The sequence below is a fragment of the Telmatherina bonti genome (genome assembly GCF_933228915.1).
Source record: "Telmatherina bonti genome assembly, chromosome: 10".
Lineage (NCBI taxonomy): Eukaryota > Metazoa > Chordata > Actinopteri > Atheriniformes > Telmatherinidae > Telmatherina > Telmatherina bonti.
The window spans coordinates 23883146-23937860 of NC_136628.1; the positions used below are offsets into that span (position 1 = coordinate 23883146).

The 54715-nt window shown below is 37.1% G+C and overlaps 1 protein-coding gene across 1 annotated transcript; it reads left to right on the forward strand.

Annotated features, from left to right (window-relative positions):
• Positions 1–6292: 6292 nt before the first annotated feature.
• On the forward strand, positions 6293–45201 carry dlg4a (discs, large homolog 4a; the record flags this gene model as incomplete). The annotated part of the gene is made up of 22 exons (XM_079247415.1): positions 6293–6394; positions 16877–17038; positions 24589–24645; positions 34254–34307; positions 34858–34908; positions 35047–35171; positions 36671–36840; positions 36997–37133; positions 37783–37927; positions 38415–38550; positions 38711–38867; positions 39010–39112; positions 39792–39906; positions 41052–41228; positions 41434–41476; positions 41566–41596; positions 41965–42012; positions 42121–42222; positions 42400–42572; positions 42869–42978; positions 43099–43190; positions 45095–45201. The coding sequence occupies 22 exons, from the start codon at positions 6293–6295 to the stop codon at positions 45199–45201; spliced, it is 2397 nt and encodes a 798-aa protein (XP_079103541.1).
• Between the last annotated feature and the right edge of the window lie 9514 nt (positions 45202–54715).

Consider the following 54715-nt stretch of genomic DNA (forward strand, 5'->3'; position numbering starts at 1 on the left):
TCTCTCTATCCAAATACATGCATGTTAGGTTAATTGGTTACTCTAAATTGTCCCTAGGAATGAGTGTGAGTGTGAATGGTTGTTTGTCTTGCTTTATTGGCCCTGTGATAAACTGGCAACCTGTCCAGGGCGTACCTGCCTCTTGCCTGATGTCTGGTAGACTCCAGCTTTGCACAACCCTGAATTGAACTATACCATTAAAAAAAATAGAAGAATGTATGTATGTGGATATATATATACACTGCTCAAAAAAATAAAGGGAACACTTAAACAACACAATGTAACTCCAAGTTACAGGAGGAGCACTGCCAGAGCCCTGCAAAATGAACTCCAGCAATCTACAAATGTGCATGTGTTTACTCAAACAGTCTGAAACAGACTCCATGATGGTGGTATGAGGGCCCGACATCCACAGGTGGGGGTTGTGCTTACAGCCCAACACCGTGCAGGATGTTTGGCATTCGCCAGAGAACACCATGATTGGCACATTCAGAACTGGTGTCCTGTGCTCTTCACAGATGAAAGCAGGTTCACACTGTGGGTTGTAGACTCCGTCTCATGCTACATATAAAGGTAAATATATATACACTCCTTAATAAAATAAAGAGAACACTTAAGTGACACGTTGTAGATCTGAATGAATGATATATATATATATATATATATATATATATATATATATATATATATATATATATATATATATATATATATATATATATATACACATATATATATATACATCTCTCTCGCTCTCTTTCTCTCCATCTCTCTCTCTTTTTCCCCATCTCTCTTGTCACGCTTCAAATATCCGAGTTGTCAAAATATTTGTTTGTTTGCTACATTTCCCCAATCCCATGCGCCCACCCTGTCATGTTGCAGAATCCCACCAGAGGAGCCTGCCCCCCCAGTTAGAGAACTACTACCTTATGCTAACGCTCAAACTCAACCCCTTACAAGACAATCCTCCATGCCACATGGCCAGGGGAATACAGGTCTGGGTGGAGGATCATTATATCAATAGCCTATCAAGGCCATCCCAATCTCCAGACCTGAACCCTGTTAAAAAAAAAACAAAAAAAAAAACAGTGGGATAAAGAACGTATTACTTCATCCTGCTCCTTCATTCTTTTTAGACTTGACAACAGCTATTATTTTTCAACTATTCTGTTGGTTTATGTATGTTAATTTTGTTTGAAAAGAATAACTGTAACAAACAATTAAACTAATAAATCAATAAATAACAAATACCAAAAAGAGGTGCATTCTTGGGGTAATAGATATTTGCCTTTGAAGTGTGTTGACTTTGTTACATTGACACCATACTCCATGCATTATGCAATGCTCCCAGTCATCTCTGCTGGTGATCACTCCATTTGAGCATGTAAAATTTACACAGCTGGCTGATTTTGAAAGAGACAGACTAGGAATGTCTAATGTAAAACGTTGCAGTTTTTCTGTATTTCATCTGCTTCTGATCTGAGGTAATCATTTACCAAAAGATTTCCATGTTCCATAAAAGTTTTTTTTTTTTATTTGTATAAAACGAATTAGTCTTTGACCAATTTTAAGGAGAAAAGGAAATTTCTTTGACAATCTAAATTGACTAATAATACTATTGTTTAAAGGCACTTATGATGATTATTTTTGTAAAATTGTTGCTGGCAATGGCTTCTGTAATGATAGCCCTTTTCCAGTATTGTTGGACACTGGTTACACAGTCAAAAAGAAATGATATAATCCAGATTCTGTGAAGGTATGAGTACCATAATTCTCACCTTTAGTGTTTTCCAAGTCTCTTAGAGGTGAGGAAGTCTCAAGAGCCTCAGGAGATTCCCAGGTGCAGCTACACTATTTCTGTCAGCTCTGTGTTGAAGTTAAAAGTATAAGGTTTGCTGTGGATTTCTTTTCCCTTACAGCTTTGGTAAACTATTAAGATTTTTTGCACTTTTTTGGTAGTATTTAATAAAACAAATGCCTTTGAACTAAATCACACTGAATGTATTCATGTGCAGCTTTTATACAGTAAGCACTAATATATGGCAATCAAATATAATATGCAAAAGAAAGGCTTAGATTTTCTTTACAAACAGAGCCATAATTTGATTTATTTCCCACTTGGGGGAGGAATTGTTTTCATAAAATGTGCTTTGCAATCAGATGAAAGAAAGGTTTTGTTTATTTTAACCTTGCAAATGAACCATTACTGTGGTTCCAGTGCTTCTGTGGGTTGTTAGCACAAAACACTATATCACACATTGTGTTACAGCCGCACTAATTATGCTCCATCATAACATGAACATACATGCAACTGGTCAGTGCAGTCTCCTACAGGGAATCCCTACTGTAGTTATCTGAGGTCTGTTTTCTGTTTTTCACCTTGCTATTAATATAACTGAGTTTGAAAACAAAACTCAATTTTACAACTCCTGTTTTTGGAAGTCTGTGCTGTGAGTTTGCATGCCTGACTGAAGCTATTTTGTGTGACACTTTATATATGAGAGTGCAAAGTGGGACTGACTAGTGAAATCACCTTTGGCATACTTTTAATGGGGTTGCATGGTGTGGTGGTTAGCACGCAGCCTCATAGCAAGTAGATTATCAGTATAAATCTTTGCTGGGACCTTGCTGTGTATGTGCAAAACATTCATTTCAGCTTAAATAATGTTTCTACATTGAATGAAGGGTTGACTGTAAGAATGTATGACTTTCCCATTTGTCTTGGTGACAGTGTTGAGATTATCTTTTCACTCATGTAGAGAATACCACGTGCTTTTTGCACAATGACGTTTGTATTGCATAAAATTAAGAATAGATGCTATAAATGTTTGTAATATTGCATTTACTTCAACTGTGAGGGTTTGTTTTGTTGTAGCAAAAATACAAACAAAAAAAAAAAAATCATCACCTCATCTAAAATAGTTAATATGAAGTGAATTCAAAGACATGTTGTACATATAGAGAAATATCATGCATCAATGCCAAAGACATTTATATTTTAGTTTTTACATTCTGTTTCTTACATTAATTATAAAAAGGAATAATGATAATCATAATTAAATTGTCAAAATGAATGGTGATGGAAATCATAATAGTATTATTTGCATTTAGTTATAAGAACAAGATTGATTGAACTTTTGGAAAAGGAGAAAGACAATGTTACACGACACATCCGGTTTTACCCCCAGGATAGACTTTGTACTGTTTTTGGCAGTTGCAGACCCAGGAAGCGGCTCTTACAGAAACAGAGCGCTTTTGTAGTTTTTGTATTTCTGAGAAAATCTGTCTAATTGACGTCACTTGAGTCACGTGTAATTGTAAAATAAGACACTGCTTTCATGCAGAAACCCATAAATGATAGAAACACACTTGTTCTACATACAGTGACCAAAATCTTCTGGTAAGTGGGCTGTTTGTCAGGTATCTACCACCCCCTGCAGATGTTGTCATGGAAACACTCTTTTGGGGTTTTTCTTTCTCTCTCTCCCTCTCTCTCTCTCTCTCTCTTTCTTTCTCTTTCTCGCCCTCCCTCATACAATGCAGCAATAGGATGTTAATGCCATGCTCAGCACACACAGTTCAGGTTTCCATGTGACTCCCACACTTACATAATGCTGTAGTGGAGGGGAAAGCAACTTCCAGTACTTTATGACTGTATATTTTACTGTATGTGTGGTAATCATAAATAATGCTTGTCCTACCACTGGTGGTTGGCTGCTGGCATATTAATGGTGCTTATAGGAAAACTATGTAAGTGAAAACAGGTATGCAAATCTTACCTGAAGAAACTTTGTGTTGCACGTTGTTGGTCCTGCTACAAACAGACTTGTGTTTCATGTTTGAGTAATGCATTCCATTTTCCTTTTTGTGTTTTTCTTTAATTCAATAAGCAGCATAAAAAATTATTTGTAGAATTCAGCACAACTCAAGTCTGGTCTAGCCTTGTGTTATAATTTGTGTGCACTTATGTGACAACTGCACTGATGTCTTCAGCACTTTGCAGATTTCCCAGCATATCCCCAACACTCTGGGAAGGCGCTCACATAGAAAAAAGACACTATAAGCAGGACACTGATGTATTAGGAATAGTCTCTGTATTCCATTTAACACTGACGTCACTTGGGAGCACTGAGCCCTGCACCGCAGTCGGTCCTGAGATGAATGCACAATATTTAAATATCACCTACCTGGTTCTCGCACTCCACCCTGTGGGCTCACCATGACAACACAATCACAGACAGCATCAAAACAAAACACCAATAAATTTAAAAGAAAAAAAAGAAAAAGGGAAAACAAGAGAGCTTCTAAAGAGTGCTAGTGATTAAAAAAAAAAATAGATCCCACCTGTTTGGGAGTTTCATCTTCCAGCTTCATACAGCTGCTGGAGAAACTGGAGATTCCAGGAGAGCAGTCATTATCCTTTAGTTTGAGCATGTCCAAAAATAGATACATTTTGGCGTGGGAGTTTTGCATCATTGGCTATATTTATGATAAAGATTACTTTCAAAGTGTGGGAATTCTTTTTTGGCATCCTGAAATTAACATTGCCATGTTTTCAAACAAACTATTCAGAATAGTTTTTGTAGCTGCCAGAGTAACAATTACAGAAATATGGGTTAAATCAGATACCAATGGTACCAGAGTGTTCTATAGAGTGTTTTTTTTTTTGTTGTTTTTTTGAAGAAAAGCTTATTGTTCTTTTTGGTGTTTAATTACCCTCTAAAGGTCACTCATCTATTGTAAAACTTCAATACCAAATAAAAAAAAAAAAGAGAATTATTTGCATGACTTAAGACTAAAAAGGCATTTATCTTATTAAAAATGAAAGAAGCTTAGAGACAAAATAAATATTTTCCACATGAAAACAGTTACATCTTTGACTACTACATTTATGTATAAAATGATACCATGGACTGAAAAATTTGATTTTCACAGCATGTACTTATTCAACAGAATTTATATAATTGTTTATGTCTGGACTTATAACAATTATATATATATATATATATATATATATATATATATATATATATATATATATATATATATATATATATATATATATATATATATATATATATATATATATTGTTATAAGGTTGAGAGGATCACAAAAAAAAAAAAATACATATATATATATATATATATATATATATATATATATATATATATATATATATATGTATATTTATATATATTTACTTTTTTTTTTTTTTTTTTTTTTTGTGATCCTCTCAACCTTCTAACAACGAACTGCTAATTGCCGTGCTTTGATAAGCCACCCTACTGACCTGTCTATAAATAGTAACATTTACTGTCAGACACAACCAGTGAGGAGAACAATTACAATAGTAAATCCGGTAAGCAAGTGTGAAGAAACAATACACATAAATATTCGCACAGGAGATGTGATGCAGTAGAGGCCTCAGCAGCTTATGTCACTTCACAGCTTGCCACTTTGTGTGAAGCTGAACCTGCTTCTTTGACATGTGGGTCATACATTTCTGCATAGTTAATGTACACTATTGTGAATGTATTTCGCAAATGTCTACCTTTGAGTTTATTTACGAAATGTTTCTAGATTGAGAAAAAGGAAAGACATAAAAACAGAATCAAACATGAGTTAACAGACTAAAGGCTTTCAGTACATCGGACAGCTCCAAAGGGCATTTCTGCAAGTAGTTCAACAGGGGGCGCAGCTATCACACAGTTCCATGTGGATGTCAGGCACAGGCTGTTTGATACAGTCTATATCCAACCTCCACTTACCTGAATGGGATGCATGTTTGTTTGTTTGTTTGTTTTATCAGGAAGATTGTTTGTGTGCACTCTCAGTGGACAACTGTCAGCGTCTGTATTCAGTCGTCCCCCCCCCCCCCCCTCGTGATTAAAGCTGCGCCCTGCGTGGAAACTTCATGAGCAAACAGGCAGGGTCAGTGTGGTGAGAAAGGAGACGCAGACTAGTGCAAACTGTGACTGATGTTGCTCGTGTTGAACCTCGGGACAGTAAGGCAGTGTTGGGATGACAACCGACGTGTTCTGTCTCAAAAATGAACGATTTGAAGTTGAACAAAAACACCAACACTGGACCTGAGAAACGCTTTCGCTATGGTCATATTACGGTGGGGAAGCCGGCCTATTAACGAGCATCATCCCCTCTTCCTCCCCTCCCACCGCAGCTCTCCTCAGCCACCGCGGCTCGCGCCTGCTTGCATCGTGGTTGTGAGTGAGTGTGGCGGCGGACCGACGAGCTGTGCTCTGTTCTGTCTGCCCGGTGTGAGGCTCTGGACTGATGTCTCTGCCTGTCAGGAATTTAAAGTGTCTCTCGCCGGTCATGTGCCAGTGTAAGGTCATCTGCAGCAACCGGACCCTCTCTCTCATGTTCGGGTGCAAGGTAAGCTGGAGGCGGATGCAGCTGTGGCTGCAATCTTACAGCTATTTGTACAAATATGGAATAATGAATGAGAGGAAGGCCTCTAGAGGAAATCGCCGTTTAGGTTTGTGATCCTATTGGCTTTGTCTGCGATTGATTACTCTTTGACTAATTTGAGCCGCAGTTTTCTTCAGATTAGTAATTAGAAGCCCACAGATAGGCTGTCTCCCTCACCTGCCTCGTGATGACCATATGTTTTGCAGGTACTGTTTTAATCAGAACATATCACGTTTACATATTGTGGTCGGGTGTTCATGTTCATAGATGGCCGATTTCCATATGCACGTATAGCTACAGCACCCTTGTCAGGCATGGCTGTGTTTTGAGATATATACACTTTACTATTAATGTTTGCTGCCTTTAACATTTTTCCCAATCAGATTTTATCTCCAATATCTTCACAATACCGCTAAAAATACCTCAAGTTCATTTCTTGCTCTGCAATCCACCCAAGCAAGCTGCATGGTATAATTTTTGACCTTGGGAAATGCACTTTATTGTAAATGGCTACTTAGGTTAGTAATCAGACAAATCCTACACTGCAACAGATGTTTTATCCCAGTTTGAAATGATGGAAAACTGAACTGTGTAGTTTCAAATGAATCAGAACCAAGCCTGTCAGTCTCTTATCAGCAAAAAAAAACCAACAAAAAAAACCAAAAAAACAGAGGCATTGAGCTGTGTGTTTGCAGTGTGGTTTTGGTTAATTATGATGAGTATGCGTGATCCTGTACGTTCATTCACAGCTTGTGCACATGCCAGATTTGCCTCCCTCCCAACTTCAGGTGATTCCACCATGGCAGCCAGCTCAGAGTTTCCCTCCACATGGTACTCTAGTCTGTTCATGCTCCAAAGCCAAATCTGACCACACTGCAATCTCAAGCCAGGAATCATCCCTTCACGTGCCAGAAGGACATGCATAGGACGTGCCTGCAGAGCTTAAACTAATATGTTTGGAAATTCAGCCACAACATTTAGGTTCCTGTTCTGTTTTATTGCTAAAAGCCTGCTTCACTTTTTTTGATTAGTTATGTAGTCGATTCAAAGCAGCATTTTTTCCTGATATTGAGTTTATTCTGGTTAATGCTGCAACAGTTTTATATGTGAAATTGGAAGGGGTGTTTGCTTTCTATGATACTTACAGAGTAGTCCTGCTGAGCTGAATGTTGGATATTACAAACAGAGATAATCCCATGTATCCCCATGCATCGCTCTTCCATATCCCACTCTATTTCCATCTGAGGCACTTAGTGGAGGAGAATATGAAGACATTTTCCTATGAATTAAAGCTGCTTCTACAGTCATCATAGCCAGCCAGCGAAATCTATCTTCACAGCAAATGTTTTTTTTCTGTTAGAAGAGGCAGGTTTTTAAATTAACATGGATTAACAGCTCAGAGATATTTATTTGTGCCGAAGTTTGCAGTGGTGCTTTTAACAGATCTGTCCTATAAGAGTGGCATTAAGTTAATCTTAAGCACATGTCATATACATACATGTTGGTTTTTGCAGTGTTCATTATGTCATTATCCTAACCTTTACATTGGCATTTGTATCCGTCCATGGTGCTTCTGTTATTTATGTCCGAGGACTCATTATTAGCTTCTGTATTCTAATATCTGCCTGCACACAGGTCGAGTCCTGACAGCTTGTGTTCGGTCACAGTTTCCTGGGAAGTTTTTAAAACTGGAATTTGGGTCCTTGGATAATTACATTCCTCTTCTACTGAATGTCCTTCCACTTCATATTATGGACTCTTTTAGGTTATTCTCTGGAGACTGTGCTTGCTAAAATATGTCACAAGAGCTTAAACATGCCTGATCATTTCCCAAGGAAATCATTCAAGACATATTGTTTGTATAACCTTGTTGTTCGGAAAAAAGCCATGCAAAATACTATTTTGTTTTAAATTCAAAATCTTAGTAACTGTTTGTGAGCATTCATCAGTGCTTTAATATGCTCTTTATGCTTAATGCTCATTGATGGCCTCACAACATTTAATGCAAACAGCTTGCCTTGCTAGAGTTTGTCTTGAGGCTACAATTCAGCACTGCAGTTACACTGAAGGCCGTGTAATGTGTAACAATATCTGAAAGACTGAGCTGAGATTGGAACAAAGTATTCATGTAATTAATGATTTAAAACTTAGGGATCACCATGCCTTCATCTCAATATCAAGATCGATAATCTCTTCATCCTGACAATTGATTCGCTGATGACTTTACTGGAATATAGTCAGGAAAATAACCTTCTGTCAATCCCTTCCAGCCATTTAACAAGATGATTGAGAGTAACGAGTATTAGAGGGTGTTTTCAAAAAGAGGATAGCAGTGTATCATCTCTATTACTATGCTTATGGGAGGGACTGATTTTACATATCCCCTCCAAGCTGTAATCATTTGTGTTGCTTTGGAAACAGTTATTCCAATTAAATTGACCTATTTTATACTCATGTTTGTTACCTTCTGTTGAAAGAGATGTGAGCTCCAGCTTTATTAGTAAAGCAAGAAAAAATTGGTCAGGATGTAGCAATGCTCTTTTCTGGGTGTAACATCACACCATTAAGACTCCTTTGTATCTTGCCTGTATACTTATACATTGCTTCTGCTTGTCTACTATCAAATAATGTATGTGAAAGCAATAGATTTGAAGCATTTATCAGGAAATATTACATTAAAATGGTCACTCTACAGTGGTTAGGTTTATACATCTGTTAAGGTCACTAACAAACTTAAATCATGCTGTTTAAAACAAGTAGCTGTGGGATTATAGAGCAGATCATGTGAGGGTGGGGGGTTGCAAGAGGCAGTTTTGCTTTATTTAAAGAGCTCCTTTGTTCAAGCTTGCCAACATGATCATTTGCAAATGTCAAAGCCACCAGAGTTATATTTCCATATTAGTGCAACATGGCTTGCCTACTACTGGACGCATGTGCATCAAGGCTTCATAAATGGTGGTCCACCATGCAAGTAACCATTATAGGCCTTTGTTACAGCCAGTGGCCAATAGCAGACTGCATTTAACGTTCAATTGTCTTTTCTTGTCAGACACAGAGCAAAATGTAATAAATCAAAAAGCCACCTCAGTAAGCATTTGGCAAGCAGATTTTGCATGATCAGCCTCTAAACTTGAATAAATTCTCAGCTTCAGTCAAGTGCAAACAGAGTCACAGTTACTTACCCTTCAGGTCTTGAATGTTTATAATAAACAAAACATAAGGCAGTATTTCTATTTGTCAGCTAAAGGAACAACAAACGACAGTATCGGTCATAAACATATTAAGTGTTTTTCAGATGTTGTTATCTGATTTATTTGTGATACTTGAAACAAATCTCTGATTCCCTTTTGTTGACAAGAAGGTGGAAAAGCTGAAAAGAAGGTGATTTACCTACAATGCTTACAAACAACGCTTACTACTCTGCATCTAAACAGCTGTGTTTGCAGTCACGGCTGGTGATCCACTGATATGAGGGAATACGGGGAATAACCACTGCTGCATTTTCTACATGTTCATTTTGTTGAAACAACATGAGCATCCTCGCAGTACTTAGTGTAAAATGGCTTCTGCTCGCTTGATTGTGTTTGTGGACAACACAGACGACTGATGAGGATTAACACTACAATCCACCCCCCACTACATATGCAATATACATAAAAATCTATGTACTCAGCATAAAAATGGTGTGCATGCTTCAGTGAACAGAGGGGGAAGGGAACAAATGATTACCACTGGCTTTGGTTGCAGCAACACCTGAACTATTGGCCCTTTCATTTCTTACTTCATCTGTACATTCAGATTTCAGACAAACTTGGTTTAATTTTGTTCGTAATTTTCCAAATGTATTATGAGGCAAAGCATTCTGTGAACGTCAGGCAACAATTAAATAATGGACTCCTGCAATGCAATAAAAAAAATAATCCAATGCAGCCTATTAAAGCCGTCTTCTCATTGTTCAACTGCATGCCAGGAATGACCTGAAAAGCTAGACATATGTAGCCTCGTGAGGTTTCAGTTTCCTGTATATTCTAAAACCACGTTCGCTCCGAGGTCAGCATCTTTTCATGCAACATCTGCATCTGAGCTTCACTTGTGTCCAATCAAACAGGCAATCTGTAATTCTTTAATCTGGATTTACATAATTGTATTATACCCATAATTTGGCAGCTCCTAAAAGTGGTTCTTGTCTCAAAGAAGTTCCAGTAAAATAAAGGTACCCCCCCTCCCTCCCACCTTCCTCTCCCCATAACCATCAGTAGAAGAGCAACAGCCAAGAACTCACAATGGCACCATTTACTGTATCTGTGTCTCTAGTCTGGTTATTAAATTTGAGGATGATGCCTCTGTGTGGGACTCTTATCAGCAATGAATCATCCTACACAAACAAAATTCAGAATGTCATTAAGATAAGATAAACATAAATTAGCAAGACAATATGTAAGCTTGAAATATTAAGACATTAAAAACTGTGTTGAGCATTGAAGCAGGAGCCGTTTGTTTTGCATTCTTTATAACATTTTATGGTCAGTAAAGCCTCTTGGTGCTTGCACCTGTTTTGAGATTGTTATTAGGGAAGTAAGTCTCAGGTCGGCCGGGATACTAATGAGATTTGTAAAAGAAAATGCTGCTGAAAGTATTTTTTCAAAGTTTTCCATCGGATCTTGTTTATACAGTAGTTCTGCTGAGTATAGTGGGCATCTACATCAGCTCCCTATGGGACAATTGAGAGATACAGTCAAGGTACTGCTCAATAGGAAACTGTGTAACAAAGGGAGTCTTTCTATCTTGATGAAAACAACTGCAGTCATTCTCCTTTGTGTCTTCAGTCGTCTTTACCTGCAAAATACTTGGAATTCTTTCTTTTACAGTTTTAAGTGTTTGACTTAAAGCTTTGTTCACTCTTGAATTACAACACAGCAAAGAGATTAATGACTGCTGAACATAAGACTTAAATTTGGGTAAAGAATCTTGAGCATCTAAATGGGGGTGAGGAAGAACCCCCTTTTTGTTATATCTCCTCCTTTTGGATATTACATTCATATCTAGCTGAAGCTTGTAGCTCTGTGCCCCACGGTAAATGCAAAGTCTGTTGTTGTTCTTGAAATGAATGTAGCTACAGGCTACCCGCTTGTCAAAGAGCCGCGCTGTGACACCTTGTAGAATAGCCTGAAGTTGTCGCTGGCAGTAGATGGGGGAATTTTTCCATCTTCTGAATCTTACATATACATGAAATAAACAGTTGAAATAGTGGGTGTTGGCTGGCAACAGCAATTGTGAGATTGCAAATTAGATGAAAGCTGTGTTTGAGGTTTATCACTTGTGAAGACACGTCAGAGTGATAATCAACTGAGAATGCAACACTGATTTTATTCCAATGGACTGTGATGGAAAGAGGATGTGCAGACAGCATACGGAGACAAACATGGGTCATACTACACAGGAAATGCACTGTTTTGCATTGCTATTATTATTCTAACACAATTTCAGTCGGACTTTTTAAAGTTACTGAAAAGCAACGAGTTTAAGTGTGGCAGGTTTATAGGTTACAGTGAGTCGGAGTGAGGCAGCTTGGTAACATCCAGCAGGTGTTGGGCCCTACATATTTTATGTTTAGGGAGGTAAATTAATTTCTGCTGTTCTGCTGATAGAAGTGCTATATTAGGAGTGCCCAAGTTCCGTCTTTAAGATTTACTATCGTGCAACTTTTAGATGCACCTGAATCAAACGAATGCCTCATTACCAGGCCTCTGCAGGACCGAATGGCATGCAGATGAGGGAATTCAGCAATTTGCTTCAGGTGTGTGTGTGGGAGAAGGGAAGCGTCTAAAAGTTGCATGCTAGTAGAGGACGGGACTAAAGCCTCCCTGTGGAAAATCTTAAGCCTCGGACACTATTAAAACAGCTGAGAGAAAGAGGCATTCATTTCAAATACTCCATCTAGCAAAATAATATCCAAACGAATATTTGCTGAATGAACGATGTCATTACAAAGCTATATGGTGTACCACTTTTTTAAGCAACTGTTTTAAACAATAAACATGTATGTCTGTGATTCATCCATTTTACATTTATATGTATTTTGGATTAATTTTTTTAAATAAGATGTTTGGTTCAACATAACAGCTGCCATAAGACAGGAAAAAAAGGAAAATAACAAGTCTTAGCTTATGAGTTAATTTCAAAAACAAGTTTTTATGTCACTGATTAAATTCAAAACATCTGTCTGTCTGGATTTATTTGATGAGCTGTATTGTGAGGCACATAGTAAAATTTAGTGTACAGTTCATACCTAATGCTATGCAGAATGTCTCATAGATTTAGCACTGCATTAAATCCCTCTGGTTCTCCTTCAGGGCTTTACAGAAAGAAATGGATTCATCATAAAAGTGAACAGTGAACTTTCAAAATATTACATTCAGAGGATTTGTCACCTTTAATTTACACCTGATGGGCTGCTTGTGGCTTCTGTAACACCTAACACGTCAACTGCATTTCCAGCATGAGTTTCTCGGAAATTATACACCTAAGCGGCAAGGTTAGCATTTATTGCATTACCGACAGCAGGGTGATTTAAAATCTCAAACACAGTCTTTAAATTACAAACTGTAATAATGATAGATAGAGTATGATATTTGATCCATATTAACTAAACTCATTTCACCAATAAAGGCAGAACGCATTCATTCGTGCAGCGTGTAGCCCTTAATACTGTATGAGACAACCAACAACTGCTCCTGCAAATTGATGAAGCCCTTGCTATAATGACCTGTTCTGCACAGGAGTTCCTTAGAGATGTTAGAAGACTCCTAGCAGGGTGATTTACAGAGGCAGTAAAATATGAGAGACTTGGAAGAATTTGTTGCAAAGATTATTCTGTGTGGAGCTTCTGCTACAGTTCGAAGCAATTACTTGCTGCAATCTATTATATACTGAGATTTACACAGGTAAACTAACCAGTATCATTTATTAAAATAGATTTAGCCGTTTTATATTATGAATAGATTTATGCATTGTCACTAATTTTTCAGTAGGTATGAGTGCATGTTTTTGCTACAACTTGGCAATACAGACATGCTTCTAGTTATAGTTTTTGCTATAAAACACTGAACATCCCTTTTGTCCATGTACTCTTTAATATAGTTTGAGAGTGCAACACTGCTTTTTTGTGTCTTCAAGTGTAAAAATGTTTGCTTGATTTAAATACATAAAATGAAAAGTATTTATTGACAACAGGCTTAAAGTTTTTGATAATTAGTCAGTGTGTGTGTGCGTAATTGTGTGTAAAGTTGCAGAAAAAAAGCGGTTCCTGCATAGCAGTTAGAGCAAAGGTTCGTTTTCTTTGTACTCAGGACTAAAAGCTGTCTACTTCCATTTTAACCAGCTAATCAGAAACTTATGTTAAAAAATGCTTGGTAAAAATGTAGCTGATGCGCTGCATAAAGAATGCCTTTGGTGTACACTCTGTCATGTAGGTGCTGTTTGTAAAATGCTTCTTAAGCTGCCCACTGCTACGTTGTACTTACTGCACATATCCATCAGCTTCTGATAAGTGAACCATGTTTTTTTTAGTTTACTTCACTAAACCCCTCTCCAGAAGGATGCTTTGTTACATGAATTGAATGTTACATCCCCCACCAGTAGGACAGAAGGCAGCATGGCAGCATGAATGTTGGTCATGCAGGAGAAGTGGAGGCAGTGGACACTGAAGAGCTTAAGGCTACTTTGAGCAGTGATTCGTGTAATTCACTAATATTTCCAGGTTCTACGTTGACTTTTTCTGTTATTTCATGTGAATCCCATTTTTTTAGATTAAGATTAGGATAAATTAGGATTAGGATCAGAATGATTTAGTATAAACGTAGTTGATGGTATTTAAGGTGTATGAATATTACCATGGCAAAGCCTGATTCCTTAGTGTTTATAACAGAAAAATCAATTGTTTCCTGTGTATTAACCTTTCATTTAAGAACAGTGCTCCCGACAACTATTTATTTTCTCTCTTTTCCGCTGCTGTTTTCTCTTTCCCTTTATTGATGGCCTCACTTTTTCATTTTTACCCATCCCCCTCACTTTCTCCTCTATCTTCATCTCTATTTCACTCCCTCTCTTTCTTGCTGTCTCAGTGTAATGTGATCCAGGACCGATGCTGCCAGCCCCAACTGTGGCACTGCAATCTCTGCTCTGCTCTGGTTGCTAGGCAGCCTGTCTGAGATGGGGCTCACTTATGCACCTCCCTCTTCCGTCTGTCTCCCAAAAAACCTGAAGAGTGAGAGGGGGAAAGTGTCAGGCTTTGGTCATCAAGGAAATCCATCTATGTTTCTCTATTTTCAGAATGGTCTGCTTTACATCTGCAGTGCAGCAGTTGTGCACTGTGAGGTTGAGGTGGGGGGGTTTAGGGGTACATATTAGTAGAAAACACAAGCTCAAAGCCACGGGACAGTGTGACTGATCTCCACTGTGATACTGCCCACCTTTTTGTGTATTTGTGATGGAAAATGCTGTGTGCAGATTTGGTGTCATCACGCCTAGAATGAAACCTACCATGTGTGGCTAAAACAGTGGGCTGCTGGCAGGCTGCCCAGGTGTGGGATATTGGTAGGGGAGTGAGGTAACTAGGAAGAAGCTGCATGATCTGCTACTTTAAAACCGTCCTGAATCATTGCTCTAGTTGTTCCGTGTGGCTGTGAGGGATGTTAACTTTGCAATTCAAAATGGCAACATTCTGAGGCCTTTGTTTGTATGATGTCTCTATACTTTGCACTTGTAGGCGTCACACATGTTGTGTGATACGCAAGATGTGTGCGTATAGATTGCCCATTTGACTGCACAGACCATTCTGCTATGTATGTTGGAAGCATGCGATTTAAGCTGTTATGTCATTAAAGGATTACATCAATGAGGCGGTTGTACTCTGATGGTGATTTAACATAAGCATTCTCTTCGTCTGGTGCCTTTCAATAAATATACTCACTGCCTTTTTAACATGATGTTTAACCTGCACTACAATTGACATGATTGAATGGAAATGGAAATTGAGAGCTGAATAAATAAATAAATAAATAAATAAAGATTTGGCGAAATTTTACATTTAAAAAATGGCCTGTTATGTAGTGACTTATTGGCATAGTAATTTAAAGTTACTGTGGTTTTCATCTGATTTAAACGAAGGTGAAATGTCAGTGAACAGCTGCTTATTAAAAGATATTTCAATAAAGATTTTCTGTCAAGACTCCAATTATGCTTTTTAAGTCAAACTCTTTAAACAGTTGCTGGAGCCATGTACTGATGCCATAACAGCAAATGCTAAAACTGTCAGCAATTACAAATAAGTTTCATCACAATGTTACTGGAAGTACCTTTTCTTTCTTGTAGGATCTTTTTTACCAGATGCAAATTGATGCATGCCTTCTAACTGGTAGAGTAGTTATCTTCCAAGTGGAAAGTCAATTGACTGAACCCCAGCGTATTCATTTGTTGAAGTGTCTATGAAGTCACTGGAAGACATTTGACTCTGTCTGTAATACATTTTATGGTAAGATGGACATTCTAAATCAAGTTCAGGCTGTTTTGTGCTCTTTGTTTGAGACAGTAAAATACTCCTGCTTAAGACCAACAGAGTCTGATTGCTCCACACCTATGGGACTCAGGAGACACACTCAGCAGTGGTTAGTTAACAGCTAAGACTCAGTTTTTAATCTCGAAAAATAAATCAGTGCATTTTTCTTTTCACTTGCCTGCACTCTCAAAAATAGAGGTACAAGATAAGGACATTTCTGTACCTATAGGTACATTTTAAAGAAATGTTCTCTCAAAAGTACAATACTGGCCTTTAAGAGACCAGAAGCACACCTTCAGAGTACGAAAAAGGGTTCAAAGTGACATAAAGTACAAATTTGTACCATTTCGACCATAAGGGTACCTGCAGCATTGAAAAATGTAATGTTAATGGCTGTAATGTATTACAAACTAAGTGTATGGCTGGTCAGTATTTTGAGTTTTTGAAGATTATTTCTAGATTAAAGATAAGATAATATTGCTAAGTTGCATGGACCAGGCCTATTCCTGTGAAAACATAAAAAAACATAACTTGATAAGGTGAGGTTGAACTTGATAAGGTACAAAAATAGACCAGAACTGAAGGGTACAGAAATGTCTCTCAAAAGAGTACACCCCCAGCGACAAGCATTTGTACCTTTTTAGGTACAAGCTGGTACCTCTATTTTTGAGTGTGTGAGCAGAGAACTGTATGACTTTCCACTTGCCCAAACAAAGGGTGTTGTTGCCCCAGGCAATCTGGCAATTGTTAATGCCAAGCATTGAATTTACAGTGCATGATCTGGATGGAGTTCACTCATAGCTTCTCCTAAGGAAGTGTTCGCATATTACTGTCTCCCAGGAAGAGGCAATAAAACTGATCAAATTTGTTTCGTTCTTTGTGTGTTGCAGAAGTACAGGTACCAGGATGAGGAGACGCCCCCCTTGGAGCATAGTCCAGCACATCTGGCTCCAGGGAAAAGTGCAGAGATGCTTCATATGAGTGACAAGAATCTCGCTGCCATGGAGGCTATTCATGGCTACACACCTCATACACATATCTCTCCTGTAAAGGTAGGACACACATGCACAGAGATGCTTACTTATGTACATTGTTGAGCATTATGCAGCATTATTACAGCAATCTGTTGTCAACATGAGGGAACGATTCTGCTACGGTGCATGAACAAGCCCTCATCCCACAGCAGAGCACAGTACACTTTATTATTCCTCAGCCTCTGAATCACTCTTATATATTTACAGCAGTCCTAAATATTCAATGTGGCATCAGTGGAATGAATTTGGCTTCATATTTAAATTAATTGTGACACGATTGGTGATATCATATGAGCTACTCAGCAGTTGAACATGGCAGATTTTTTTTGCAGATTCAACAAAAGATTAATTAATTCATTATACTTTGCTAATTACACAGAAAGTATAAGTATAACTCAAGTATAGTTAATTGAAAGGTGGGAAGTCAGTCTTTGTATTATTTGTTTCCTAAATGACATAACATGCTGTAAGCCTGTGACATTTCTATTATATTAATCTCCCTTACCTGATACAAAAGCATGATCAATTTTAACTTTGTATTTAGTGCAATATATCATCTGCTTTGAAATCTCTATTCCTACAAATGAGTGCTTTGATGGGAATATAATGTAATTAGGAGAGATGCATACACTCCTTTGCACCTTTGAGTATCAACCCCATATCTGTATGAACATGGACATCAGGAAATCTGATATTATTGCCTAACAATATGAAAGTCAAAGTGTAAGTGAACACTAGACACATTTAGGATTTACTGCGGTAACCTGATCACCTGAACAAAGTGTTGTCAGACACGAGTAATGGCATTATGGATTCCAATCAACAATTTTCACATTACCACTCCTCTCATTATACAACATCTACCTACTTTTGCATGCTACGTTGCAGGTACAAAACCGAATAAGTACTGACTAACGCATATGGCGTGTTGCTGAGACACTACAATGAGTGATGATTTTCCATTACCTAACATGGTTGACACCGGAACAGTACAGTTACATTGTGAAGTTGAAAGAGTAATCCACAGCTACATGACTCATGCAGGTTGCAATCACAAGGAGACACTGAGACAGGCAGCACATGAGCAACCAGTAACAGCTGACATCAGTAGGAACATGAGCAGCTTGCCTGGACTGCATTAACAGTTGCCTTCTGTAGCTACAAATGTAAAGGTGTAAGCTGTGATGGCCACTTAACGATGATCCGTCTCATATGCCCACACATTATTCTACAGCCTCACTGGCTATGAAGACTTCAGAGTTTCTGTATATATTTGCTTTGAGGGTTGGGGTTGTTTGTCCGTCGTCCATATGGTCGTGGAATGAAGCCCCCAGATATGCGCATTAAACTGTTGTTTTTCAATGAGCTATTTAAAATACACAATTACCTCTTCAGTGTGAGTTGTGGTGGCTATAGAGTTTTATCCTTAAGGATGCAAAGAGGGTGCTAGGTTTAAGAACACTGTAAAAATTAAATCTTGAGCAGAGGCATTAAAAAGCAATTACAGGCATCGCACGAGACACCAGAAACAATTCATTATATGGCACAGTGCACACAAATTATTCCAGAGACAGCAACCATCAAGTCACAATGCCTGGAACAAACAAATGGAATTCAGAAGTACATCTGATGCTGTCAGCTGCTTTTTTGTGCTCGCGGGTCATCCGTATGTAAAAAGGAACAACTCAAACAGCGTTCTGAACTTTAGAGAAAAGCTTTAGATAATAAGAAACACAAGGAAAGCAACACTGACCACAGTGTGATTGTTTCAATAAGAATGTCTGCCTCTTGGATTTTTTTTTTTTTTTTTGGACAAGTCAAAATGTGGATGCAGATGCTTGAGAGCCAAAATATGACGCATGTCAGTACATGAGGAACCAAGTTAGTTAGATATTTTACAGGTGCATTACTGTAAGATCCATCATTAACAACTGTAAAAACATGTTTTTCTTTTAGAAAGGGTTAGTATCCCATTATTTATTTATTCATTTATTGGCCTTTATATTTTATTTGATTATCAATTTGGTCCAAGCAGCGTTTGTAATACAGAAAATGCCAGGAATTTCAAATTATTTACAGTATTTGAGTGCATCATATTATCAATAAAAGTAATTGGGCAGGAAATCTCTGTATTCTCTTGATTCAGCCTTTATGCAGTTTATGTTTGCCCTCAAGGTTTTTAGTTTTATTACTTGAATTAACCACTTTCCAGTTTCCATGCATGTGGTATTTACTACTATAACTAAACATTAACACTTCCACCATAAGTTCAACCTGGGTGTGTGCCTAATTATAGACACATTTTATATCATTGTATGTTTCATTTAGGCATGCTTGTAATTTTCATGAAAACATCACAAAACTAGAAAAGCCCTCGGAGAGCACAGACCTCTGCCAAGCGGCTAATTTCCTTCCATATTGTGATTTCTATCCTGTTATAGTCCTACATTAATTTTATATGTATAAACTATATGATTCCCAGATACAACATATTGACAATCAATCCACAACTTCATGACAATATTGGGATGTTTGTTGCATGTTTGTTTCTTAATATGTTCTCTTGCAATAATAACAATTCCAAAGAACCCCCAATTTTTTCTGTTCTGGATCGCAGTATCCAGAATAAAATTAGATCCAGATCCAACTTTAAGATCTTGTGGGAATTTCTCCTGTATTTTTTGACCAAGCACCCTAAAGATTTATTTTGGAGTTTTCAGTACATAAACTGAAAATTACCTTATCTTGCAATGATTTAAAAAAAAAAAAAAAAAAAAAATCTTTCAAAACATTTCTGCATCCAGGTGATCAGGATCACTCCTAAAATGTAGCTGAAGTTAGATCAAGACCCATCCTCAGGAAAAACTTATAAAAATCCATCAAGTAGTTTTTGTGTAAAGTTGCTCACAAACAAACAAACAAAAAGACAGATAGACAGACATACAGATAAACACAGGCAAAAACACAACCTCTTTGACTGAGGTGACAATAAATGTGTTTTATAATTCAGATAAGATCATAAATAGCTGAATTCCCTCAGAGCTTATCCTTTCTGTTGTCATGCTCAGTTGTCCAAAGAATATACATCTCAGGTGGTAAAACATTTTTTCATCATCTAACTTCTTCACCTCCTAATTTACAATCCCAAATCCAATAAAGTTGGAACATTGTATGAAATGTAAATAAAAAAGAATGCATTGATTTTGAATTTGGTTGAAAAAATAAAAAGGGAAAAAGGACGATCTGGTTATTAGAAGCGTGAAGATTCAAAAGCCAGCATCTGTGATGGTATGGGGTGTGTTTGTGCCCATGGCAAGAGTGACTTGCACATCTGTGAAGGACCCATTAATGCTGACAGGCATAGCTTTTGGAGCAACATGTGTTGCCATCAAAGCAACATCTTTTTCAAAGAAATCCTTGTTTATTTCAGCAAGACAAGGCCGAGCCACATGTAACAGCAGCCTGGCTTTGTAGTAAACAAGTGTGTGTGCTGGACTGGCCTCTCTGCAGTCCAAACCTTCCAACCACTGAAAATGTGCTGCAGATTATGAAGCACAAACTACAACAGCTGAGACCTCCAGCTGTTAGGCAGCTGAAGTTGTACATCAGAAGGAATTGGAAAAAATTCATTTTACAAAGTTTCAACAATTAGTGTGCTCAGTTCCCAAACGTTCAGTGCTCAGTGTTGTAAAAAGGAAGGGCGTGTGAAATGTGGTAAACATGCCCTATCACAGTTTTTTGAAAAGTGTTGCAAATTGATTGAATATTTGCAAAAACAATCACGTTGATTATAAAATAGCTCATCTTTGCAGTATGTAAAAATAAATACGAGTTAAAAACAATTTACGATAATTGCATGCTGTTTTTTTTTAAAATTTATTTACGTTTTACACAACGTCCCAGCTTCATTGGTTCATTGGTTGTACTGTATGTTCAGCCACCGCAAACTCACACAGAAACTTTCTTGATGCCATAAAATGTTTGTTGTGGCAGATGTACTATTCATCCATGTTTAAAAGTAGAGAGGAAAAGTCCTAAACTAAACAGGGCTTGTCTCTATCAACCAAAACATGAAGAAAATTGGAAATGAAACAACTGAAATTATTTCAATTAGTTTTGCTCTTTTAATCGATTTGCACAGTAAATGACAGTCCAATATGTTCCAAGAAAAAACAAAGGGCAGAAAAAAACAAAAAAAATATATCACTGAAGCATGTTCACCAATTCCATTGCACATTCACATTCACATTAGAAAAATTATAAATGCACACTACCAAATAATGAAACACTCCAGGGTTAGCAGAAAATATCAGCAAGGATGAAGAATCATGCAAGAGAATGTTTGACTTTCTTTCTGTATGCATGTTCTTAAACAACTGTGTATGGTGACTAAAGGGTTATCTCCTTGAAAAATATTACAAGCTCTCTTTATTATTATTATTATGTGTCTTAACAGCAAATAATTTTGCCATGATATTGATGCCAATAATGCAAGTGTAAGCAGTCTGCACTTTTGCATCAGAATTTGTCAGTAGGAAGCAAAAATGTAAGTCAAGGACCATCGCTTGGCACCTAAAGAGAAGCTTTGTAAACATGCAGAGAATGCAAGGTCCCTGGCATGAAAATGATCTTTCATCTTTATAACCTTGTAACACAAAGTGTGTCTTGCTGGATTGCTGTTGCACACCAGTCAGTCAGCAGTGCTTACATGACATAATTTTCCACATCATTTATGTATACTGAGTTTATCTTAGTATTCCTCAACAATTGTTGACCTATGTGTATCCATTTAGCAATATAATATCAAATCAGTCAGTTCTTTTCTTTGCACAGTAGTTTACCTCCAGCTGGGAACTTTGTTGTTTGTTATTTTATGTTTTTGGCAGGTATACTACATTGTGTGTATTGGCTCTGTCTTGAAAACCGTCACTTTCTCTGATTAATCAGACCCATCATGAGGGGAATAGTGAATCATAAGATCAAATTTGCCTCCATACCCCAAACTCACTTTTTCAGGGAAAATAGGTGGTTTATGTCCAGGCTACAAAAGTGTCTTACTTCATAAGACCTTTTGGCACATCTAATAAGTGTATAAAAACTTTTTCTCTATAAATTAAATGACAAAGTACAACTACATTATGAAAAAATGGTCCATTTCTGTCAAAATCTCCCAATAGACACAATGGAGACTTCCCACATTTGCTCAAAGGATATTTTGGAGTTCAGGAAGTTTGATGAATCGAACATGTGTGTGACATAAAAAATGCTGTTTTATAAAAAGCAGCCAGTCTGTGCAGTGGTGGGAAAAAAATCTAACTGAACTACACCAACAAGAATATAGTTATTAAGATACCTGCACTGCAGAAAAATTCTGTCTTGAGGATATTTTCTCTTTCACATGAAAGAGGTGCATGTTGATGTTGTTCATGATGTTTGGGGAATGCAGAATTGGCCCTGTTTCTATTTCTGGGTTATACTGCTATTATTTATGAAGTTTACGTTTTTCTTCAGGGAGAACTGAATGCATTATGAGGTGAAAAAGGTCTGAACTCATTCAAAGTTCATTCTGCATCCTATAATTTAAGTGGTATGAATCCTTCAATAGTTCTAAAACAACACTCACAAAAGTAAAACTGACTTCAGACAAACCTTGCTTTTTGTCCCTCATGAGCCCAGCCCTCATATAAGTATCACATTAAGAGTGATATTTTGTTGTGTTTTATTACTTCCTGCATTTTGTTTAATGCAAATGTAGTCTCTTTCATCCAGGGTTTAGGTTAAAGAATGCTTATTTTCAGGTCATTTTTTCAAACAGCCTTTACTCTGTTAACTCTGGCCGCTAACAGGATATTGAACAGTGGCGCCCCAACTAAAGCTTTTGTTATGTTAAGGCTAAAATCTGAACAAACTTCAAGAACATAACTACTTAAAATGTCTGGAAAGGCCACCTTCTGAGAGTGGAATGGCCCTTTGATGGTATGAAGCTGGTGTCAGTTATTGTTCCTGATAATCCAGTACCAAAACAAAGTTGGTTTTATCAGCTTTCTTCTCTGACAATGATAAATCAAGCAGGTATTACACGGTTGTTGTAGAAGTCAGACTCATGTCAACAGTATTCTACACTCCACACATTAGCCAAACTGAGTAGCTAAGGAGCTTATCTGCTGCCGATTCATGTTTTATAACTTTGGAAATCTTTTTTTTTATAAAATGTGTGACCTGACCTGCATGGATAAGGCAACAACTGCTTATGTTAGATGCTTGGAGTCACATAACAGTTAGACACATGAGGCATGAGCACAGAAGTGTTCCCAACCCAGCAGAAAGTTAGAATCTCCCAAACAAAACCTGGGGTCTACACTGGTGTCTTGACCAGGATGACTGCACTCCTCCATCTCTTTAAGAATGTGCACAGCAGACCAGAAGGAAGCTCATTTCAGCCTCTTGTATTCACTATCAAGTTTTGGCCACTGCTTACAGCTGGGACATACTAGTTTAACCAGTTAATTAAGAGCTTCACTTTTTAACTCTATCTTGACTGATACATTATTGCAGACGTTGCCCCAATCAGCTTGTTGATCTCTTACTCTGTTCTTCCCTCACTTGTGATGAAAAAGACATTGAGTAGCTTAAATGCTATTCAACCATTAAGGTTTTTAAGAGCTCTTATCTTACCAATGTAAAACCCATTAGCTTTCTGTGCCACAACCACACAATGCATGTGCAAACATTAAACAAAGGAGGTCAACTTCCACTATTGCAGTGATTAAATTCCCTGTTAATTGTTGCAATTACTCTGGGAACTGTGTCACTGTGGTGCAGCATCTTGCCTGCAGCCATTTACTCTTCCTTATTTCTGTAAAATAGTATATATATATCTATTTGAGTGATAGGTATAATTCACATAGACAAAAAGCTGTGGCAATTTAGTTCATTGTTTATGGTGAATTTGATCAAACTGAAATTGATATGATAATTATTATAATTCTACTTGTTTTAAATGTAGTTTCTGCCACTGCTGCACCAGAACTGCCCCCTACCATGATGACCTCATGGTAGCTCAGTCTCAGCACTGTGGCTTATGACCCCTCTCGCTTCTGCATGGACCTCAGTTCCCATTTCCAGATAATTTAGTAAAGCTGACTATGCATAAGGGGGGCAATTTGAAATTCTTCAGCTCCAAGAAAAGTCTTAATATGTATGGGGGGGGGGGGGGGGGGGGGGGGTGTTCATATATTAGTATAACTTATGTGTATAACAAGAATCAGTGCATTATGTGATACATACAAAACAGTCTTACCAACAATTTCTTTATCTGTTTGATTAAATATGTTTTTCATTCATGTTGTAATAACTTGTGCATAATAATTCCATGCACCGCTGTACACAGTGGTTATTTAGCCATCATATACGAAGCACACGATGTGCACTGGATGTAGATTTCCCAAAATTGTGCATTTGTTAGTTGTCTGAGGAGGAAAAAAACCTTAAAATTGTACCCCTTGCCCCTCCCTTGTGCACCTCTGCATGCCCTGCACAATTACCCTCTCCCTTCTGTTGTTTTGCAGCCTGTGTTGATGTCTACGGGACACACTCCAATGTACACCTCTGCTGTTTCCACACTGGTAAGAGCATAGCAATCCGTGTTGCGCCGGTCAACATTGCAGTTAGCTGTATCATCATCAATCACCATCAGCAGTGTGGTTTAAAGATTGCCGCTTTGTTTTTACTGGATTTTGTGGCTTGCTGTGTCACTGCACAAAGACAGCTTCCTATTCATTGCGTTTTCATGTGTCAGATTTACGAGGTCATGAATTTCTTCCATTATATGTATGTTTGCATACTCATTCAAATCTCTCTGTCTAGCAGATTCATTCTGCATGTGATGGATGCTTAGTTTTAGAAAAATCACACAAATCAACTGAAGAGTATCAAAATAAATTCCTCATACTGTTCATTTTATAATACTTCCATTGGTATGTATTTACATTTACATATGTTTGTAGATATGTTTATTTCTCAAGAATCTGTTTTATCAGGTTGGATTTGACACTTGCACAAAACTCTACTTTACAGTTAGAAAATAAAACTTAACGCCGATAAGACTGGGAGATCAAACTAATAACACATCAAAATTCATTGGTGTGTTGAAGATATAATTTAGCATAAAGCTTTAAAAGAAAAATATAGATTTTTTGTAGAACAGATTGAGACCTGTAGGTGTCAGTGTTAGACTACACAGAGTGAATTGCATAACCTTGAGAAAATGACTATGGTCCATTAATAACTTTATGATCAGACAGGTTGCATTAGCATTAAATTCTTTGACTTTGTTCCAAGGTTAAATGTTTATAATCGTAAAAGATTTCCCTGCAATGTCATGCAACGCTATTAATTATTTCTTTGAACTTTAAAAAAAAAACCTCAAATTAATCCTTTACAAATATAATGAATTATAAATAGAAATGTTAGGTTGAGGTGTGGTATATTATAAACACTTAAAAAAACAAAAAAAAATTGGTCATCATTTGACTTCATTGTCTGACTTCATTGTGAACTGTTGTCACATGCATTCTGCACTGTTTTTGTACGCTTGCCCAGGCTTTGACCAGATGCTGTGTAATAGTGCATGCTTGGAATTAAATGCCTTTGCATATGGAAGAATCTGCACCCTTCTACATAAAGTCATCAATAAAAACGATGGATATACATTAGTACAGTAAACAGTAGTATTTTATTCTACAGATGTGCGCATTCAATTTTCCACACTGGTTAGGTAAAGTGTACACTGTCTGAAAGATGCATTGCAGTAATGCCTTTGTGTGTGCCTGATGTCTTTGCAGCCGGCATACTGCCCGTGTGGATGTCAGTGATGTGTAGGCAGTGTCGTCAGTCTGTCTCTTTATTGCTTTAATGGTGTGAGGTTTGCCAGTACCACTCCAGGCCCCATTGATTTATGGGTAGGATTGTCTCTGGAAGCTCTGCAGTGGCTTGGAGAGTGAGAGTCTTTGGGTTATGTACATGTTTTAGCAAAGATGTGCTTTAGCTTTAAATGACATCATTTTCTTTTTAAAATCTGTTACGTAATGTAATTAAAAATCTTTCAGGTTCCACATAACTTTTGATATTGATGCTCATCTTGAATGGTGTGTCTGTAAGTCCACACTGAAGACAGGTATGACATGTGCTGGGTTTAGTTTATGCTGCTGCTAATTAGGCACAAATGTAAGCAAAACTACATTGCAATTTCAAAATTTGTATATAATAAAATATCTTTTATACATCGATTTTCATAGATATATAAAGATATACAAAGACATAGATTTTGTTTCAAATAAACAAATGTAAAAATGAGATAACTTTTGTGAGAGATGAGCGTATAAAAAAGTTAACATAATATTAACTAATCTATGGATTTAAAAACTCCAAACTTTATCCTAACAAGATTACATCAGTTTTTATTTGCCTCATAGAAAAATATAGATGTGTAAAATGAAAATGAAAAAAAAGGAATCAACAGACATTTGGTCAATTTCTGTATTCCATAAATAATACGTACACACCACAAATACTCATCATGGTCAGAAGCTGTAAGTGTAAAACTGAAGGTTGAGGATAAATTAGAATAAATTCCCACAACACTGACACGATTACAGAAATCAGCTACAGGGAGACCATCTGCTCTTTGTTTGTTGTCATGTAACACAGATATTATTTTAAAAGCAGCTAACAGTTTCAGACATGTTGTTATTATAGACAGCCCCTGCACGAGTTTGAGAATTTTGGATTGAGGATACTTGTTAATTATTTTTTTTACACTAATCTCAAAATACAATAACCATTTAATTGATAATAAACTATGCTTTTGCTTTTTTGTCACAGCTTGTAGAGGATTTGGAATCAAATGCAGGGGAAGAGGCAGGAGGGATACTAGAGCAATAATTTAAGGTTTAATGAAAAAAACAACAAAACAAACAAAAAACGAAAATGAAAATAGACTTTATGTGGAAATTAAATACAGGGATGTATATACACACTGAGGTGAACTTATTAGGAGCAGGTGGAGGAAATTTGCTAAACTTATGAGGGCTATACTAAAACATGAAACCAGACAACACTGAGATAGTTAAAACCGATATGATGGTACTACAACAAGAACTAAACCAAGAATTATCATGAATTTCCAAATTTAAATGTGTGATTTTTTTTTTTTTTTTGCTATATCCTATAAGGTAGAGAACAGTGCCATATCCCCCGATTGCAATGGATTCAGAAATCCTGTGTCCTTTGTTATTCAGTTTTTGTTTGGAAGTTTCCAATGAGGAGAAAAAAAAGGTAATATGTTTATTTGCCATCATTCAATAAGGAAATTGCATGAGACTTTCTAGTTTACTATAATATTCATAATAACATATAAAAATCATGTTTGTCATAAGAAAATTAAAAAGAAGAAGAAAACTAAAAAAAAAAATATAGATAAGAAAGCTAATTTTATGGTAAAGACCGATGGGTTTAATAGATTATTTAGTAAGCAGGGCTGCCAATAACCAGTATGTCAATGTTGCAGTGTTTGTTTGTGTTTTTTATGTCCATCAGTAATCAGAGCAACAGTCAGTTGCCTCAAAATGATGCAAAAATGTTTGTGTTTCTCCTTATTTGAAAAGAATATTCAATATGACATACTGGACACCCCATTATATCTGAGTGACAACATGCAGTTAACAGAGAACTCAAACCAGCCAGTATGTATCAAACTAAATAAATTTTTAAAAAAAAGAGTGATGCATTTCTTTCTTTCCACACTACAGAACTATAGAATCCATCTTTGAATAAAACAATGAACCCATTTCAGATAAGTTTAAAGCTTAAAATAACAGACGCAATTTTTAGTCATAACGATTTAGCTGCTATTTTCTGTTCTGTACTTCTTTACTGACATCCTCACTCTTCCTCACACTGCTGTGTGGTCAGCATTTGGCTCCAGTTTTCATTTTTTTCCATACTCCTGACTTTTCTTTAATAAATGTTTAAAGATGTCCCTGCAGCTTTGGTGTAATTACCATGCAGCCACAGCTCAGGTCCCTTGAGAAGGAGAGAGGAGTGAGACGGATGGAACAAAATGCACTCAGAAAGAAAAGGAGAGAGCTGTTCATGCCCAGTACAGTGAAGGCTAGAAATCCTAACAATTGGAAGGCTGAGAAAACCACTGTAGGTTTAATGGAATGAGTTTATTCAGCAGGATGAGAGCATCAGCTGACTAGCCTGTCCTTCAGCATGTCCTTACTTAAGTGATGCTTGCTGTACATGCCTCTGCATGCTTTTGTGTGCCTTGACAATGTATTTTATGCTTGACAGTCTGTCTGACTTGCAGAAAGACGGTTTAGTTATGCAAAGAAAAATTACTTTAAAAAGTGGATATTTTATGTTCCCTCATAAACAGGTAATGTCCCCTGCAGAAATGCAAGTTCTGGCTTTTGTATTTAAATAATTGCATTATGCATGGTTTATCTACGTGTAATTTCTTTCTGAAATGGAGACACCAAACAACAACAAAAAAAAAGAAAGAAGAAAAATCATTTGCCAAACTAATCATCAGATCTGCACTCTTGTCTTCAGTCCTGCGAGAAATTTCTTGACTGACTATAGAATTGGAGCTTACAAGCCTCCAGTCCCCTCTCAGTTTCCAGCGCTCCCTTGGACGAGTCAGGCCAGTTTAAGCAGCCTGTCCTTCCAAGTTCACTCAAAGAACAATTCCTCCCCCTCTCAAATCACTAGCACAGACATCATACAGAGAGACAGCTAATTAATCGCCATCAAACTTCCCTGCTTGCTTCTCTCTCCCTCAGCAGCAGTGATGGGAGGGGTGCAGAACAGTGGCAGCAGAAAATATGAACTGCATCCTCAGTGAGCGCCGACCAGCAGCAGGGAGACACTGAGATCGCAATGCACAGTCACAGAGAGCGAAGGACGAGCAGATCTGTTTGTTAATGACCTTTTGTGTCCTGGATGGATGATTTTTGAAAACAGACGACAAGATCTCAGATAACTATGAAACTTACTGGCAACAAATCCTTGTGACCACTCAGGAACTGGCGGATGAAACTGAGCTTCCTCAAATGAACTCTGCATTGATTCAAGAAGATGCTGATTGGGATGTGCTTTGTGACTGGATTTGAACTTGTTTGAAAGGGTTTCCTATGTCTTAAGGCAGTTTTAGTTCAGAATTATTTTTTTATTTGAATTGAGTGGCGGCTCAAAGGTTATGTGCTTAGTTAAAATAGATATCTTTTAAGTGAGGCTGTTGGAGTGCTCTGTTGTTTTAGACCAAATGTTATGGCAGGGCCAGAATCTATTGGCTTACCTGCAATTGTTCTTCAGTGGTACTTTGTGAAATCTTTAAAATCTTCTTGTGTGTACAATAGCATACTCTCAGAGGTTGTGTTTGTCAATTTGGGAGGTCACCACAGTTTTCTACACATTATAAGTAGTTTAAATTTTGGACCCGAGAACAATGTTCATGTCTGTTTGGTATGCCAAAAAGATGGGCTGCAGATTTCTCAACAATGTTCGGAAAGCCAAGAACTATCGACGTCATCTAACGGTAGGCAAAGTTTTAAATATGTGCAAGTTACTCATTTCCTATCTTTTGCTTCTCAAATTTATCTTTTTTTTTTTTTCATGGTAACAAGGTTTGGTTTTGTAGCATATTCACTGATGCAAAGTACAAGTCAAGGCTGTGGCTACTATTAAATCACCACGAGCCTGAAAAATCAAGGTCATTATAGAAATTTAAGGCCTGCTATATTGCTGTAATATTTGTTTTGATATTACTTTTCAGTCTTTACATATACATGAAATTAGATAAGGAGCCAACAACTGAACAATTAGCATTATGTGACATTGAGCTCATTGAATATGGTAATATAGTAATGTTGTAATGTTTTTCTGCTAATGAGGGCAGAATCTGTATGCTGGTCAGCAGGACATTCGATGTTATGTATTTGAAAAGGACATGTGGTCCATGTGTACAGCACATTTGTATGTTTAACTGAGGGGTGGGAATGTGCCAGCCATCATTTGAAGTGATACATTATTACAGGGTTAGTTGTAGTGCAAGCCATGTTTTTTTGTTTTTTTTTTACCATAACCATGTTGCCATAAATACCTAACTGAGTCATTTTTTTTATCTGCTAACCTCCAGCAGACAGTTTGCTTAAACATGTGGACCAGTTGTCCTGTGTTTGGTTTTAGTACAGGTGGAGCAGATGGTCCAGAATTTGTGGTTGGCTTGTTTTTTGTTTGTTTGTTTGTTTGCTCTCTACGCAGTGTTTTTCTATCTCTTCCCTGTTCTTTGTCTACTTTCCTTTCTCTTTTATTTTCCCTTCTCTTTTTATCCTTTTTCTATCCTCTCCAGTCAGGTTCAGCAGTAAAATGAAAACTCTGTAATACAAACACTTATTCAAAATAAAAACAAATTCGATACATAAATAGGAATTCAGATTATCAATGGAATCATTAAATTTATAAAGCTCCTCTTTGCAAAGAAAATTCCCTCAGCAGAACACAGCTCCCAGACCATCATTCTGCTTGTTTCAACGCTGGACAAGGAAAGGATAAAAAGAACAGCAATTAAACAGCAGAATTTAAACAGGATATTTTGGACTTAAAGGTAGTGGTGGTCAAGAATGGACACAGTCTTGTGTCTTCCACTCGGTAATGAGTTTTGGGATGCCTCTTTTATGCCCTCTGACCTTCAAATGCAGACTTTTTCTCCTAATTAAATATGACATAACAGTCAAAATGCAACTTTATCACGAAAGGCTTAAATACTCTCACCCTACAGAATAACTTTCAACTACAAAAAACTAGATTACTGGTCATGATTTACTTTTTCCACTACAAGCAGCCAAGAGCCTGTTGGAGTTTCTGGTTGTGCAAAGGTAAAAGTTCAATATTTTATTTGAACAAAAAAAAAAAAAAAAAAAAAGTTAAAATCTTAAATTACAGTTAGACGTGGTCTATTAGAGTTGAGGTCACTGTCTTGTAAGGATGGGTTTTACATCTTAAAGGCTTTCCATCTTATGAAATATGTAGAAGAAACACAACATTACACTCTCTTTAATGCAATATTTACTTTTATCCATGTCAGCTAAAAAAAAAACCCCAAAAAAACATGATTTGATTTGAATGTAAATTTACTGGGTTTTTGTTGCATATTATTATAATATTAATGTGCATATTATTCAATCAGAACATTCTTGGTTTATTATAAAAGGCAAGCATTTTGACCATAAGTGCACTGTATATACATGTATTAGGGTCTGGGTATGAATGCATGGCAGTGCTTTCTGCACAGACATGCCAGAGAACAGCTAGGTTGAATACCTAGTGCAAGTATAGGTGAGCAAGTTCAGCCAAACACTGTAAATCCGAGCAGCCCTAATGTTGGAAGACTTGACGGAGCAGAGTGGGAGAGAAGGCTCTGTCAGTCCCTGCAGGGAAACTGTCTGCACCAGGCTTAGATTTCTGCTAGCTATACTCATTATTTCTTTCTCTAGATAAGGATGTATTTGCCAATTGGACACAGTTACACTTTGAAGATCTGCACATGCACTGTTATAATTCAGGACTGCAGTCGGAGCACTTTGGCATTTTATAGCAAGCTTTGGAAAGTTTTTTTTTTTTATATATATATCTTTTTACAGGGTGTCATCTTTAACATTTTAATGGTGAATATGTCATTCCACAATTATGATGTGAATTGTAATAATAAAATTACCTTAAAATATAAGTTTGTGACCATTTGTGGTGAACAGGTGAGACTTGTTACAAAATACAGTAACTTAACCTTTATCAGTGCTTGATACTGTTTGGGTTCAAGATTGCTCACTTGGACACAAACAGAAACTGCCATAATTATCATGAAAATACAAATTTGTCATGAATCACTTTCTATCAGTTATTATAGTATAGTTATATTATACTATAATTACTACATACTATATATTATAGTATAATAGAAAACTTCTGACGACCTTATTTCCTGCTTCCAAATACTGGCATAAATGCCTTAAATGACTTATATTTTGCCTAAGTATACATAAACCCATCAGCTAGAGCATGAAAATCATTGACCAGTTCTATAAACAATATTGCTTTCAGAAAAGCCTGATGACCATCATAGTTGATGTGTTAAAAGCAACAAAAATGGTCGCCCATATGATCTGAAGGATTTTGACATTGTCAAATCGAGATGGTTTGTCAGAGAGGAATTGTGTCCCACTGGTACTAAATGTAGTATTTAGTGGCCAGGTTCTTAGTGTTGCCTGCCATTTACCCTCAAACGTGATGCCTAAAATATTGTTGCCAACCATAAAATCTGTTTCCAGTGTTGCCTGATGACAGTTGCAATTCATCAGCATCAAAGTAATGCTCAGGAGTTCTTGTTTTAGCTCAATCCAAATGTCTTAGACACAGTTTTTTGGGTTTTTTTTTACTGTAAGCTCCATTTCATCAAACTACATTTTAAGTATTTGGTGACATAACCCTTATTTTTAAATCCAAGCAATAAAAAGGGTTCATCTTTGTCTTACAAGGTGTCTGACCTGTTCTCCAATCAGAATATCATGGAAAGAGGACTTTAAAGATAATCTGAAAAATATATTTGAAGTTCAACCTCCATGTAATCCTCACAGTGTAAGACAGTTCAAAGTGGTAAATTAGACTCACATTTCAAAAGGCAAACTATCCTGCATTGCTAAGTTAGCACATTGTGACATTGTAACAAATGCAGGACTGCTGAAACGAGTCCTGCATTTATATTTTCCATAGAGGCTATTTATGCTACAGCCTCTCACAGGTATCAGGTGACAAACTGGACCGCATACAATCTGATTGTTCTGTTTGGAGTCACAAGAGAGGAATAATTTTACCTTGTTTCTTTTCTTGTTTCATGTCCCATGCTACTCAGTTGGTAAGAAACAGCTTGACCCATTTACACAGCACTTAGCAGTCATGATGCTCCAAAAAAACAGAATAGAAAATGCAATACTCATCTTTACATTACAACAAATATGGATTCGTTTTTTTTAATAGTCAATTTTTTCTCTTCATCTAGAATTTGTAAATACAGATGTTAAATACATCCTGACTGGTCATAGCTGCTATTTTATCATTTTATTTGAAATTCATCTTGTATAACCAAGCGGTGTTGCATTTGGAGTATCAAAGTGAAAACTGTTGGCATTACATCATTTACTTAGTCTAAATTTGATGCAGTTATGTTCTTAAAAGCTGAACAAATGATTTCAGTGTGGCTGTGTTGTTGTTTGTGTGTATGTCAGAGCTGTCAGGCCTGTGAAGGTCAGCAGGCTGATTTTATACTGCTCTTTGCTGTTGTAAGCACTTTAGATGTACTATCTTTTCCATGCTAATCAGTGTGGTGAAGAGCGGGCTGCATTCACAAGATCAACACAATAGACTTTATTTACTTTTTCCGGGACATTAGTTAGCTTGTTGATGAAAGCAAAAAAGGAGAAAAAAAACATGAAGTAATAACAATTTTTGTGAGAAGTAATTAAATGAAGATGTCAAAGATATGTATAGAAGTTAATGGTTCCTTTGTCATTTGTGCTCTTGTTAAAATCTTTATTCCAACATTTTTCAGAAAATTTTACTCTCCTTGCCACAATAAAGCATCTTAAAAAATGGAGGCTTGGGAGAGCTTAGAGCAGTGACACATCAGTCTTTCTTTCCTTACATTTTACCATGCATCCAAGCTGGAAGGTGCTGCCAGCAAGGGAAGTGAAGATGCAATGGCGTAATGAGAAGGACTCTAACACGGATGAGTTGGCAGGGAAAATCATGCCATTAAACCTGAAACATATGTATGCCAAACATCCAATTCTCTCCCTGACCTGCTGCATTTTCTATTATTTGTTTTAATATTTTCCTCCCGGTGAATAATTTACGTCAACAATGAGATGCAGTCTGGATTTACACGTTATATAAATCGCACTGAGTGTGACTTGGACAAAATGTTTCTGGAGAAATGATGAGAATAAATTATTATCAAGCAAGTTCTGTTCATAGCTGTTGTGGATAATTGGGCTGATTGCACAAATAAATTAAAATAAAATAAAATAAACCGGAAAGAGTTTGAAAACAAGCATTCATTATTCTTGTGTGCCTTATGGCCATTACTTCTAAATGTCTCTTTTCTCTCTGGCTCCAGGGAAATACTCCTCCAATGGTGGTGAACACTGACACTCTTGATGGCTCCCCTTATGTAAGGAAAAGTTTAATCTTCCCTTTACTGTATCATTTTGTTAGGTTCAAACACGTGACTAACTAAACTGACTTCATATGCAGTCTTTATTTTAACACCATTTTCCCCCAGAATCCAGGTAGGTCTGGGTAATTGTACTTTAACTTGATTTACATTTGGTATTACAGAAAATTACTACAATTTGATTCAGAGTTGCTTTATCGATGCCATGTTGAAAATGGAAAGTAATAAACAATCATGTTTTATGTGAAAGAATGAGACTTCGCAGTGAAACGCCCGCCTTCACGCTGGGATATTTTTTGCACTGCAACAGCACTAAGAAAAGTTATTTTCTGGGTCAGACAACAAAACTTTGAAGTCCCTTAAATTAACTCCTCTTCTGGGACTTTCTTATCAGAAGAGGTAGGCTTATATGGGTAGCTAAGATGCTCAACAAGAGGTCAAATACAATATTCTGTAAAACTGTACTGAAGATTTATAATCATAACAACATCTTGAAATCAAATCTTCTCCATGTGAAAGTGACTAACCTCTCCTCCTACTCTGGTAGGTAAATGGGACAGAAGGAGAAATCGAGTATGAAGAAATCACACTGGAAAGAGTGAGTCTAACCTTTAAACTTTATGCTATGTTTATGATATATGGGCATTATTATTTCCGTCACACCCTGTAAAGGTGCCATCAGACGCCCTAGAAGAGAAAACTAATAACAGAGTTGTGTTTGCATTTGCTGCTGCAGGGTAACTCAGGTCTGGGCTTCAGCATAGCAGGAGGAACAGACAACCCTCATGTGGGCGATGATCCCAGTATCTTCATCACTAAAATCATACCAGGGGGAGCTGCAGCTCAGGATGGACGACTCAGGTAAAATTTACCCACACTAAGCTGTGACTTTTTGAGTGCATGTCCCTGCTCCTAGGAAATTTGGATCTAAACATAGATAACTATTTCCTTTTTTTATACAAGCAAACAAGCTTAGAAAATGCCCTCAAGTATGACTTCCCATTTTGTTTGTTTTTTTTAAAGAGCAGCTTACTGTAGTGCAGCCTACTACCTATCTGGCACTGATATTACACCAGAGAACAGCCACGTACTTGATTTAGTTTTTTTTTTTAAGTATGCAACAGTGTGTTTGCTTTCTGTTTTTTAGTTTTATAACCAAACAATCTTCCTTTGTAGAACAAAGACCCGCACAACATCAGCATATTTAAAGAAACTGGGGAATTTAGACCATAAAACAAGATTGAGAGGGATCAAAATCTCATAAGAGTACAGGAATATGTAATATAATGAATATTTTCATGCTGAAGACAATGGAGACAGATTTGCCTTTCTAAGTAAATATGACTCTTATGCACTTTGCTGCAATAAAAAAGATGTGCACAGAAGCATTCTTCCCTCCACAGCTGACCTAAAAATGTCCATCTGAAATGACTGTATGAAGCAGAAAATGCTCACATTGGCCTGAATGCATTTTCTGTGGCCTTTACTGTGTGCCATAAGCAACACATCTTAAATACCTCAAGGGAAACACTCTGAACTTTACATGAAAAATGTATAGAATCCTTCAGCTTGTCTGTCTTGCTGTAAGCCATTTATAGTCTGAACAATTCACAAAAGAAAAACACTGAATGTTTCAATAACTCCAGCGATTTGTTGAAAAAAATCTTTGAGCAACAGAACAAATATGCTGTAAGGCTTCTCAGGTGCTTCATGTAAGTAGGTCCACGTTTAATTGAAGCTAAGTGTACATCTTTACATAACAGAAGCAGAAGTATCTCATTGTTTGATAAAAATGTTCAAAATTAAGATGCTATGACTGTTGTATTCTCTACAAACATATAATATCGCACAAGAAATATTCACCTGAGATGGTGAACGTCGACACAGACTGCATTGGAGTGAGTGATGTAGTTTATTTGTTAAAATACCAACAAGCCTTGATATTTATTTCACCCTTTAAAATTTCAACACACCACCATTTTTTATTAGATAATATTACAATACAAGAACATACAAAGAAACTTTAAGGACTTTGCATAAAATACAGCTGTCATTGTGCCGCTGAAAATCACTTTTACTTCTCATATCAAGTACTCATTCGTTTTACAAACACAGACACAAAGAGACCAGCTAGATTAACTCAAGGAAAAGATTTCACCTCCTGCTCAGATACAGAGATTGGGAAATGCCAGATGTCTGCAGTGAAAGTGAATCCCCAAAACAGCCACAACTGGAGATTAACCGTTTCTGACCTCTACTGGTGGAGGATTACACCCTCCATCATCAACAAAACAAACTCCTGCTGTGTTTTCCCTTTCCCACCTACATTCCCCTAACCTATATCTCTCTTTATTTCTTAGCGTGAACGACTGCATCCTGTTTGTGAATGATGTTGATGTGAGGGAGGTGACACACAGTCAAGCTGTTGAGGCTCTTAAGGAGGCAGGTGCTATTGTCCGCCTCTATGTTCTCCGCAGAAAACCAGCAGCAGAAAAAGTCACTGAAATCAAACTGATCAAAGGTCCTAAAGGTATGTGGAAAAGTGGACCGGTGTTCAGCATCGACACTTTTGTGTGGCGCCTTGTATCCAACTAAGCTGTGCCCTCTGGGTTTAGCAAATCTTCTCTGTGTTAACCAGCACCTTCTTTGCTCACTCCCAGCTTTTCTCATCTCTTCCTTTTCTCAGGATTAGGTTTCAGCATTGCTGGAGGGGTGGGAAACCAGCACATACCAGGAGATAACAGCATCTATGTCACCAAGATCATTGAAGGCGGGGCGGCTCATAAAGATGGGCGACTGCAGATTGGGGACAAGATCTTAGCGGTTGGTCAATCAAATATAATAACTACTCAAATGCACACATAACACCTGTGCACATGCATGTCAGATTCTCACCTTTAAGGACCATGGACACATATTCACACATTAGCACATTCACATATTGTGTGCTTCTGCAGCAATGTGTAGCATTGAATAAATATTTAGTACTGTAACGCTGCCACAACGTTTTCCAAGCAGCACTACTGCCATCTGCTGGGAAACACAAAAACTTCTCATCAGCTGCTTCAAAATGGAGCTCGGTTTCTGCTAAATGGTGTCTGAGCCAATGCTTTACCTTTAAATGGGTCATGACAAGATCCCTTTTGCTCACAGGGGATTCTGGACAAACCTATCAATAACTGTTGTGAACTGATAACTTTATGCAGTTCGACTCCCAACGTTTTGTGCTGCAACAAGCCAGTAAATTCTCCTAAATCAGGCAATTAAAAAATATTGATCAAAAGTCTTTACAATGTCTAAATAATACACCAATTTATTATAATGTAATGAATATCTAATTAACTTAAAAATTATAATATGTACATGTAATTTTGATTTTCACTAACGTTGTCTGACAATCCAAGCTTCGCACCTGTCAGCTGTGTCAGTTTGTGATCCTGCTTGTGTTTACCCATTTGTCATGAACAATCAGGTGAACAATGTGTGCCTGGAGGATGTCATGCATGAAGACGCAGTCGGGGCACTGAAGAACACAGCCGAAGTGGTTTACCTCAGGGTGGCCAAGCCCAACAACCTGTTCCTTACCAATTCCTACAACCCTCCAGACCTCACGAGCAGTAAGTTTGTCTTGTTTTCTGCACGGGTACATTCGGTCTGCAAGTTCACCTGGTCAACATAAAGCTAGAAATTTTATAGCCAGGTGTCTTGCTATTGAACAGAATGAATTTCCATTACAAAAAGAAGAAAAGGATTTGGAACCAAAAAAAAGGGAGGAAAAACGTGTTTTTTTGTGAAAACTAAGTGCTGAGAAGTACAAGAGAGGGTCTTTTCTCTGCTTTCTACACAAACACAGAACATTTCCTTTGACCTGAATCCATGTCTTAATGAATATCTGTCCTCATTTAAAGCAAAACCCTGAGTTTAAGCCTGTTTCTGCAGTTGGCTTTCATTAAAGGGGGAGTTAGTTTTATCACACTGCACATGTGCATTTACTAAAAAGCAAAGAAAAGCTAGAAATGTGAGCAGTGATGAGGTGTCTTCTCTTTGTCTACAGTATTGTCCTGGTATATGATACTTCTTTTGGTTTTATGTGTGTTTTTCCAGCATATTCCCATATGGATACTGAACTCAGCCATCCCAACTATCTTGGATCAGATTACCCACAAGCCCTCACTCCCACCTCACCGAGTCGGTTTTCTCCTGTTTTGCACGGCATGATGGGAGACGATGACATCCCCCGGTGAGCGGTGATGCTTGAACTGCATATTCTCATGCATAATGGATTTTTATAAGCAGCAGATCATAGAACGATTACATCTGTTGATGTCATTGTTACTTTGTTATTTAATTTCTATAAGCAATAAATCAATTTTCGTTTCATCCATCTTTGATCTTTTTAGGGAGCCTCGCAGAGTTTTGATCCACCGAGGCTCTACAGGTTTGGGATTCAACATTGTTGGAGGAGAGGATGGTGAGGGAATCTTTATCTCCTTCATCCTGGCAGGAGGGCCAGCCGACCTAAGTGGAGAGCTTCACAAAGGCGATCAGATTCTGAGTGTAATGAAACTTTTACCTTCATAAATGTGACACAAAGACACACTTGCGTATTTTATATTAGCATTTAATGGTGAATTTCTGTTTAGTTATAAACACTCCTGCTCTATGTGTGTGTGCCTGTATGTGCATGTGTCTATATCAGGTGAATGGTGTGGATCTGCGTATGGCCACACACGAACAAGCTGCTGCAGCACTGAAGAATGCTGGCCAGACTGTAACTATCATCGCTCAATACAGACCTGATGGTAAAATTACTTCACATATTCTCATGCACATGAAGAATTAGAAAAAAAGACAGATTTTATTTCTATTAATTCTAGTGAAATGTTTTACTATTTTTACTAAAAATTTTGAATATTAAGTTAGCCACTTAGTCTATTGTGAACTAGTTTTGTGTGTTTATCATGGTTTATGTATTGGGACAGCAGGGGTTCAGGTGGTAGAGCTGGTCAGCCAATGATCAAGAGGTTGGCAGTTTTAATCCTTGTGTCGCTGGGGAAGACGCTTCACTCTCCTTGTCTGAATGTGAGGGATGCTTAAGGTGGTCACTGAGTCCACTGGCTGCGTTTCTGTCAGTGTGCACAATGGAAGTTGTGGCTAACGCATGCTTACAATCACCAAGGATGAATGAGGAGTGAATTAAATATATGTATATATATATATATATATATATATATATATATATATATATATATATATATATATATATATATATATATATATATATATATATATATATATATATATATATGTATATATATGTTTGTGTGTGTGTATATATGCATTTGTTTTTATTTTAAACCCAGGAACAGATACGTATTAAGTGAGAAAGAAAGGTCGTCATTCTATCTCTGTCAGAGTTGGAGATAAATCTAAAATTGTGGGCCAGCAGGGGTTAATATATTTGTGTTTTCTCTGTTCCAGAGTACAGTCGTTTTGAAGCTAAAATTCATGACCTGAGGGAACAGCTGATGAACAGCAGCATGGGATCTGGAACCACAACACTAAGGAGTAACCCAAAGAGAGGCTTCTACATCAGGTCTCATATTTCAAGTTGAAATAGTAGCTTTCATATGCACTTTAAGAAGCAACTCAAAGGAGGAACTAAATTTCACATAGCAAATATTAAATAACTTTATGGTAATGATAATATTTATGTTACTTTTCTGTTTTATTTGGTTAGACTTTTAATGATAAAGTTGCAGTTGTTTAATCCTGATTAAACTTTTTAGAGCTCTTTACAAACACACATTTGCACAAAAAGTCCAATTATATTAAACCAAATCCTTTGGCATTATATCATAATAACCTTAGAACAACCTGTTATTTATAGAGCATCATTATGGGGCAACCATGATTAATACAAGAATAGCAACAAACTTACGGGGCTAAAGTCTTCAGTCTTGGCCTTACAATTAATATTAGGATTTTTTGACTGATAATGAATACAAAGGGCCACATGTAGCAATGCAGACAATGTTCAAGCTACTAAGAGTGGCACTAAGTGTGTTGAAAGTGCAAGTAAAGACAGTAGGAATATATAGCATTATAATAATTAAATTTAAGCAAAACATAGTATTTAAACATTTGTGTATACATATATATATATATATATATATATATATATATATATATATATATATATATATATATATATATATATATATATATATATATGTATACACAAATGTTTAAATACTATGTTTTGCTTAAATTTCATTATTATAATGTGTGTGTGTGTGTTTCTTACGTTCTACATGTCTTATGTGTTAGTGTTTTTTTGCTATCTATTCTTAATATGTACCAACTTATCACTTATTAGTAATAAGCTGGCACATATTAGAAAGTAGGAGCCATCACGCAAGTAGGAGCATGGATCTGATGCTTCTGCATATTTTCTTCCTCGGATATCAATGGTAAAAAGAAAAGAAAAAAAACTTTTAACTAACAGCTCCCAACCCACTTTTGTTTTTCTCAATATATCTTTTTGGTTCATGTTCATGAACAGCTTGAACATGGCTTGAACAGGATCAGAATATTTGTAATCTACACTACTGTCGTGATGAAAATGTATACATACCACATACCTATGTCCTTAACCTAAAGACTTTTAATAATATGGTTAGATAAACAACAGTTCTAATGACTTGTTGAATTTCTGCTTTTTATTTTTCTGTCCGTTAGGGCTCTTTTTGACTACGACAAGACTGCAGACTGCGGCTTCCTCAGCCAAGCTCTGGGTTTCAGGTTTGGAGATGTGCTGCATGTATTGGACTGTGGAGATGAAGAGTGGTGGCAGGCCCGTAAAGTCAGCCCACAGAATGAGGCTGAGGAGGTTGGCTTCATCCCCAGCAAGCACAGGTCAGACACTGAGGATGTATGTGTGAGGCAAATTCACTGTATGGTGTTGTGTTGTATTTCTGTAGCTGTTTATTTTGATTAAACTCCAAAGAAATCTGTTTGTGAAAACAATTGGTCAGGAAGCCATGTTTATTTTTCTGAAAAACATTGTGTGTTCTGTATTTATATGTATTCTTTTTTTTATCGTTCCTGGTCATCTGTACAGGGTGGAAAGAAAAGAGTGGTCTCGTTCTAACACCAAAGAGAGGGTATGGTCTTCCTTTTAAACTGTTTAGATTGAGCTTGCTTCTTTCAAAGCTTCTTTAACTTTATGAATCTGGTTTTGTCTCTTTTGCAGGATCATGGTCGAGACAGCTTGAGTACTCAAGGTCAGTGTGAACACAGATGTACTCTATGTTGAGAATAAAATCAACCACATACACATTTTACCAACCTAAATTGATCAAGATGGTGAATTCCCTTAGGTTCCAAATGTGAGACTGTGGACAAAGAAATATGTGTGCAATAAATAAGCACTTTTATCTACAAAATTTAAAAGCTTACTTCCTCTCCATGACTGTCACATACTTTTTCATACCAGTACTGGCATTTGAATTATTTCTCGCCTCCTTTGGAAAAAAAAAATCAAACTAAAATCTGATTTATACAAAACCACACATGCTGACACACACCAAAATGTAATTTTGAAGTTGTTTAAAGAAAAATGTGACTAAATATTTCTGTGTTCTGTCACCAGGGAGGGATAAAGCTTCGCACAGCTATGAGATAGTTACTCAAGTAGAAGGTAAAACCATACAAAACAATGTCTGAAGGCCAAAATTTTTTTAAATTTTGCTCTCATTCTCTTTGTGATTAACTCTGCTCCCTTTCTCCTTCCTTTCTGCTTATAAAGTACATTATGCGAGGCCCATCATCATTCTGGGTCCAGTGAAGGACAGGATAAATGATGACCTGTTGTCTGAGTTCCCTGATAAGTTTGGATCTTGTGTCCCGCGTAAGTAATTACGCTGTCACTCATGGAGACTGATCTGCTCTCCGTTTTTTAATTTGATGTCACTACTGCAACCTGCAGCAATTTTGGTGTGACGTCTGCACAGAAGTAATTGTTTTAAGATTCACAGTGGGATGAGCATATGCAGAGCTTGAATTGTTTCTGCTCTCCTTTTGACAGACACCACGCGACCCAAGAGGGAGTATGAGGTGGACGGGCGTGACTATCATTTTGTGTCGTCACGAGAGCAGATGGAGAAGGACATCCAGAGCCATCGGTTCATTGAGGCCGGCCAGTACAACAGTCACTTGTATGGGACCAGTGTTCAGAGTGTCCGTGAAGTGGCTGAGCAAGTGCGTAGCAACATTATCTGTTAGAAAAATTTTTTTAAAAAAAATAGATGTAGTGAATGTATTAACTAAATTGAGCTAAACGTTTTTATTTTACTAATACCTGCATTATCCAGTCAGATCAGAATCAGCAATATTATTAAGTTGTGAGGAGTGAAGTATTTAGTGTTAGCAATGCATAATAAAAAAAAATCTAATACAGATTGCCACTTCTTGTGGCTTATTGTAATTTTTCTAAATTAGCTATTTTATAAAGTGCTAATTTGTTTTCCATCCCTGCATGTGTGAACGAGCAGCAGGGTAAACACTGCATCCTGGATGTGTCAGCCAATGCAGTGCGCAGACTACAAGCAGCTCAGCTTCATCCCATTGCCATCTTTGTCCGGCCTAAGTCACTGGAGAATGTTCTGTATGTATTCAAATATTTCCTCCTACAATTAAAGTGATATGTTTGGGTGACAGACTATAAGTATGTTATTCACCGTGAAAACAGGCATTACAATGAAAGATTTGTATGTGACTTTATCAGAGAAATCAATACTCGCCTGACAGAGGAGCAGGCCAGAAAAGGAATGGACCGGGCTCTCAAACTAGAGCAAGACTTCCTCGAGTGTTTCTCAGGTAAGATTAGATAGAAATGATGAGGACAAAGAGGGAAATTCAGAGTGAATAATTGATGTGTCAACTCATATCGATGCAGCAATATGAGAATTTTTAAGCTATTAGCAAACTTTTAAGCACGACTGTCTGTATAGTCTATACTTAAGTAGTGTGTATATATGGACATGGATTTATTAAATTATTTACATATCCACAGAATTCCATTTAACATGAAATAACAGTCATGTAAAAAAAGAAAGTTGGAAGGCTTTTTAATGCTTTGGCTTTGTCTATGAAGACATCACTGAAAAATACTGAGAATAATTTACTACTCCATATAAGGTCAATACAACTTCGAAAAATTGAGACTGTACAGAACTTTTTTTTTTTTTTTTTTTTTAAAGAATTAAGACTGAATACTGCCTTTAAATACCTCCATACTCCCTCCATTATTAAAAGGATATGTAGCAGCCAGGTGCTTCTGATCACATCCACTTGATTAACTAATTGTGAGTAAACGTGAGAACCTCTATAAAAGCACTTGTTTAGACAGTTTGTCTGTAATATTCTTGTGATATTTAAAAAAAAAAAAACAATTTGGGGAGACATTATTCATCTCAGAGAAGCAGTTGTTGCTGTCTGTCGCTTGGTGTTAGATTATAATGTCATTTTACAATATATATAAATTAATGTGTGTATGTAGCTTTCAAGAGCTAACACCAAAAATTCTACAGGCTGTTGTCAGCATGCTAAATGCTAAAGTTCATGACAGTACATAAGAAAATAACAAAACAAAGATGGCTTGTTTGGAAAGATTGCCTGGTGAAAGCATCTTGTCACCTATAACATGATAAATTAGTTTAGGTTTGTGTTGTTGCATCCAAACAAAATTGCAAGTCTTCATTAACAATGTCTTTTGGACAGACAATAAGATGACAGCAATCCTTCAAGTGAAACTTACAACAAAGATAATATTATAATAATAGTTAAGAGAACAGCAGAATGTTATGCCATGTAAGAAACTATTTCAAGTTGTTGCTTTAAAATTGTAAATGTTATTAGATCATATATATCATATAGTTAATTAATCACACCATGCTTTTGCATCTTTCCTATTCCCTATTAAATACACAATGGCAAAGTGTGATACATTGTATGTTGATGTTCAGTTTAGGCTATATTTTTCTCATTTTAAGTCCTAATATATAAACTTAAGAAATGCAAGATGAACATGTAAACATAAAGCTATGTATCCAGTGCAAGAATTTAGAAATGACAGGTCGTTTGTATTTCAGGTCATTGCTATTTTCCTGTACCCACTTAAGGAGCTGATCATATAAACATTTCGCAGTTGATCCTTTTCTCGTGTTTTTACTGTTTGATGCCAAAGCTTGATGATGACAAAATAATCCTCCGCCTCACTGATAAGCTTCTTCTGCATAAATTTAATAAATGAGTTAAATGGAAAAACCAGTGCCTTTTGGGAGGACTCAGAGCAATTTAACATTTAAGAGATGCAATTAAGGCAAATCTCAGCAGTAGACAGAATACAGATGCCAGGTTTGCTCCTAAATCTGTTGCTGTCTGCAATTTCTAACAGTTGTGGAAATATTTTATCAAACACGAAAAGAATAAATATGTAGGGAAATGTGTAGAAATGTGTCGACAAAAAAAAAAAAAAAAAGTGCCTGTTCTTTGATGCATTGCAAAATAATGTTTGTAACCGATTATTCTACTGACTCTCTAGAAAACACATCTGATAAACAGCCGTCATTTCATTTGTCTTTCTTGATCTTCCCACCTAATGTTTCCATTTGTGCTTCTCATGGCTTTTCGTCTGTCTTTATTCACCACTGTCTGTGCCATTTTCCCTCTTTCCTTGTTGTTTTCTTTCCTTCTTTCACTCATGCTGTTTTCTGCTGCAGCTGTCGTGGAAGGGGACAGCTTTGAGGAGGTTTATCACAAAGTAAAGACAGTGATTGAGGAGCAATCAGGGCCTTACATCTGGATCCCCACTCGAGAGAGGCTGTGATGCTGCACCATGCCGACCACCCCCTCCCTCACAGCCACCAACCAACACCACCCCTCACCCTCACAGCCAAGCCAGCCTCGCCTGCCTGTCTGTCCTCCAGTGAAGTCAGTGCTTTGGCAATCACTGCAAATGACACCGAGAGACCAATGCGTACAAACACAGAGACTGGAACAAACACTGGAACTGACACAACAAGGCAAAGAAGGATACCAAAAAAAGAGACTGTGACGGATGCGAATACTGATGTGTGATGGAGAGGAAAGATCGAATCAGTATTCCACTTTAAAGGAGCAGGACTGAATATTGAGACCCTGTTCACACTTAGCATTAAAATACACCTTGGATACAAGCTGTGACTGCACCAAAAAACTTATGGGAGCAAATGTCCTAAACCATTTACTGATGCTAAATAACTCGTGTGTGTATATGTGCATAATATGCATTTAGATGCAGTTGCAGTTTCCAACCAGATGAAAAGCAAATGAAGTAGTATCCGATCTCAAGTGAAGCCATTTTGATATCATTTTGATGCCAGGTGTGAACTGCAGTCCATATCATGTGGCTCGCTACAGAGTTAAGATCAAACTGGAGACAATAGATCTAAACAGGGCTTGAAAGAGAGCAGAGGGTGACCCAGCAGGGATGGACCCAGAGGTAGTAACACCACCTCATCCTCTCCACCCAAGTATCATCCCTATTAAGTGACCACCTCAATGAACCAATGCCCCCTGAAATGGAGGTGCTTAAACAGACACTGGCCCCTCTTTTTATACTGCCTCCTGGCCTTCTGTCCTCCTCCTCTTCCTGTCAGCTCTGCCTTGTTTCAGAACAGGAACGGGGGAAGACTGAGAACAGGGGGACCCAAATCTTGCTCAGTCCCTCTTGACCAGGAGTCTGTTCTCAGCAAAGACCCACTTTTTGTGAATCTCTCCTTGGTTTCTGGAGTGAACTCAGAATAACACCTCAGTGACCAAGACTGACGTCTGTTGTATCGCCCATCTTCAGTATCACAAGGCATTATTTAAAGGCAGTTCAAATAATTATAATGATTAAAAACTCATTATGCTGAATTTGTGCATGCATCTTCAAAGACGTTGGAGACAGGAGAGGGACTCAGTAGGAATTGTTTTGTTTTTTTTAAGGAAAGGTACAAAGTAAAGGTGTGTTCTCCTTCTCTGCCTTTTTATTGGGAAGGAGTGTTTCAGCATGTCTCATGAAGGGAAAACAGAGAATTGGTCATGAGAGACTAGTCCCGAGCGAACTACATGCTCTAACAGTTTTGCCTCTACTCTCTTATGCACACACAAATACTCACACAAATCTAGCGACACACACACACACATACAAACACACGTAAAATTATAACTTCAGCTGTAAAACCTGACACACTCCTTGACAGGGGTGCTGGTTGTTCTGACCTGCTGGTCAGAATCCAGGATGAATGTTATCTCTCCAGGCACAAGCAGCAGAGCTCTTAGCTTCAGCGCACCAACCTGCTGGTCACTCTTCCAAAAGATCCCCCTCAGCCGCAGACGTACACACTGTTTCCAGTGGCCACGGTAAAAAAGCCATGGCGTGTGTGTGTGTGTGTGTCTGTGTGTGTGTGTAAGTATGTGCGTGTCTCTGCACAGTTGTGCACATTCATGTGTGTAAACTCCTCTGTATGATGGGGGAGAAGGTCTTCTTTTATTAGCTCTCCTCCACTTTTCTCTGCTTCTTTTTCTGTCTATAGTCCACACAATTAAACCCTAAGTCAATAAGTCTTTCAAATGGCAAAAAACTATATATATATACATACATATATATATATATATATATATATATATATATATATACACAGATATGGAGAGAGAGAGTCAACTTAAGAACCAACATTTCCAAACAATATTCCAATGATTTCTTTTGGTAATATTGTATTTTGGTTATTCTTTTCACTCACATTCCCATTTTACTGTTGTTTACTGCAGAGTAAAGCTCGACTAGAAAAAAGAGCTGAACTGAGATGATGTAAGGCAGACCTCACACTAGAGCTTTGAACTGATGTATATGATATGTTCTTGTTTGAAAATTAATTGAAAACACGTGCAATGCAGCTGTGTGTGTGTCTGCCTGACTGTGTGCGTGCGTGTGTGTGCTTGTTGCTCGTGTGTGTGGTTGACAAGAAAGTCTATGTTATGTATAAAATAGAAATGACACTATATGAGAATTATCATCCTTTATAACAGCTTATAGAAGTTACGATGTATATTAAATAAATTGGTGGTGTGCATGTGGGTGTGCCTGTGTGAGAGAGTGAGACACACACATGAAGATGTAGTGCAATACTGCTATGATGTTATGCAATGAAGATGGTTATATGTGTAATATTAAAACAGTATATATAAAGTTTGCACTGGCAGCATAAAATGCTGTGGAAATCAGCAGGATGGGGACTGTATGTGAAAGCAGAAATACTCAAAGGGAAGGTTTTATGAGCATGTGTTTGTATTAACTTATAATATGTTCTGAATTATAAGAGTGAAGGTGGAATTATTGATGAAAGTGACCGTTCATATTTATTGTTCGTTTATTTTTGCTCACTTGCCTCTTTCAGAGCACAGTGTTACAGCTGAGGCTGGAAAATGACCAGTATCAATTTCTGTTTTTTCTTTTTGGTTTTTTTTTGGGTTCTGATTTTTTATTTATTAAGAATTGTCACTAAGTCTGTATATTTTTGTATTTATTTATTTTTGTCCACATAAAGAAAGCCCTTGGGTCTTGGCCACAAATGCTGTAAATACAATAAAGATGCTGGGATGCCATGTGGCTTTAGATTAGCCATTCATCCTGCTAAATTGGAGAACAAAAATCCATTGGAGCCACAGCTCACACTGCTCAAACACAAAAAGTACATTTGCACATTATGGGTGGGTAACACAGACACACAAATAAACAAAATATCAGCACGTCCACACATGCATTTACATTTCCACAATGATGGAATCACAGAATGGACAACACACTCATGAATTGAATATGTTTTCAATTTCTTTCTTTGAGGGTTCAGTGTATTTCTTAATATCTCTCTCAGTCATCCATATCATAGTGTGATATTCCTTATAAAGTATATAAATTTTTTACAGAAAAGACTAATTACAAAGTTACAACAAAGTCAACTGATGCAGAAAAAGTATATTCAGTAATGACAATATGAAGCAGAATAAAAATGTTCCAGTTCAGTGAAGCGCTTGTTGTAAATTAGCTATAAAATAATAAAAATTAATTTAAAAATGCTTTCTGAAAATGGACTCAGCCACCTTCTTGTTTTCTCGTTCAAACATGTTAATCATTTGATTCCTTCAACTCCACAGGTGGAGAAGTACTGCACGACCAGAAGAGGGCGCTCATTCTCCATTTTCAGCTGCTTACACAAGCTCCTCTCAGCTGCATTTGCACAGACTTGTTCTGATTCTTGTTTTGCTGGTGGCTCCCCACCCCCCTTCCACACTCGTTGGGGGAACCATTTTTTTTTGTAAGGAAAGCACACTGTCATGAACATTTGATCTCATATTATGCTACAGTCTGTAAGTGTTGATGTGCAGCCTTGCAGACTGCTTTTGGCTCTCATGATCCTGCATTTCTGATGTAGCTTGTTCCAAATTTGTACAATCTGAACATTTGTTAAACACTGAATGTATCATTCAAACATAAGAAAATGGTAAATCCCAGCTTTACATGCCCAGATACCAACATCTAATTTTGTTTGTTAGGATTGCAGAGACTGGTTGCATCATTATTCTGCTATAAAGTAAAACAGGGAATAGCTTGCTGGGCTAACGCAGACATAAAAGCTACGTTAAAAAAATTTTTTCTATTTATAAGGAACATCAATCTCATGTTGTTCCTTAGAACTGACTAAAAAAAAGTCACAGACAAAATTAAAAAGGCTGCAAACTCTTCAGACCTCACTTACCTGCAAGTGGGCATTTTGTTACCTCCTCATGCAGCCAAAACCTGCTGAACTTTAGTTTGATCTTGGATGGTTGAATCACTCATCTACATGGCACAACCAACAGTCTGCCCACATAGCTTAGCTTTAGCTGAGGGCCGAAACAAGCTTAGTGTGGGATCACTTTCTTTTCTTACAAAGGTCAAATAATATGTCTAGCATCTTTTGTTGTTTAAATGACCTAAAATGTTGTATTTTTCTGTCTTTCAGTCAGTTATTCTACAATTCAGGGGCTGAGTTATTTCACTAATCCATCTGCTTGAGTCTTATCCCTGCTCTGTATATCAACTGACAGTGACATACAGAGTCAACCAGGAAAAACTGAGAACATCTATCATCGGTCATAAACCAGATCTGAACTCACAAACTGGTTTGGCCATTGGGTTCCTCCCACTCACACAATTCTGTTATCCTTCTATCTGTCATTATGTCTGCTCCATGTATCAGGGCTCACAATGCATCTTCACGCAGGCTGGTGGGAGAATATACAGTTGGACTTTTGAGCAAGACAGCTGCCTGACAGATGGATTAATGGAAAAATGGCCAAAGTAATATCCTTACTTGAAAATTAAAATTCCCAGTTTCCTCTTTCATCATTAAGTTATTCATATTTTGGTAATCTTATACCCCTTTATGTCACAAATTCACAAACGCTCAAGCGTCTTGTCTTTATGCTGGAGAAAGCAGTCATTTTAAACAAAAGACAAATTAGGAGTGAGCATTCATAGAATAATTACATTTTATAAGTGATTACCATCAAATTTCACTTCAATTTGGAGGAGGAGGAGGAAGCTGGCAGAGTTAGATTAATTGTCAAACTGTTTGATCTTGATGAGATCTAAGTAATTGTCCTTATATGCAGCAGTCGGTCCTGTACCACTAGCAATCATCAGCAGCCTGTTTCAGAATATAGCAGGCTGATGTTGAAGTAATTCCTCTTTTTGCTTGCTGCTGGGGTCCAGAGCTGCAGCGACAGGGGTGGATTTGGATGAAAGAGCAGCTGATGTGTGTTGTGTGAATGCAGGAAAGAAGACTCAGCCAAGATTGATTTCAATGCAGTGTCAAAAAAATTTTAACTCCTGTGCTTTTGTGTAGAGAAACCAGTGAGGCATTTTAGTGTAACAAAAGTTTTCACACAACTCTTAGCCTGTATAATCAGTTGTACACCACTTAAAGCTTTCTTTTTTCCTTGTACTCCATTCCTGACCTCAAAAAGATAAGTGTCGTGGCTTTCTGAAAATGAAAACAAAGTAGAAGTGAAACTTTCAGTCAGTAACTGTCAGTATGCTTACATTATGTATTACCTTTGCAAAAATCATCTTTTCCCTGTATTTTTCTTTGCAGATTTAATTATTTGGTTAAGGTAATCCTCTTACAGACAGATGATTATGCAGGGATTTTTTTTTATCTAGAAGTCTAAAAAAAAACTAACAAGATATATGGACTTACTTCTTCAAGATATTTCAGTTATGCTACCAGATACACTGGCAATAAACAGAAAAGTGTCAGCATCATTTGTTACCTTAATTACAACATGACAGCTACAGCCTGAAGTGAAAGATCAAACATGGTTCCTTTCCACGTTCGTCTTGTATAATTCATCTTAGCCTGCTGTGATTTCATCTCACTTATTCTTTGTCCCCTTGTTTTTCACTCTTCCACCCGTGGCTGTTTATTTTGGATAACATTAAGTTTAGTTGCTCACTTGTTCAAAGAGTCTGTTTGGTTTGTATGCTACATATCTATAAATCTGAATTATTTCACATTGGCTGCCTTCCTGCTCTTTATCCATTTATCAGATTGTCTGCACACAGATAAGACAATCTATCCTCAGATCAGAGCTCGGCAGGGAGTGGCAGAGGAATCTGCTGTGGAGATTCCACTTTGAGCTGGTGTGGAAACAGCTGTCTTATCAAATTCATAAACCAAGATAATATGGCTCCCATGGTTAAATGTAATGGGTTTCCCAGATTTTCTCTGACTCTAAAGAGCTTACTGAAACACCATGTTGCAGGAAGCAATACCACACAAAGGTTTGTTAAATAAAAAAAAAAAATAAAAAAAAATAAAAAGTTAAAAACTTCAGTGCCTGTTAATATTATACTGTGTACTGTTGTATTCAGAGAGAAGTTCTCTTGTTCTTACATGGTAAATGGTTGAATTACTAATAAAAAAAAAATTGACAATTGAAAGAGATTATCATTATTCACGCTGGAAATTCACCAGCTGAGAGAATCTCTTCTATTTTAAAATGCAACCTTTGAGTGTCACTTCATAAGCTGCATCGGCAAAAAAAGAGCTTAACCCATGACAGCTTATAATGTCACCTGGACCAAATGCATGCTTTCATCATTTCCTCACAGCTAGAATTATATTATGTTCTCAGAATTTGAATGATGACCTTCAGGAATATGCTACCATTGGCATTTAAAAGCATTTTGGTCAACACAGATGTGCCAAAAACATCAAATGCACATTGAATAAACGATGGGAAAGTAGGGATTATAGAAACTACTGTAAGTTCTGTTCTGTCTCTGTGTAAAAGGAACAGGATGGAGGCTGGAGTGAACATGTCTGGTTGTAATGAGTCAAGAAAAGATCCCCTGCATTGCTCTGCCACATCTTGGAAAAGAAAGTGTCAAAGTGTATTTGTGCCAGTTGTTCCTGGGGTGCAAATAGCATGCTCAGCTCATTAAATGCCTCGTACCATATTGTCTCTTTAACTATAAATTAAGGTTGTTAAAGTGCTACAACTAGGAATATAAATCATTGTGCCGTTACATCTATAGAGAAACCTTTCTATGCCTAATGGGTCCGCTGTATCTCAGCTGGAGGTGATAGGTCATTGATTTGCTGTGGTGCAGATGGGCCATCATGTCAGAGTGTCTTTAAGCAAAACACTGACATCCAAATGTCTAAGAAAATGCAAGTAAAAAGATAGAGTCTCTGTTGGATTTTTTCAGGCAGGGATGCAAACACAGACCTCTTCAAGGGGCTTCAGCCTATAGACTCTCACTGCCAGAGCTACCCAGGATTTCCCGTTTAACTGTTTTTGGGTTTTTTTTTAGACATTTTCAATAGAAAAAGTACTGTGCTTTGATTTTTAAGAGTATGATTAGCAGTGGTTACTCCAACAGGAATCTTTATTTCTCATTTATTGAGTTAGAAAATACTACAGTTTTGTGTCTTATTCTTTTGCCAATGAAAGAAAGATGTGGTTTCTTACAGGTTTGTAACATCGTGTGACAATTAGTAAAACATGAATGACATTCAGGGATCTTATAGCATAACCACTGCAAAAATAATAAATACAATAAGTGCACACAAACAGCTGACACAGCCTTGTGTACTGGTAGGTCAGTGGGAACCCAAGGCTCATCCGTCTTACATGCATGGGGCTTTACAAATTGTAGACTTAAGAAAAAAGGACGGACATCTCCTGAAGACATTTCTCATTCTTGTTTGTCTCACTGTTACTTCCTGCTGAAGATCCCACGGCAGCTTTCCAGTGCTGGAAGTCAGAGTATGATTAAAGCTTATGAAGGAAGAATTTCTTACATTTACTGCACACAGTTCATGTGACAGCTTTGGTGAGCCAAATATCCTTTACATTATTTAAATCCTGCTGCTTTGACTCTCTATCCACTTATTTATCACACTGACATATGAACAATGGAACAGAATGAATAATGAAAGAAAGTTGTTGCAGAAGAGTACAAAGGCGTTACAAATTGTGGCCATACAATATTTGCAGTACACAGTTGTAATATATTTCTAATAGATGAAAGGGAAAGAAAGAAGGGGAAAAATATCATAGGACATTTATGTTGTGTGAATAAGCAGAGTAAAAAGAAGATCCAATATTTTTGGTGATTTGGGGAATTACAATATTGGCTTTGCATTAACTTACAATACGTCAAGAAGGTGATTAGAGTATTTAACAGATAGATGCGAATAAAATTTCATACAGGGTCTCTCAGATATTACTAAATATAAGCAAAACTACAATTTCATGCAGGAAGAAAAAAAGAAAACAGTTTCATCTTGCCCAAATTAAACATGGTCTGGCCTTGTTAGTCAGATTGAATTGCAAATGTCTTATTTACATTTTGTCATTTAGACTTAGAATTAGCATTTTCTCTTATTTATGCCCATGAATTTCTGAAATTTTCTTCAAAAGGGGGGCCTCTATTCAGTTCCCCCAGGAAAACAGATATTAATTAAATGAGAAGAGGTTGTGCTGCAACTCTGATGTAATGAACCTGTAATGCTATGATTGTCATTGAAAAAGACTTATTCAGAATGAATAGTGACAAAAATAGTTACATTTTAGAAAGAGATGTTAGGAAAATGGCCAGTCAAGATGCAGACATGTATAATAACCAGGTTATATTATAATCAATGCTCATGTTGCTGGAAGGAAAATAATAAAGATATTACTGGTATTATAACTGCTCGTTTATATTTTTGTAGACTTGAAGATAGCACATCTGTTGTCCAGCGAAAGCAGTATAGGTTGGAGCATCAATCAGGTTGAGCACTAAGCTGGTCCATCCACATTTCCCAGACCTCAGCATTTTGAACCTTAATTGGAAAACACCACACTAAACATGTTCAAATCCCCTGTGTCCCTGAAGGCCAGTGCGATGTCAGTAATGGTGCCCTGTGTATCTGAGTTGCTTAGATAGGAAGTCAGTGCGTTTCATTCCAATGGAGGAACAGTGGTATTCTGGTACTGTCATGAAAACAAATAGGTACACAAGCTGACTGTTTTGATTTACCAGCATGAGAAATCTTATATAACAGTCAAGCTGCAGATTTGATCATTACAGACAGTTCACTGAAACAGCATCAGTGTTTGCAATCGGACAGTTTATTGTTGTCTCAAAGTCAAGGCATGCAAAAGTACCTCAGATAACACTGGAAACCGTGAGACTAAAAGCTTTGCAATTAAGTTTGCATGTATATATATATATATATATATATATATATATATATATATATATATATATATATATATATATATATATATATATATATATATATATATAAAGTTTATTGAGATTAATACATTTTATTCTTTGCTGGGAGCAGTAGACCCCCAGAGAGGTGTGCAGGTAAAATGTGCGAGTGCATTTGCAAGAAAATAAAGACAACGTAACATTAACATTAAATGACTCGATTCTTAATTTAGAAAAGTGAACAGTATTTCGTTGTATTTAGATGAGTATAATATTTTGAAGGCGCTTTCCAGAAGTAGTGTGATTGATCATGTTCTCTTGACTCTGCTGTTATGGTAACCAGAGTGGGCGGGGCTACCTAGTGCCATTCGACTCCCGGTTTGATGCGGTGATGAACTCCGCGTTGACCAGCTAACAACAGTCAGTCCGTGGACCTGCTACAGCACATAACTTTCATTTCTGCTTTTGTTGCTCCGTTCTGCTCACTTCTCTTTTGAGCAAACCAGACATTCCCCCCCCCCCCCACGTTTTCGGTCTAATTTAGCCACTAAACAGGCCGGGTTAG